Consider the following 69,962-nt stretch of genomic DNA (forward strand, 5'->3'; position numbering starts at 1 on the left):
TAGTCGGTTAAGCGTCCGACTTTCGCTTAGGTCATGATCTCGCGGTTCGTGGGTTCGAGCCCCGCGTCGGGCTCTGTGCTGACTGCCAGCTCAGAGCCTGGAGCCTGTTTCAGTCTGTGACTCCCTCTCTCTCTGACCCTCCCCTGCTCACGCTATCTTTCTCTCTCTCTCTCTCCTAGAAATAAATAAAACATTAAAAAAAATAAAAAAATAAAATAAAATCTTTTAAAAAATGGTAATATAGGGGCAACTGTGTGGCTCTATCAGTTGAGCGTCCGACTTTGGCTCAGGTCATGATCTCGCGGTTCGTGGGTTCGAGCCCCGCGTCGGGCTCTGTGCTGACTGCCAGCTCAGAGCCTGGAGCCTGTTTCAGAGTCTGTGACCCCCTCTCTCTCTGACCCTCCCCTGCTCACGCTGTCTCTCTCTCTCTCTCCTAGAAATAAACAAAATATTAAAAAAAAAAAAAAGAAAAAAAAAAGTTAATAGTGTTGCCTTTGAAGACAGCCTCTTTTGCAACCCATCCGAGAGAACACGTTTGGTCTCTTGTTTTATAGTTAGATAAGATGGAGGGGTGGGTAGAAGGGGAGAGGAAGGCTGATTAAACAGGAATAGTAATCTCTGTGAGGCTCCTTGGGCATTATCATAAATGGCTTCCCTGCCCCTTGCTGCCATTCCTGGAGGCAGATGAGACATAAGAGAAATAGAATCTATGTTAGAATCTCAGATTTACCTTCTTTTTTTAATGTTTATATATTTTTTGAGAGAGAGAGAGAGAGAGAGAGAGACAGAGCATGAGCAGGGGTGGGTAGCAAAGGGAGAGGGAGACACAGAGTCCGAAGCAGGCTCCAGGCTCTGAGCTGTCAGCACAGAGCCCGACGTGGGGCTTGAACTCATGAACTGTGAGATCATGACCTGACTGAAGTCAGAGGTTTAACCAACTGGACCACCCAGGTGCCTCCACATTTAAAAAGCAATCCCATTCAGTCATCCACCCCCCACCACATGACTGTGTCTTACTGTCTGGCCTGAGCCCACCTTTGCTCAGGGGTCTCACAATCTAATCGCCTTCAAGAAACCATCTCTGCTCACTGTGAATAATTTCCTAAGGCTAAATACCAGCTATCATTTGAAGGCTTGCTCTGTACTGGGCCCCACATATGCCCATTTTCTCCTGAAACCTCGCTCAACCCTGCAAGGTAAGCAGCATGTGCCCCTTTTCATAGATTTCTTGAAAACAAGATTTGAGCAGCAAGGCCACAAACTGGGAGGCGATGGAGGCAGGACTCAGCCCCGGACCATCTGGTGTCGGCACTGAGGCATGTCCAAGCGCTGCACTGCGCCCCGGCCGGTGGCTCTGGGGTGTCTGTTGGCCTAAGAGGCAGCCTGCTGGTCCCTGAGCTGCTCCTGCCCCGACAACAAGCACCCACGACAGTGCCCGCCTCCTCTTCATGGCTGCTCTTCCACTTTGGATGAAGTTAGGCCTTGCTTTGTTTGAACGCTTGGCACTTTCTTTTCTTATTGATTTAAAAAATAATTTTAAAAAATCAATTCTAGCACATTCACTATTTAAATATTCAAACAACACTGAAGCTTAAAAATTGAAGCAGAAGTGGAAAATCCTCTCCAGATAGAACTATTATTGTTTAGTGAATGCTTTTCCTGACTTGTCTTTCTTTCTTTCTTTTTTTTTTAGTTTATTTATTTTGAGAGAGAGAGAGAGACAGAGAGAGAGAGACAGAGACAGAGAACAAGTTGGGGAGGAGCAGAGAGAAGGAGAGACAGAATCCCAAGCAGGCTCCACCACGCCACCAGCACAGAGCCTGATGCGGGGCTCGAACTCACGAACAGTGAGATCATGACCTCACCTGAAATCAAGAGTCAGACGCTTAACCTTCTGAGCCACCCAGACACCCCCAGACTCTTCTATATGTATATAAATGTGTGTGTGTGTGCGTGTATATGTGTTGAGGAAGTTTTCCTGGCTTCTCAGATGTCTGTAATCTATATATCTTTATTCTTTTTTTCTCAGAAAAGTTTTATTTATTTATTTAAATGTTTATTTTTGAGAGAGAGAGACAGACAGACAGAGTGTGAGCAAGGGAGGGGCAGAGAGAGAGGGAGATACAGAATCTGAAGCACACTTCAGGTTCTAAGCTATCAGCAAAGAGCCTGATGTGGGGCTCGAACTCACAAACTGTGAGATCATGACCTGAGCCAAAGTTGGACGCTCAACTGACTGAGCCACCGAGGCGCCCCACAGAAGTTTTCTTTTATTTAACTTTATGCATATAATTTTGCCAGTAAAACAAAAAGTACAAAATAAAAACTAGATAATAAGGTACAACTTGCAAAAGTAATAATCGATAGTTTTTTTCATTCCATCAATGTATTTTTTTAAATTGAGGTGTAGTTGATTCACAGTATTACATTAGTTTCAGGTGCACATATGTATCTTTGTTCTTAATCATGGCCTACACCAAATCAGAACCTACAGAGGTATAACAGAAATGTACATTAAAAAACATTTGTTTTTCAATGTTCAGTTTTTTTAAGAGAGAGAGAGAGACAGAGTGCCAGTGAGGAAAGGGCAGAGAGAGAGTGGGAGACAGAATCCCAAGCAGGCTCCAGGCTCTGAACTGTCAGCACAGAGCTCATTGTGGGCTTGAACTCATGAACTGAGATCATGACCCGAGCTGATGTCAGATGCCTAACTGACTGAGCCACCCAGGCGGCCTGAGAAATGTACATTTAATTCACACAGCACCCAAACCAAGGAATTCCTATTCTTGATGTGTGTATGGGAGCCCAGGAGCACTGGGGTTAGAGAAAGGGGGAAGGTGGAATCCCTCTAGGGGGACCCTGAGGTTGCCAGGGCAAGACACGTGAGCTCTGGGGGAGAAGGCTTGCTTCCCAGCCTCACAAGCGACTGGCCTGACCTGCAAGGGTGTGCTCGCACTCCCCAGCCTGTGAAATCACTCGTGTGTGAGTAAGTCTGGTGCTCAGGGGAGGGAAAGTGGGGTGGGGAGGCAGGAGGCGGAATGTGGGCTGGGCCAAGTTTAGAATTACAAGTGCAAGTGCGGCAGAGGAGTTGGAAGCACACTTTAAATAGCCAGCACCTTCCCCTTCCCCCTTAGATAATTCTTCTACCCCTGACCGGACCTCTGGCAGCAACTGCAATAAGGTTCGTAACATGTCCTCTCCCCTGCCCCCCACCGCCCTCCCCCCACCCCACTCCCTCTCTGTCTCTTTTTCTCTCATTTTTCTGTTTCTGGATCTCAGACTACAGGTTGGTGGGATCATAGGACTTATGAGCAAAGGACTTCTTGATCCTCCTGGAAAACACGCTTCTGACATTTATGTGAGCACGTGCACAGCCTAGATGCTATATTCTTGGCTTTCTGAAACTGCAGTGGCTGTTGACTTAAGGCACAATGTGATTTCGAGAAAGAGATTTCGAGAATAGATTGCGCAGAAAGGAAGGCTTTCTTTTCTGTGAAATGAGATAGTGAACAACCCTTTGACAAGATTGAAAGAAAATACACATTTGGGTACCTGTTATTCTGCTAAGTCCTTTACTTTATGTACCTAACCTCATCTAATCTTTCTCACTTTTACAGATGAGTGAACTAAGGCTCAGAGTCACTAATTAACTTCCCTGAAGTCAGGCAGCGAGTGGTACAGCACAGAGCTAAGGTTCGTACCCGGCTTGTCTGACTCTACAGCTCAGGACCTTTTTACTGCACCATGCGACCTCTGAGAAACAGTCGTGTAACGAGGCAAGGGACCCAGGATCAGGCTCCTGTTTCTTCTAGGGTCTGGGAGGATGAAGGAGTGGAGGGAGATGGCGTGTCGCCATAGGAAGACACCCATCGGATGGTAAAGGGAGGCCGAGAACCAGCACAAGACGTTAGTTAGACAACCTTCTCAAAAGGACAGAGAAAGCTTCTTGGGACCAGCTGCTTGGATTTCTCCTTCTTAGCTCACAATCTTTGGAGACTGTTCCCTAATTTATTAAATAAGCAAAGATACCTACTGTTCCTTGACTTTCTCCCTAACTTTTTGAATCCTTAAGGTAGCCCTGCTGGGGAAACTGAGCCATAGGAGAAACTGGCCAGATGCGGCTCCCAATGAGAAAGTTCTGTAACATAAATTTTTCTTGAGGGGTACAAAAACTTCTGCCTACTTCTCCAGAAAAGGGGCCACTGTGAAAAACCATGAGAGTCATTAGTAGATGCTTATTTAGACATGCTGAGGGGCACCTGGGTGGCTCAGTTGGTTAAGCGTCTAACTCTTGATTTCAGCTCAGGTCATGATCCCAGGGTCATGGGATCGTGCCCCGTGTAGGGCTCTGCGCTGATTGTGGAGCCTGCTTGGGATTCTCACTCATTCTGTCCCTCCCTCTGCCCCTCTTCCCTGCTCATGCTTTCTCTGTCTCTCTAAAATAATAATAATTAAAAAGTAGACATGTTGATAAGCCTGGGCAGCCAATGTAATTGAGAGATTTAATTGAAAGATCAGAGACAGAGTGGGTTCAAGTCTCACTTGTGCAATTTACTCACTATATGGCAACAGATATGTCATTTAACCTCTCTGAGTGGCACCTTCCTTATTTACAAAGCAGAACTAACACTGCTTACATTTCAGGGTGGTTGTGTGGATTAAATGAAATAAGTATATGTAAAGTCCTTCATAGTAGTTGCTCTCTCCATGTGAGCCATACCCCATCTTATCTTTAATCTCGGCAAGAGTCTCGAATAGGGCAGGGGAGCGTTTGGAACTGTGGCTCTTTAGTCATTCCATGTTGTCTTCTCTACTGAAACAGATTCCCACATGTGTCATCACCAACAAAGAAAAAGAGCCGATAATTCATCTTTCTCTTATGGTGACTTCAGGGGCAGGTAGAAGGATAGCTGGGAAGGTTAGCCCGTCTTAATTCAGATTCCAGGGCCCACTCAGCTTCTCCCATGCCTTTGGAAGGACTTTTTCTTTCTTTTCTTTTTTTTTTTTTTTTGAGAGACAGAGAGAGTAAGAGTAAGCTCAGGGGTGGGGCAGAGAGCGAGAGAGAGAGAGAGAGAGAGAGAGAGAGAGAGAGAGATAAAGGTGGGGCAGTGCAGAGCCTGAATCAGGGCTCAAACTCACAAACCATGCAATCATGACCTGAACTGAAATTAAGAGTTGGACATTAACCGACTGAGCCACCCAGGCACCCCTGGAAGGATTTTTTATAAACTTGCTTTTATTTTAGATATATTACAAAATAAATCATGTTCTTTGATGAACACATAGAAAATAGAAATAAGGAAAATATTCCTATAACCCAACCACTGAGAGAGAAATGTTTTGGTGGCTATCCTAATGTTTTAATGCATACGCTTTATAAAATGTTTTCCAAGCATGATCATATCATATGTGCTATTTTATAACTTTTCACTTCACATATTGTGAACACCTTCATTTCATTATACTTTCTTCTGCAACACAATTGCTGATGATTATACAGTGGTCCGTTGTATCTACGGGCCATAATTTATTACCCTGTTTGCCATTTGGGGACATCGTGTGCTTTCTAATTTTTTGCTGCTGTAAACAATAAACATCCTCAATGTCAAATCTGTATCCACAGTCACAATTACTTCCCTAGAGTAAATTCCTGCACGGGAGATTGGTGGCTTTGAGGATCCTTCCCTCTGTCCCCATACAGAATACAGAAATTGGAGCATGTGCAAACACGGACAAAGCTGGTTGTAGGGTGGTGTGGAGAACTTAGACAACCCAGAGGCCATGGGAACTGTTCCATATCCACAAGCCCCAACCCAAGAGGACCTGCTTAGTGGAAGAAATATCTATACTTCAGTATCAATGCTTTCTTCCTGAATAGTAAAGGAATATACATTCTCAGCAGCTGTTACCCGGGCTTTACCAATAAGAGACGCTAAGGAGGACATGGGTCTACAGGCAAGGGGGTAGGAATTTACTTTCTCCCAGTGCGCTTCTTCCCTCGGGAATTTGCCAGTGAAGGAAGGGGAAGGCTTTCCTCTCAAGGTTCCCAGCAGTGATAGATCACTCTGCTTGTTTTTCAGGTGGGATGGATAACAGGATCTCGAGCACAGCCAGTAATGGGGAGACAAAACCAGTGTACCCGGTCGTGGAAAAGGTGAAGGAAGATGGCACCCTGGAGCGGGGGCACTGGAACAACAAGATGGAGTTTGTGCTGTCAGTAGCTGGGGAGATCATTGGCCTAGGCAACGTCTGGAGGTTTCCCTATCTCTGCTACAAAAATGGGGGAGGTGAGAGCCACTGAGTCACCCCACCCATCCCTGGAAGGAGGATGTCTCCATCTCCTGTAATTACTGCCCCTCTGGGTCCCATGAGTGCATAGAATGCTGGAGTTGGACAGACCCTTACAAGTCAGTAAGGACACTGCAGGAGACTGGTTACAGGAGACTAATTAGACAGATTACATGCCTCTCCCAGGGGTCTTTCTTCTTTTTTTTTTTTTAAATGTTTTTTATTTATTTCTAGGAGAGAGAGAGAGAGTGTGAGCAGGAGAGGGTCAGAGAGAGAAGGAGTCACAGACTCCGAAACAGGCTCCAGGCTCTGAGCTGGCAGTCAGCACAGAGCCCGATGCGGGGCTCGAACCCACGAACCGCGAGATCATGACCTAAGCGAAAGTCGGACGCTTAACCGACTAAGCCACCCAGGCGCCCCCCAGGGGTCTTTCTAGAATGGTATGGCATCATAGAAATATGAACATGGGTTTGGAGCCAGATGGATCAGAATTCGGATTCTGGCGCTCTGTGTAGTCTTGGGCAAGTGACTGAAGCCCTCAGAGCCTCAGCTGTTGTTCCTGCAAATTCAGATAGTAGTACCTGCCTTTCAAGTTGCTGTAAGGATTAGAGGCAATTTGTGTAAAGTGCTTAATAAATGGTAGCTACGTTGAAGATAATGTTGATACTGAACTGTCCTGTGGTCTTGAGACTCCTTAGTCTTTGTGTCTTTCCCTACTCTGCTGGCATCATGACATTCTCTAAGCCTGTCATTACCCAACCCTATCAGTGTCATAACCTTTGATATAGTGGCTCTTCCTTCAAAATTTCCAACTGAAAGTTTGTGTGTATGCAGCATTAACTCTAACTCTTTCCTAGGTCTTTTTTGGCTTCTCATTCCTTTCCCCCCTTCCAGCCTCCTAGGGTAACTCTGCTACCCCACAGCAGTGGTGGTAATTTTCCGACCAGTAACTCACTTTCAGGGAATCCCAGGCCTCTGTAGGAAGCCCTGGAGAGATTCCTCAGGTGCTGAAGTGTTCTGGCTGAGCAGCAGGTTACGAAGACCCCCTTGTTGATGGGTAAAGCTATTAGGTGTTGGGGTTCCCTGATCTGGTTTGGACGTGAGGTTGCAGCCTGGGCTGGAGGAGGCGGAAGTGAAGAGGTAGGTAACGCGGGGAAATGCTGAGGGCAGTGGTTATTTTGTGGGCCATGAGGCTTGGAGGGTACCCTAATGTTACACCTACCGTTTTGCAGGGGAGTAGGAGCCTTTCCAAATGCATCGAGCTCAGTCTCCCAGTGGTTTTGGGCAGTGGACGTGGGAGGGCTGGGGTAGGGGGTACAGAGGTCCTCTGAACCCATGGAGTCTATTCTCAGGATTGTGGCAATTGGAGGATTGGCTGTGGAGCTGGAAGTTAATTTGTATGTTTCCGGGGGTGGGGGGGGGGCGGTAATGGGCTGATGTGTCCTTTCCTCCCAAGGATTTCTGGCCAGCAGCCTGAAATCACAGGACTTTGTTCCATGTGCCCTGTGAGGGAAGGTGAGAGGTCTTCCCACTTTGAACATAGCCTGGGACACTCCACATGCTTCCCTTCAGAGAGCTGGGTGGAGGGACGAGGCTGGTCCAGGGAGGAGGAGAAGCCTGGGGGTGAAAGCTGGCCACTGGGACTCTATATCTGGAGCCTAGTAACCAGCTTAGCTCCTCACATGGCAGGAAGATTAGGAGGTGAGCGGCTTTCCCCAAGCCTCTCTGGAATTGGGTAAAGGTTGGCCTGGGAATTAGCAGGAGAGGCACGAAGAAGTGGGAGGGAGTGATATGCAGGTCCAGCTGGGCTGAAAAAGGGGAAGCCAAGGGAGCTGTAAGCCAAGGAGGCAGTGGGGAGTATGGGCTGACCCTGTTGAGGGGAGATTGCCCGGCAGTGTTTGGAGGTGAGCTCTGCCTTGGGGCTTTGTGGTGAGTCTGTGTATGCCTGGGAGTGTGTGACATTGTCTCCCGGGGAAATGCAGGCCCAAGAGGAGAAGAGAATCAGGGGGGGGGGGGGGCTTTGTCCTTGCGATGGGCTTGTGAGGGCAGGGGGTGGGTGTGATGGCTGCGGCTGCTTCCTCCCTGGAGAGAGCCTGCCTTCCAGCATGCTGATTCCAATCGAGAGTGGAGACATTTTCAGGGGTCCTGGATCCAGTCAAACTCTCTGTTTAATCCCTAACACTTCCACTCACTATCTCTTCCCTTGATCAAGTGCAGGGTCTTAGGACTCCTCTTTTCCTTGATGGATGACAGCAGCTGGAGGGAAGTGTTCTGAGGGGCTTTGGAGCTAGAGGCTGATGCCCAGGTTTGCTCTGAAGGGCATGAGTCATCCAGGGCCACCGGGGGAATTAATGGAAAGCCTCCTTTGCCAAGGTAAGGGGGACTAACTGAGGAGATGTGTGCTCATGAGAGGGACCTAGATATGCCTGGGTTTTGGTGTTCCCAGCAGTTTAAACTTTCTGTCACCACTCAACCCCCCTCATCTTGCAGCAAAGCAAAGTTCCCACAGAGAACGGGCCCCCACACTTCCTGTTCTCACCCCCTTGTCTGTCAAGGAGCAAACTGATGTCTTTTTCTGACCCTTTGCTGCCAGTATAGGGAAGGAAGGTGAGGAGAATGGAGACCACTTACATTGACTTGACCCTTTTCCTCCTGCTTTAGTGATTTTATTTAAACCCATGGTCCTCCAATTGGGGCTTGGACTCCAGGGAATAAGAGGAATGTTCTGAGCAAGTTCTGGAGAAGGATGCTGGGGTCCTCAGGGGTGTATCATACTCAGGTAACAGGCCCTGTCAGCCTGCTTCTGGGCTTCTGGGCCCTTTCTTCAACTTCCTAGCTCTAAATAGCCACTTTTGTGCTTGGGGCAGGATGGGAAGATAAGGCCCTTTATTATTATCAATATTTGTCCAACTCAGAGATGAAAAAGTCCCCCAAACATAATTTCAGTTCCAAACTTAAAAAATATAAATGATGTCTTCTCGGGTTCCTTCTAGCTTTAACATTTGGTAGATCCAATTTGAAGTGAGTTCCAGAGCAGAAAAAGGGCTGAAGCAAGAATATGATACAAAAGCAGGTAAATTAGTTAAACACTAGAGTTGAAGACCAGAGAAGCTGAGATAATGATTTAAAGAAGCTCACCTAAAATCAGAAGAAACTGGCAGGCTTTTCAGGGAAATGGATGAAGGAGATGCCTGCCTCAATCATCTCCTAGGTGAGCACCCTCCCTGCTGTCCGGGACCTGTGGCCAGTCCACCCCCAAATAGCTTTCTGGAGTCTCCAATCTCAGCCAGTTGCCCCAGCACACAGCCCACCAAGCCCCGACCCAGCCTGAGTCATTCAACAGCAGTTACTGGATATACACCATTTGCCTAGAACTATTCTAAGCTGTTGGGCTACGTCTACCAACATAACAGAACAATTCCCTGTCCTTGTGAGGCTTGTGTTCTAGAAGAGGGAGACAGACGATAAACAATAAATGTAGTAAATAAGAAAATTATCTAGCATATCAGAAATTAATGGTGCCATGGATAAAACCACGTAGAGCTGGGTAAAGGGGATCAGGAGTGTGTGTGTGAGGATGGGGGAAGTACATGGAGAACATTTGAGCACAGGTTTGCCAGGAGTGTGAGGGTTGGGCATGTGGATATTGAGGGTAAAAGTGTTTCAAGCAGAGGACACAAAAGATTTAATAGTCATAAAGCAAGAGGCTGACTGGCTTATTTGAGGAGTTGCGAGGAGGGGAGTAAATAGAAGCTGAGGTCAGAGAAGGAAATAGGACGAGGGTGGCAGATCATGTAGGTCCTTGTCAGCTATTGTAAGACTTTGGCTTTTGCTCTAGTGACACGGGGGAGACCGGGCAGAGTTTTGAGCAGAAGCGGCATGATCTTACATTTTAAAATAATCTCTCTGGCTACCGTTGAGAACTGACTGTACACAAGTCAGGGCAGAAGCAGACCAATTACAAGGCTAAAGATTTCGGAGTCATCCTTGATTCCTCTACCTCCCACCCCCACCCCCAGACTGTTAGATCTACCTAAATACCCAGATTCTGGGGGGTTCAGAGTGTGAGTCTTCAGCCGGAACCCCTTCAGCTCCCTGGACTCTGGCTGCCGACAGAGAATGCCTGGAACCGGAGACCCCACATGATATATGCAGAATCTGACACCTCTCATCACTTCCACTGCTGCTGCCTGGTTTCAGCGGCCCAAGGATTGTAGACTGAGCACTGAGAAGGAAGGAGTTGCCATTTATTGTGATGTGGAAGGCCATTAGAGGAGCAGGTTTGAAGAAGAAAATCAGGAGTTGAGTTTTGGGAACACTGAGTGGAGATATCTGTTAGATATCAAGTGGAGATGTCGCCTAGGCAGTAAAACATATGAGTCTGGAGTCTGTGAGAGAGATGTGGATGGGAGATACAAATTGAGAGTGATTAGAATTTTGATGGTGATAAAAGAGAGCAAGGACTAGGAAGTGAAGGAAGGGAAGTGACTGTCAGGAGACAGAAAAGGAGAAACCAGTGAAGAAGGATGATACCAGGATGATGAAGTGTTTGGGGAGGCAAGCATCAAATGCTGCAGATAAGCTAAGAAAGATATGGAGAGAGAATGAAGTGTTGGCTTTGGTAGCATGGAGGCCTTTGGTAACCTTGTAAGAGCAGTCCCAGTGGTATGTCAGGGCAAAGACTGTTTGCAGCAGGTTCAAGGTAATGGGGGAAGAAAATAATTAGAAATAGGAAATGCGGGTTATTTGGGCAAAACTTGGGAGTGGGCAAAGTACATTTCTGCTCTCTGTGTTCTCCCTTCTGGTGAGGAATAAGCCAATATGAGTGACAGTGTGCCCGGTGCGTCTGATGGTGGTGGGGTTGGGTCTCTGACTGGCAAAGTGGCCAAAGAACTATTTCTCAAGCTCTCTGCCCTCAGTTCCCTGGAGGGAAAATCAAACGTGACTTTCCACCAGACCCTGTCCCTTAAAGCTCTAGCCATGTGGATGATATGTCTCTGGATAACTCAAAAGGCATGATGTTGGGGCAAGGTGGTAGGAGAGGGTTTTGGCAATAGGAGTCAACTCTGCCATGAGGGAATTTAAATTACTTGCCTGCCAATGTCAACCCAGAGAAAAAGACCATCTGCCAAACATTTTATACTTAATTTCTTTTTTGTAAAGATTTATTAAAATAACCTCTATATCCAACATGAGGCTCAAACTCACAACCCCAAGATCAAGAGTCTCATGCTCCTCTGACTGAGCCAGCCAGGCACCCCTATACTTAATTTCATTTAAAAAAATTTCATGTTTATTTATTTTAGAGAGAGAGGGAGACAGTGAGAGCACGAGTGGAGGAGGGGCAGAGAGAGGGAGACACAGAATCCAAAGTAGGCTCCAGGTGTTGAGCTGTAAGCACAGAGCCCAACGCAGGACTCGAACCCACGAACTGCAAGATCATGATCTGAGCCGAAGTTGGACTCTCAACCAACTGAGCCACCCAGGCACTCCTTAATTTCATTTTTTTAAAGTAGGCTCCACGCCAGCTGTGGAACCCAACATGGGGCTGAATTCATGACCCTGAGATCAAGACCTGAGCTGAGATCAAGAGTCAGACACTTAACTGACTGAGCCACCTAGGCGCTCCCACAATTTCTACGACCAGGTTGCTAAGAACCCGGGGGCACAGGTCACTTGTGCTAAGAATCTTTGGGTTTTGCTAGTCATAGAACAGCAGCTGGAGACTAATCACCTTGTGTGAGGACAGGTGCTTCCCTCTTCCTTGCTCCCCCCACCCCCACCCCGCCGCCGCAACCTCCAAGCCCTCCCTGCTTCTGATCTTCAGTTCCCAGATACCCAGATCCTGGTGGCTTCAGAACCAGTCTTCCGCTGGGATCTCTCCAGCTCCCTGGACCTGTCTGCCAGCAGACTGAGTTCCTCAACTCCTGGAATGCCTGGAGACTGCATGGGAAGCTACAGCAGAATGTCCCGCAGCTGGGTCTCTAGGAATAGGATCTTTTTTTTTTTTTTCTCCTTGGGGAGTTCACTATTTTATTTTATTTTATTTTATTTTATTTTTTTACAAATAGTTTATTGTCAAATTAGTTTCCACATAACACTCAGTGCTCATCCCCACAAGTGCCCTCCTCCATGCCCATCCCTCCTCCCCCCCACATCCATCAGTCCTCAGTTTTTGTCAGCATTCAAGAGTCTCTCATGGTTTGCCTCTCTCCCTTTCCCCCACCATTTCTGCCCTTCTTCTCCCCCTTGTTCCTCCGTCAAGTTCCTCTTAATCCTCTTATATGTGCAAACATATGATATTTGTCCTTCTCTGCCTGACTTATTTCGCTCAGCCTAACACCCTCAAGGTCCATCCATGTTGCTACACATGGCCAGATTTCATGGTTTCTCATTGCCATGTAGTATTCCATGGTATAGATAAACCACATCTTCTTGATCCATTCGTCCGTTGATGGACACTTAGGCTCTTTCCATGTTTTAGCTATTGTGGAGAGTGCTGCTATGAACATTGGGGTACATGTGCTCCTATGCCTCAGCATTTCTGTATCCCTTGGGTAAATTTCTAGGAATAGGATCTTAGAGGAGTGGGCTGTGGGGGAAGGGCAGCTCTAGACCAAAGGAAGAACAATGCAAAGAGGATTCAATGGTACCCGGCCTCAGGGAGAACTGGTCACCTTGCTGCAGCTTGTCAGTACATAAGAACAGAGAGATGCGAGGAACACTTTCTTCCTCCATATAAGAGTAGTAGTTATTTTAGTGTGTGATAATTTGTCACCACTTACAGTGAATTACTCAGTCCCCAGGAGTGGTCAGATAAGTGTTGACTGCCGCATGTAACTGTTCACGTATGCTCACTGCTGTGTTGCTCATGTGGAATCTCATCTGTTTCTGTTTTAAAATATTAGCTGGAACGTTACAGATGATATCACGGAGGGTGCTGCTTCTGTGAAGGATGGCCTGCAGAATGATTTCTGTCTAGGTTGGGCAGTGGCCTCTCTCATCTCATGGGGAAATAGGCCAGGACATGTTAGAATTTGGGGAAAGAGACTAACCCGCAGGTAACTGAACGCCATCCCCCACTTTTAGGACTAGCTTCATCTTTTTTTTTTTTTAAAGATAAGATTTTTTAATCTTTAATTTTTTTTTAATATTTTTTATTTATTTCTAGGAGAGAGAGAGAGACAGCGTGAGCAGGGGAGGGTCAGAGAGAGAGGGAGATACAGACTCTGAAATAGGCTCCAGGCTCTGAGCTGGCAGTCAGCACAGAGCCCGACGCGGGGCTTCAACCCACGAACCGTGAGATCATGACCTAAGCGAAAGTCGGACGCTTAACCGACTAAGCCATCCAGGCGCCCCTGGACTAGCTTCATCTTTTAATGGTGGTGACTGGGGCTTGTGGGGAAAGAGACAGAGTGCCCCATAGGTTTCTCTGTCTGCACCTGGGTCCCTCTGGGCGTCATCACTCCCCTCACCCCTTCCTTTTGTAGGGCCAGTGGCCCTGCTTGTTGAGTGTGGGCCTTGCCCCTTGTGGCCTGCTGCCCATGTGCTCAAAGCGGCAGAGGAGGAGAGGAGAGCTGACCATGGAGCCCACCGTTTGGTGGGTTTTGGCTTGGTTTATTGGGAAAGAGCTGGTAACATAAAGATGGGGAGGAGGGGCTTGAGTTGGACGAAAATTCTCTTTCTCTTGGTGTTTGGGTCTCTCTCTGTTCTCTTTTTTTCTGCCATGCTTCCAACTCTGAGCAGTAACTGTCCATATCAGCTACTAAGTTCTCTCTTCCCTAATTTTTGTTTCCTACTCAACAAGTCTTGGGTTGACTTATGGACTTATTAGGCTGAGATATTTATGATCTTTATTTCTTTGCCCTTGTAGTAATCAGGTGCCTTCCTCAGTGCCTTACTTATGGATGTGTAGACTACAGGGCAGAGATTTGAAAGGTGAAGAACTGGAGAATTCTATTCTCCATTAACTTTCATTTTAAACCCTTTTATTAAGGTAGCTTGATTTACGATAAAATGTACATATTCAAAGTATACAATCTGATAAGTTTTGACATGCGCACCCGTGAAATCATTGCCACAATCAAGATAATGAACATATTCATTGCTTCCCCAAATTTCCTCCTGTCCCTTTCTCCCATCTCCTGCCTTTGCTACCCTATCCCACTGCAATCACAGACCTGTTTTTCAAAAATATGTTTTTCCAGCTTTAGTGAGATACTATTGACATACGACATATGTAAGTTTAAAGCATACAACATGATGATTTGACACACATATCTACTGAAATGATTACCAGAATAAGTTTATTTGACTCTTCCATTCTCTCACATAATTATCTTTTTTTTTGTGCGTGATGATAACACTTATGATCTCTTCTCTTAAAAACTTTCAAGTATTTAATATAGTATTTCTCACTATAGTCACTATGCTATGTACACTAGATTGCCAGAACTAATTCATTAAAAAATTTTAATGTTTTTTATTTTCGAGAGAGAGAGACAGAGCGTGAGCAAGGGAGGGGAAGAGAGAGAGGGAGACACAGAATCTGAAGCAGGCTCCAGTCTTTGAGCTGTTGCCACAGAGCCCGATGAGAGGCTCGAACTCACAAGCTGCGAGATCATGACCTGAGCCAAAGTCAGATGCCCAACCGAGCCCCCCGGGCGCCTCTTAAAAATTTTTTTTAAAATGTTTTTTCTTTATTTCTGAGAGAGAGAGAGAGAGAGAGAGAGAGATTGTGAGCTGAGGAGGGGCTGAGAGAGAGGGAGACACAGAATCTGAAGCAGGCTCCAGGTATTAATTTTATAGCTGGAAGTTTGTGTACCCTGACCCACATCCCCTCATTTCCCCTATTCCCAGACCTTCGGCAACCACCGTTATACTCTTTAATTCCACAGATTTGGGTTTTTAATTTTTTTTAAGTTTGTTTGTTTGTTTGTTTTAGTAATCTCTACACCCAACGTGGGGATCGAACTAACAACTCCAAGATCAAGAGTCACACACTCTTCTGATTGAGCCAGCCAGGCACCCCAAATTTAGCTTTTTAAGATTCCATAAATGAGAACAATCAGATTTGTTATTCTCTCTCTGAAAATATAATGTCCTCAAGGTCCATCCATGTAATCTCAAAAGGCAGGATTTCCTTCTTTTCATATCTTGATATTTAAAGTGCATTTCTTTTAAGCAACATATAGCTGAGCCTTGCTTGTTTTAATTTGAAGCCTTTCTGACAATCTTTGCCTTTTATTTGGGATATTTAGACTATTTACATTTAAAGCAATTATTCATGCAGTGAAGTTTAAGTCAAATTATCTTGCTATTTGTTTCTTACTTGTCCTATCAGTTCTTTGTTCCCCTTTTCCTATCCTTCTTCTTTCTTTTGAATTAATTCCATTGTTGGCTTTCTCCCTTAGAGAACTTATTATGCCTTTGTTATGTTAGTTGAATGATTGTTTTAGGTTTTGTAGCATACATCTTTTTTTTTTTTTTAATTTTTAAATGTTTTATCTAGTTCTGAGAGAGAGAGAGAGAGAGACAGCATGAGCAGGGGAGGGTCAGAGAGAGAAGGAGACACAGATTCCGAAACAGGCTCCAGGCTCTGAGCTGTCAGCACAGAGCCCAACGTGGGGCTTGAACTCACAAACTGCAAGATCATGACCTGAGCCGAAGTCGGACAATTAACCGACTGAGCCACCCAGGAACCCCTACATCTTTTTTTTTAATGTTTATTTATTTTTGAGAGAGAGAGAGAGAGAGAGAGAGAGAGAGCAGGAGTGGGGGTGGGGCAGAGAGAGAGAGAGAGAGAGAGAGAATCGGAAGCAGGCTCTGCGGTGACAGCACAGAGCCTGATGCAGGGCTTGAACTCATGAACTGAGAGATCATGACCTGAGCTCAAGTCAACCAACTAGGCCACCCAGGTGCTCCTGTAGCATACATCTTTAATTTATCACAATCCACTCTCAAGTGATCTTATACCACTTCACATATAAGAACCCTGCAATAATACATTTCCATCTCTCTCCTCCCGACTTTTGTGCTCTTGTTGGTACACGTTTTACTTTTCCATCTGTTATAAACTCCACCTTACATTGTGTAACCAGTCAGTTAGCTTTTCAAAGAGATTTGGGTGATAAGAAAAAAATTCTTATATGTTGACCTGTGTATGTAACATTTCTAACATTCTTCGTTCCTTTGTGTAGATTCATATATCTCTCTGGCATCATTTCCCTCTGGCGGAAGGTTTTTCTTTAACATTAGATCTTCTGGTGATGGATTCTTTCAGGTTTTGCTTGTCTTAAGCAGTATTACTTCCCTTTCATTTTTGAAGAGTATTTTTATTGGGATTTTTATATTTCTATAAAAATTCTTGAGCTTTGATCGGGACTAGTGAAGTTATTTGATACTTTTAGGTTTTGCTTCTAAGATCTGTTAGGCAAAACCAGAGCTGTGCTCAGTCCAGGGCTAATCATTCCCTACTTCTGAAGAAATACCTTCTCTTCCCAATGCCTTGTGAATTCTGGGACTATCCAGCCTGGCTAGTGGGAGCCAGCAGTCTTCCCAGCCTTGTGTAAGCACCATTACTCTCAATCTTTTTGAATGGTTTTTACCTTATTTGGGGTCGTTTCCTCCTACGTCGATGCTGACCAGCCCTCAGATGAGAGCCAGAAGGGGACTCTCTACAGAAATTTGTATCTCCTTCTATGTGCAGTTCTCTCTTCTCTGGTACTCTGTGACCTGCCCTATCTACCCTGCCAACAAGTAGAGGTCCACAGTGGAGAAAATGCCAGCTTTTCTAGCATCAGTACCTTTGTCTCAGCCAATAATTATGAAAAACAGAAGCAGAAAGGATTACTAAAGGGAAATCTCATTTCAGTCTGCTACACGACTCAATCTAACATTGAAAGCAGTCATTTCCTTGAAAAAAAATTATGGTCTGTGGGCTGTGCCAATGCCCCTGGATGTCCATTATTCAATGAGCTCCTTGCTGTTGCCACAAGTTCTGTGTAATTGAAGTAATAATTGATGTTCGATGGGGAGCAAGCCATGGTAGGTATAGATTGAAACTTTCAGTGAAAAGAAGGACCAGTTAGGTAACTTGGTGACTCTTGATCTCTGCTATGGTTCCAGATATCTGGACAGATGTCCCCTGCAGTTTTGCATGTCCATAGACCCGGGGATTCTGATTGGCAATGTGGGGTGGTAATGGGAGAAGATGAATGTGGACTATGAGGAGGGTAGTGCCAGGTAATGGAAAGCCTGTTTCCCACCCACAGGTGCCTTTTTCATCCCCTACCTCATCTTCCTCTTTACCTGTGGCATTCCTGTCTTCCTCTTGGAGACAGCACTGGGCCAGTACACTAGCCAGGGAGGCATCACAGCCTGGAGGAAGATTTGCCCCATCTTTGAGGGTGAGTAGCCCCGTGCCTGATTCCAGGACATCTACGTACATGATTCTAAACCTTATTTGGAAGGACTGGGTGGTTTAGTAGTGGTGCTCCTAACTTGAGAAATACTAGAAATCTGCCAAGTAGATCATGGAAATCTTGGATCAAAGTTCAGAGTGAGAGTTCACCCGCATCACAGACAAAACGTCACAGACTTCAAGACTCTGTGTCTTTATGTTAAACCCTCCACCTGTGGACTCAATGCTGAGCTAATCAGCCAGTCTATGAGAGAATGGAGAAGATGGGGATGAGGATGGGAGAAAAGACTTTATATTAAGTAAGTAGAACGCAAAGCTATTTTAGCTATATATTTTACAAATGTATAACAGTAATTTTGTATTTTTCAAAACATCTAATTAATTACAAAACAAATAAAGAGAATTTTAAATGACAAAAATATCATTAATAATTCTACCATCTTGACACAATCACTACTTAAACTTCAGGATGTTTTATTTCAATATTTCTATAGGATTTTCTTTAAGTTTCTATTCTGAAGTAATATATATTCACAGAAAGTTGCAAAAATAGTATGGAGAGGTCATATGTACCCTTCATCCAATTTTCCCCAAGATGTTAAGATGTTACTTAAAAAAAATCAGGACCTGGAAGTTAACATTGGTACTATCCACAGACCTTATTCAGATTTCCCCAATTTTCCATGCACTAATTTGTGTGTGTGTGTGTGCGCGCGCATGCACACACACACGCATGTACATAATTCTGTGTTATTTTATCACATACGTAGATTTGTGTAACCATCACCACAATCAATATACAGACTGTCCTATTATCACAAAGATCTCTGTCATGCTACACCTATGTAGTCACACTTACCCCTTCCTGCCCCATCATTAGCCCCTGGCAACCACTAATTTGTTCTCTATATCTATAATTTTGTCATTTTGAGAATGTTATATAAATAGAATTATACAGTCTATAGCCTTCTGAGATTAGCTATTTTACTCAGCATGATGCCCCTGAGATCCATCCAGGCTCTTGTATAAAGAGTTCATTTGTTTTTTAGTGCTGAATAGTATTCCATGGTATGGGTGTACCACAGTTCATTTAACCATCACCCACTGAAGAACATTTGTGTTGTTTCCAGTTTGGGGGGTTTATTTCATTCATTCTTTCTCTCTGTGTAGAGCCAACATATCTATTAATCTGGGATATAACAGTTTATGTCTCCACTTTTCAGTTAGTGTTATTTTCCATTTTCTACACAACAGCTATTTTATATTTTATTTTATTATTATTTTAGAGAGAGAGCACATGAATGATGGAGAGGGGCAGAGGTTGAGAGAGAGAGAGAGAGAGAGAGAGAGAGAGAGAATGCCAAGTAGGCTCCATGCTACTGTTTGTGCTGAAATCAAGAATCAGATGCTCAACCAACTGAGCCACCCAGGTGCCCCTACACAATAATAATTTAATGATTGCATAAACTTCAGTTGAGTGGTTATATCATAATTAACAGTTCTCTGTTTTGGGCTTTTTCTTATTTTGAATTACTTATAAAATTATTATATTCTGCTATCATGTGTATTTGTTGAGATAGCTTTCCACCTCTTTGGGGGGAATTATTTCTTTGGGATAAATTTCCAGGATTAGGATTGATGTCTCTTGATCTGTCTTATTAAATTGTCCTATGGAAGTGTTATACTGACTTTCCATGTCATTAGATAATGAGTTAGCATCTTTCCCCTTTATCTTTAATGACTCCAAGGTATTTGCGGTTCCCAAACTTGTCTGCAAGTTGGAATCACCTGGGGATCTTCAAAACATCCTGAGGCCTGTACCCCACCCTCCAGAGATTGTGATTTAATTGGTCTGGGGTCTGGTCCAGACTTTGAACTTTTAAAAATATTCTCAGGTATTTCTAATATGTGGACAAACTTGGAAATCACTGAGTTACATCATTTGTAAAAAAAATTTCACTAGGACTGGCTATACAGAATGGTACCTCATCTTTGTTTCCTTTTGCACACCTGCAATTATTAAGAAGCATCTATTTGTATTTCTTCTTATGTGAATTGCCTATTCCTGCTCTTTTTCTTTTTTTCCAAGTCGGCTCTAAACACTCACTCACTGTGGGGCTTGAACTCATGACCCCAAGATCAAGAGCCACATGCTCTATGGGCTGAGCTCAGCCAGGTGCCCCTGTCTCTGCTCTTCACATGTGTTTTTATATTTCAGATAGATAGCAGCCCAATTCCAGGGAACATTAACTATTGAAAATCAGGGAATTTTCAGAACTGGTAACGAAGAAAGTTCACAGGAATCCAGAGCATAGCAATGAAAGGCAGAGAGGAAAGCCCCTCCTCACCTGCTGGGGAGGTTGAGAAGAGAGCCAACAAGCCTGGGCCCAGCAATGTTTTCGGGCGCTGACAGTGGAGTACAAACCCCCTCCTACGCTGGGAGGGGTGGCGCGTGAGGTATCTGTCCACTGTCCCTAGACCAATTCTGCAGTTTCCCCCTCCAGGCATTGGCTACGCCTCCCAGATGATTGTCATCCTCCTCAACATCTACTACATCATTGTCCTGGCCTGGGCCTTCTTCTACCTCTTCAGCAGCTTCACCGTGGACCTTCCCTGGGGAAGCTGCCACCATGAGTGGAACACAGGTAAGGTCAGCTCTAGAGAGTCCATTTCTAACTGTCACATGAACCAAGGCTGAGATTATCTTTATGTCCGGGGCATATTCACCCCTAACTTGGGACATACTGGGAATCTGCCAAGTAGGTCATGGATATCTTGGATCAAAGGTCAGAGTGAGAATTCACCAGCATCCCAGACAAAATGTCACCGACTTAAAAAAAAAACAATTGTGTGTCAGCTATACTCAAAAAGTAATAACGTCTTCAACTCATGTTTTATGAAATCATGTGTTATGCAAATAGAATTGATTTCTTTTTATGTAGTTTAGCCATTTACTTAATTCAGTTTGAAGTATGATTACTTAGGTGTATATATGTATTGTTTGTCCATTATTTTTCTTTCTCCTGGCTTCTTCCTGATACTATCCTAGGTGTTTCTATTTTTTTTTTATATTTTTATTTATTTCTAGGAAAGAGAGAGAGAGAGAGAGAGAGAGAGAGAGAGACAGCGTGAGCAGGGGAGGGTCAGAGAGAGAAGGAGACACAGACTCCGAAATAGGCTCCAGGCTCTGAGCTGGCAGTCAGCACAGAGCCTGACGCAGGGCTCGAACCCACGAACCGCGAGATCATGACCTAAGCGAAAGTTGGACACTTAACCAACTAAGCCACCCAGGCATCCCGGTGTTTCTATTTTTTTAATTTTTTAAATGTTTATTTATTTTTGAGAGAGACAGAGCATGACTGGGTTAGGGGTAGAGGGAGAGGGAGACACAGAATCTGAAGCAGGCTCCAGGCTCTGAGCTGTCAGCACAGATCCCAACACGGGGCTCAAACTCATGAACTATGAGACCATGACCTGAGCCAAAGTCAGACACTCAACCGACTGAGCCACCCAGGTCCCCCTCTCCTAGGTCTTTCTAACTCACAGTTCATCTGGATTTAACCAGGGAATAAACTGTTTTGCATGTCTTCATGACAATTTATAGTAACAGTTAATTTCTTCTGTGCTTATAAGATTGCATGTGACTCTCTTGGAAGACAATAAGAGCTGCCTATGGCCACAGAACTACTGAGTCTATCTGATTGAAAGCAACAACACGTAAAAATCCCTAGTGCCGTCCTAGAGAACTTATCTGTGACAATGACAATATTCTCTGTATTATCCAGCGTGGTGGCTGCTAGCTACGTGTTATCGAGGACTTGAAATGTGCTTACCGTGTGTGAGGAACCGAATTTTAAAATTTTTACTTAGGGGCGCCTGGGTGGCTCACTCGGTTGAGCGTCTGACTTTTGCTCAGGTCATGATCTCATGGTTTGTGGGTTCAGGCCCCGCGTCGGGCTCTGTGCTGACAGCCAGCTCAGAGCCTGCAGCCTGCTTCGGATTCTGTGTCTCCCTCTGTCTCTGACCCTCCCCTGCTCATGCTGTCTCTCTCTCTCTCTCTCTCTCAGAAATAAATAAAAACATTTTTAAAAAGTTAAAAAAAAGTTTTTAGTTAATGTTAACGAACTTCAACGCAAACATCCCCACGTGGCTGGAAGCCACCCTATTGGACAGAGCACGTAGAGAGCTGTCCTGCTTGGACCTCAGTGCCGCATCTCTCTGTGCCCGATAGCAAACCCTACCTGTGCCGTGGTTAATTTTTTGCTGTTGTTCAGGCAAGGTAGTCAATTCCAAACTGGAGCCCAAGTCCTTTTCTTGCCAGGGAGGCACAGTTTGCAATGTTTAGCAAGGCCCCTCTTGCCCTCAGACTTTTGACCCCTTCCTAGGCATTCTGTTGCCGATGTCTGCCGCCTTCATTCCACCATTTTGCAAGTGAAGAGTCAAACCTTGGAGCTTCCTCCCCTGATACCCCAAGATTCAGTAGGTTCCCCTCCTCCTCCTCCTCTTCCTTCTCCTTTTTAAAAGTTTATTTATTTTTGAGAGAGAGAGACAGACAGACAGAAAGCAGGGAAGGGGCAGAGCAAGGAGGGGCTTGAACGGATCCCAAGCAGGCTGCATGCTGTGAGTGCAGAGCTGGACGCTGGGCTCAAACTCACGAACCGTGAGATCATGACCTGAGTGGAAATCATGAGTGGCACACCCAACCGACTGAGCCACGCAGGCGCTCCATGTTCTTCTTAAATGTATGTACTGGTGCCTGCACTGAGCCCTGACCCTACCGTGGCACTTGCCTTACTTTCTGGCTGTTGGTCTGGTTTTCCCACAGATCAGCAAGATCTTGAGGACAGAAAAGGTATCTTTATCTCTGTATCCTTTGTGACTAGCACAGGGCTGGCTACCTCAGAAGCATTTGAAAAAATATTCATTGGAGTACTCCAATTTTATTTTATTAGGTTAGTTTATTTATTTTGAGGGGGGGGAGAGTGAGGTAGAGGCACAGAGAGAAGGCGAGAGAGAATCCCAAGCAGGCTCCAAACTGTCAGTGCAAAGCCTGATGTGAGGCTCAAACTCACGAAAGGCAAGATCATGACCTGAGCTGAAATCAAGAGTTAACCGAATGATCCACCCAGGTGTCCCTGAATGAGTCCAATTTTAAAAACCTGTTTTACTTTAATATTTTCTTTATTATATATTGTTTTCTTTCCTTCAACCAACCTTCCTTCCTTCCTTCCTTCCTTCCTTCCTTCCTTCCAAAGACACTGAAATCATGCTTGACAACCAGCTTGTCAGACAGTGATTTGATCCAGATCGTAGGGAGTTTCTTTTGTAAAAATGTTGCAAGTTTTTGGTGGTCTAGGGCTTTTGCTTCAGGGCACTTTTAGGCCTATATACCTTGGGTTGACTGGGGGATCTCTGAGATAATTCTGAGGCAAATTCAATTCCTGAGTCTTTTGCTTGACATTTTTGACATTTCTCCTAGTGAGTCTGGTTTTACTCAGAGCCTAGCGTCTTTCACAGTATAGGACATCTTGTCCTGTCAAGATGAAACAACACTTTTCCGGCTGTGCTGAAGCTTCAAGGAGAGAGAAAGGGTTTAGTGAAAAGGATGCTCAATTGACATTCATTCAACAGATATTTCATGGAGCTCCTACTGTGTGCCAGGCTCTGATCTAAGCACCGGGGTTATGAAAATGCACAAAAATAAAGCTTCCTGCCCTCATGGAATTTTTGTTCTAGTGGCGAGACACAGACCATAAACCAAATAAATGCTTAGTATGTATTATGTTAGAAGAGGTCTTAAGGGAGAAAAGTAAAAACAGGGAGGAGGGACGGGGAGTTTTAGGGGTGAGAAGTGTAATTTTAAATAGAGTCATCAGGGAAGGCTATACTGAGATGACACAGGAGTAATGCTCTGAAGAAGGTGGGTGAATCAGCCACCGAGATTTCAGGGGTAAACACTGCGTAGAAGGAGCAACCAGTGCAAAGGCCCTGAGGTGGCCCTGTACCTACAGCATCCAAGGAACAACAAGGGTGTCAGTGTAGCTGGAGTGGGTGAGTCGGGGAACACTGGGGGAGGAGGTCAGAAGTGATGGAGGTAAAGTGTCTATCAACAGACGAATGGATCAAGAAGATGTGGTTTCATATAGAGAAGGGAATACTACATAGCAATGAGAAAGAATGAAATCTGGCCATGTGTAGCAACGTGGATGGACCTTGAGGGTGTCATGCTGAGCGAAATAAGTCAGGCAGAGAAGGACAGCTACCATATGTTTGCACGTATAGGAGGATTAGGAGGAACTTAACGGAGGACCGTGGGGGAGAAGAAGGGGGAAAAATAGTGGGGGAGATGGAGGGAGGCAAACCATGAGAGACTCTTGAATGCTGAGAACAAACTGAGGGCTGATGGGGGTGGGGGGAGCGGAAGGGGGATGATGGGCATGGAGGAGGGCACTTGTGGGGATGAGCACTGGGTGTTATGTGGAAACCAACTTGACAATGAACTATTTAAAAAAAAAAAAAAAAGAAGTGATGGAGGTAGATTGAAAAGAGCCTTGGAGGTGATTATAGGGTTACAGCTTTTTTCTCTGCATGGGATGGGAAGCTCATTGGAGGATTTTAAACTGAGGCATGACATAAAGTCCCTTACATTTTGACCAAATCATTCTGGCTGCTGTGTGGAGATTTGACGAGGGAGGCAGTAGTAGAAACTGGAGGCCAGTTTGGGAGCCGTGAAAGGGAGAGGCCCTGCACCAGGGTGCTGGCAGTGGCCATTCTGAAAAAGGTCAGCTTCTAGGTATTTTGAAGGTAAGGCATACAATTTGCTGAGTTGGATTCTAGTCCTCGCTTAGTCATTTATGAGCTGGGACCGGCCATTTCTACGAAGATTCACTTTCTTCATGTGTACGATGGGGAAAACAGTCTTAGTATCTCTAGGATTATTATACTAACCCAATGTAAAAAAAAGTGCGAGCCCTGTTGTGAAACTCCAACGTCATATACAGATACTTAAGAACCACAACTTACTGGGCACATTACACTCATGTTTTCGTTTAGTCCCCTCTCAAGCCCACAACTGCATATCACTACACGCATTCTAGAATTGAGGGAAGTGAAGTTAGAGAGCCTCACAGCAAATATCCAGAAGGTCAGGATTCAAGCCAGAACTTTCTGACCTTATGTCAGTGCTCTTGGCCGCTCTGCTCTTCCTCTTCCCTCGAAAGCACTTTTATGATCCCTCAAAGGTTGTGACTTTACACGAGGCAGTGACCTAGAAATATTTGTACACTTCGAAGCAGATAGCGTGCAGAACTATCTTTCCTCCTGCCGCCCGATCATGCTTTAGTAAGAATGTGTACCCAAACATTCAGAGGCCCACACGTCCAATCCTGTGGGAGAAGCTGAAGTAAGGTTGCTGAGTTTACCCTGTGTTTGAGGGTGTTTTGTATGAACAACTTCAGCCTGGTTCCTTCCAGATACTTTGCCTTCCCCCATTCTCCTAGAATTTCGCACCGCTCTCTTTAGTCATGCCAAATATTCAATGATCTATTTTTTGCTTCCTTCCCTGGGACCCACGGGTAGAATCCTGTGTAGAGTTCCAGAGGACCAATGGCTCCCTGAACGTGACCTCTGAGAACGCCACGTCTCCTGTCATCGAGTTCTGGGAGTAAGTGAGGCCCCCCTCCCCATCCCAGTGTGGGTTGTGTTCGAAAGGACGGCACAGGAACGGGCTCATGCAGTGCTGACCCTCAGTGGACAGTGAGAGAAGAATTTCCATTTCCTTCTTTGGCGGCCCTGGCACCTAAGTGGCCTTTTTGCTGGGGTGCTTGTATTTGAGGTTAATGCAGAACGGGTTTCAGAGATGAGAATTTTATAACTCTCCTCAGGCCATGCCTGCCTCTCCTCCCCCACGCACCCACCTGCATGTTAGCACACATGCATGTGTGTGCACACTCCTAACCCTCCTCCCTTCTGCTGCATGGGTATTGCCTCTTAGCCCCCACCCCCCCAATATTGATATTCACCTAGGACATGATTCCTGACATCAAATACATCCCGAAACCCTGGTTGAGAAGATATGTGTTTGCACCTCCCTCTCTAGGCTAAATTGGTACTCAGCCTCCCAGAGCAAACTTACCTGGGAACAGTTTATATTTGCCTCTCTTTATATCTACCCCCACCTCCGGGCAAAGGAGAGCCTCATGGATCTGAGTGAAAAGAGCTGACAAGCCTTTGGACAAGAGCTTGGAGGCCTGGCTCCGCTGCCTGAGACACACGGGCTACAAAATTGAGGCTGGCAGCAAAAGTGGAGCCCGGCTCAACCTTCTTTCCCCAGGAGGCGAGTCCTGAAGATCTCTGATGGCATCCAGCACCTGGGGGCCCTGCGCTGGGAGCTGGCCTTATGCCTCCTGCTCGCCTGGGTCATCTGCTACTTCTGCATCTGGAAGGGGGTCAAGTCCACAGGCAAGGTCCGTGCTGGAGAGTTCCTGGCCCCTCTCATCCCAGGACTCCGTGCCCTCCCTGGGGGGCCTGGTCACCACCTGCTCAGGGATAGGAGGGAATGATCCCAAGACTTTGTGTGGCTCCCTTCCTTGATCCTGTGCCTCTCCTTGATTCAATCGTGTAGACTCTGGTACGTGGGGAAATGGAATGGAAAGGAGGGGGAGAGAAAGGCAGGAAAGACACTTCCAGATCTATGGAATGTGATCTTGGAATACACCACATGTGTGGGCACATTGCAAACTGGACACAGTTTGTGGCTCCTGTTTCATCCGACAGTTCTCTGGAAAAAGAATCTGCCCGAGACTGTTAATCTCAAAGTGATTCTCAAACACCCTGAGAACTTGGGGGGCAGGGACTCCTTGCCTTGGGTATACGAGGTGTGAGAGGGCTTTTCTGAGTTCTTCTGGACTTGTGCCCTGAAGGCCTCCAACGAGGCTTCCTTCGTAATCTGGCTGCTCGGGTGTGCTAAGCCCATAAACTCTGTGAGGACAGGGATCATGTGTTACAGCGCTTTTCATACCTGACAGCCCTTGCCGTAATTCTGAGCACACTTGGTGGGAGAATGCCTGAGTTCATTCAGTTGTTCGACAAGTATTTACTGGGTATGTGTCGGGAGGAGGGTGGGTGCTTTAAGTGGGAGGGAGAAAGGGATGAGGAGGCTGCAGCTTAAGGCAGAGGGCAGATAGAGCTGAACAGCTGCAGGGTTGAGTGGGGGAGAGACACTCGTTTGACCTCTTCTGTTGGGGGTGGGGAGCTCCCGTCTTCTGCTTCTGCTGCTGAGTCTCGGGGCCCTTCCTTCTAAACTCACAGGTTGCTTGTGTTTCATCTGCCCTTTGGCCAGGTGGTGTACTTCACAGCCACGTTCCCTTACCTCATGCTGGTAGTCCTGTTAATTCGAGGGGTGACACTGCCTGGGGCAGCCCAAGGAATTCAGTTTTACCTGTACCCAAACCTCACGCGTCTGTGGGATCCCCAGGTAAGAAGCCACAGACAAGGGCCATCATGTGACTCTGAAGGCTTTCTCTGTGCACTGTGGTCGGGAATCCCCGCTCCTGGCCCAAACCCCAAGGCATCCACGGTGGCGTACGCGGACTCCAGAAATGTGTCAGCAGCTGTTTGTGGTCCCCCGCTTGGCTCACACCTCTCAGGACTGCCTGAGACGTGTCCCTTGGGGCCTTTTACTCACAGGTGGCGGCCCTTTCCCCACCGTCTACTCTGTCCCCTTTTTGCATTCTTTCTCTTGGTGATCTCCTTTCACACTGAGCTTCCTCTCTATTTCTTCACTCTCCCCCAGCTCCTCTGGTTCCGTCCCTGTGGGCACGTGGCCCATTCCCAGGCATCCCCAGCCCTTCCCAGTCAGCTGGGCTGGTATTGTGTTTCCTGTCAGTTGTCAGGAGGCCCCAGACTCTTCCCTCCCCTTGGGCCCTTCCTCTGTGCCCACGCTCTGTCTGCTTCAGCCAGCTTCCTTGTGGCCTGGCACAGGGAGGGGGTGCTGCTGCTTGCTGACTGGAGGGGTTTATAACGCAAGGCCTGAAATAAGAAGCCACTGCCTCTGACGGGTTTCTTATCTTCTCATGTTTGGCAGCCATTTTGAAAGCTGGCAAAGGCAGGAGGTGTCGAGGGCCGGAGGGGAGCGTGGGTAAGCTCCACCCCAGAGCCCCTAAAATGTGTTGCCCAGCTACGTGCCCCGCCTCTGCCTCCCTGGCACGGAGGCCGCCCTCCCTGGGGAGTGTATGCAATTTAGAGATCCTCCCCTTGGGTCTTGGAGGAGTTCTCTGAGCCTGGAAAGGGGCCTTGAAGAGACACAGGGCGGGAGGCTCCCAGCACAGAAAAGACTAACCGTTGGATGGCTTTGCAAACATTGTAAATAGTGCGTCACCAGCACATTCCCTGAAGTTGCGAGGGGGAATAAGAGCAAAGGGAGTGGCACACAATTCCACACTTTCCTCTGAGGCTGGGGGCTCAGCCCATGAAGAAGCGATGGGTCCCCGTCGTACAGGCTTTCGGGTGATCCAGCAGCTGAATTTTTCTTAGGTCTTCCAGCCACGCTGGCAGAGTTAAGCTCTCCCAACCAGCATTCTACTGGGCCTGTTGTGGCTCCCAGAATTAGCCAGAGCACTTGCATTCAAAATCTCCCCCAGAGAGTCCAGGAGTCTTGCGTCTTAGGTATTGCTCAATTACCTGGGGGGGGGGGGAGGTATGGGCTTATCCCACCCTCCCCCACTTCTTGAGCACATTGGAGGTGAGGATTGCTGTTGGGTCATCTCCACGTGAGGCCCAAAGGCCGCAGTCAGGCTTTGGAACAAACCACAGAACTGTAGGTGTTGAAGCTAAAAGGACCCCGGAGACCATCTAGTGCAAACTCCTCATTGAATGATGAGCAAACAAGGCCCAAGGTCACACAGCAAGTAAGTGGGTGCCCAAACAAAGTGTATTTTTATTTTGTGAATCATAAGCCCTTTGGCTTATCTGGGACCAAAGTGTTGTGATGGAGAGTCCATCATGGGGGCAGAGTCGAGGGGCAGATTTGAAGCCAAGGGTAGACTCTGGTTTGGCTTTCTCATGCTCCAGTGTTGTGCAGCAGAGGTGTGAAGCAGTGGCGAAACTGCACAGCCTGCCTTTGCTGGGAGGTCAGGGTGGGAAGGAGGGGCCGTGTTCAGGCCGGGAGACAGGCAGCTGGGCTGAAAGGGAACTAGGAGAGAAGGGTCTCATATCTGTGGAATGGATTTTTGGCTTCCGTGATCAATGCCTTGTTTATCCTGATCAACTATTTATAGCCAACAACTATTGAGTGCTAACTATGTCCCTGTCATTGTTAAGAGGTTTACATCCATTATTGTAGTTAATCCTCACAACAGATCAGCGAAGTATTCTCATTTCATAGATAGGAAATGAAGGCTTAGAGAGCTTAAGGAATTTTCCATCCTCACGGCTGCGCCTAAAAGCTGGGCCCGAATGCTGACAAATCCCATATACTTTATGACCTCTCTCTCTTTTTTAAATTTTTTAAAGTTTATATATTTTTTGAGAGAGCGAGACAGAGTGCGAGCAGGGGAGGAGCAGAGAGAAAGGGAGACTCAGAATCCGAAGTGGACTCCGGGCTCCGAGCTGTCAGCACAGAGTGGGGCTAGAACCCACAAACCATGAAATCATGACCTGAGTGGAAGTCGGACACTTAAGTGACTGAGCCACCCAGGCACCCCTACTTTATGAAGGCAAAGTCTCGATCTGCTCATCTTTGTTTTCCTCACAGTTTATTCAGCAAAAACTGATTGAACATCCATTATGCAGCAGGTCTGTTCTAGGTGTAGTGTTTGTTGTAGAAAAGCTTCCAGCAAACGTGAGGAGGTGGACCAGACAGCCTTCAACTCTGAGCGTCAGTAAGGCCATGACTCTGTGCCTGGGTTACCGCAGGGAATGAAACCTCTTTTAATCTGCTCTCCGGGATACCACCCTTCCAACCCCAGCCAGCTGTAGGCTGTGCAGATAGCATGTGTCTTCTTAGGCCTCTGAAGCCGTGAAGAGGGAGATGTTCCAAGAGCCAGGCTTGGTCTGGGCTTCCCAACAGGCTTATTGGCGGCCGGGTCCTGGTCTCCTGCTGCGGGAGGCCTTTGTTGTCAGTGAACAGAGCAGCAGCCTGGAGGTGTGATGCTCCCGCCAGACCCCTAATTGAATGTAGTTGGCACTTCCCAGGAAGTGTGATAATTCCAACTGGCATTTGCCTGGCACTTGAGAACGGTGCAAAATTCCTGCTAGCCAACACAAAGACCAAAGACGTCTCTCTCGCCAAGCAGTCACTCTGGGAGCGGGGAGGCGGGCAGAGACAATGCTGGGCTGATCTGGCTTTCTCCTCTCTTTCTGCCACGCTTGCTGTGTGTCAGGCAGGTCACTGACTCTCCTCGGGTTCCCTGGGGCTTCCCCTCTTTCACGTGGGGGAGTGGACCCTGGAAACTCAGGAGTCTACTGGGTGCTTGTTTCTTTCCCTCGCCTGGCCCTCTGTCCTGCTGCACTTCCGTAGATGGACGGGGCAGCGGGCTGAGGGTACAGTGTCCAGGGAGCCCTTGTGGATGGAGCCTTTTAGCCCTATGTCAAGCTATTCTAATGAAGGGTTTGTTTAGGGAGGGGGTTGGGTCCATTGGTTTGAATGAGTCTTTTTATTTTGACCATTGTACGTTGAAATCTATGGGATCCCATCGTTACTGAAAGGCAAGTTACATTTTTATTTATTTATATTTTTTAAACTGTTTTTAAATGTTTATGTATTTTTTGAGAGAGAGAGAGACAGACAGAGTGCGAGCGGGGGTGGGGGGGGCAGAGAGAGAGGGAGACACAGAATCTGAAGCAGGCTCCAGTCTCTGTCAGCATAGAGCCTGATACGGGGCTTGAACTCACAAACCACGAGATCATGACCTGAGCCAAAGTCATATACTTAACTGACTGAGCCACCCAGGCATCCCAAGTTGCCTTTTTAAGATAACAACAGCAACAACAACAAACACCAGCAACAGGTAACACATTTATTATGTGCTTACTCTTTGCCAGGCATGTAACTGATTACATGCACAAGGTGGTCCCCACACAACCCTGTGAATTTGCTGTTAGCTTCATTTTGCTGATGAAGAAACGGAAGCTTAGAAAACTTAAGAAATTTGCCCCAATCCACAAAACTAGCACATGGGGGAGCTTGGGTTTCATCCCAGGGAGTCTTTAGGACTCTGCTGTCTTGATGACCATGATATACATTTTCCAAAGAGAATGAATTAGAGAGTTTTAAGGGATGCTTCCAGAAGGTAGGATAGGGAACTAATATTTATTTATGTGTTAGGTATTTCATATACATTATTTTATTTGTTATTATACCCATTTCCCTGATGAGAAAAGCAAGGCTCAAAGAGGTTAAGTGACTTGCCCAAGATCACACGGCTAGTAACTAATAGAGTTAAGAATTGAACCCAGTTCATTTTGACTCCAAAGCCCAGGCTTTTTCCATTGCACACTCTTGCCTTCCTAAAAAAAGTGGAGATAATAATCCTTGGGACTGAAACCAAAGTTGGAAACAGCTCTTCTGGATCTTCTAGAAATCTCTGTCTTCCTCTGCCCAAAGACTTCTTTTTTGCCCACATTCCACCAGATGTTTTTCACACCTGTCTTATTCTCGATCAGTCTTCAGTTTCAGCTGACGACACACTAGGGCTTTGCCTTAGAGGCCAGGGAGTGGGGTGCCTGTGTGTGTGGGGAAGCTCGCTCTGCTTCTCCCTGCGGCCCTTCCTCTGGCCCCACTGCCCTCCCCATCCCAGCAGGCTTGTCAGGCCGCAGCTGGGCCAAGATCAGGGGGCTTGCCAAGCTCCCCAGGAGGGGGCTTTTGTTAGAGGCACCGGGTCTGCCCCTTGCCCTCTGAACTCTCAGCCCTCCTGCTGCATTTTTTTCTCTGTTCTCATTAACCTCTGCTCCCAACCCAGTCTTAGCCTGTCCCCCTCAGGGCAGGGTGAACTGCCAAGTCACAATTTTTCTTATTTTTTCTTCCCAGCCCCAAGTTCACGAAACCTCACCGCCACGGGATCTGCAGCCCGCGCTTGGCGGTGGGCAGCGGCAGAACTGTCCCTGAGGGCACTGGAGGGTTTCCCTGGGAACTTGTGGGTCAGTCTGCCCCCTGTGCACGGCCAGCCACAGGGAACAAACTGGAAGATCCGGCCCTGGGCAGGCTCTTGGGCCATATCCTGGATGGCCTGTTGGGGAGAGATCGCCTGGGTGCGTGGGTGTGAGCCCCCAGGAAGACCAGGGTGTCTCTCAGCCCCCATCTCTGGACCTGGGTCAGGCCTCCCCCCACAACATGCACGCCCTGCCAACAGCATGCTGAGTGAGCTGGAACGAACTAGAACAGAGCGACCTTCGGTCACTGAGTTTTCCTGAGGTGACTATTCTCACAGGCTCTGCGGGGCACTTTTAGAAGAAAAAGCTTTGAGACATCTCAAAGGAGCAAACAGAGTACCCAAGGCACCCCCGCAAATGTCCCCGGCGTCCCACTGAATCTTCCAAGCACCTCCTTCTCATTCTCGGTTTCTTGCCTTTCATTCCTACCCTTTCCTTCTCGCTTCTGACATAAATCTCGAAACCGCCCCCTCCTTTTCCCATTATAATTTGCTGTCAGGTTCAAAAAAGTTCTCGCAGCGTCCCCATCTCTGGTGCTATTTCCTTGTTAGCCAGGGACCTTTCAGGATCTTCTACTGTCCTGCTTGCCACTGACGCCTTTTCCCTGCGGGTAACCCCAGCCTCGCAGAATACCTTGGGGGTGGGGGTCACACTGAGCGGAAGGGGCAGGGGTCTGGAGGTGTTTTCCCTTTTTCTTCACCGGCTTTCTGCTCTGTCCCACTTCCCGCAGAAGTGGAAATATAACTCAGAGGACGGAGTGCCCTGGGTGGGTCCCTGACGCCAGTTCTCAGGGGCGGTGATTCCCGCATCTGGCTGACATGGGGATCGTTCAAGGAAGCTCTGAAAATAATACAGATTTCTGAGTTCTCCTTAAGTCCTAGAGATCCAGTATCTCAACTGGGGCTTGCCGATGGGTCCCCGAGACCCACCACAATGCTGAGGAGAATGGGCACTTCGGTGGGGGCGAGTGTGACGGGAAAGCGAGGGAGGTTGGAGGCCGTGGCAACGGTTAGGGAGGCAGGGAGAGGCAGGCGAGGGACTGAGGGGCTTTGGACAGACAGAAGCTGAGGTTCTGGTGGATGTGAGGATCGGGAGCTTGAGATGCATGGAAGGAAAGCAGGGGCCTATTTGGGGGGCTGCTAGGGCAGGGCTGGGCAAAGACCAGAGACGGCGAACAGAGAGGTTAGGACACCTTCCGGTGATTTCTGTGCCCATAGCTTAGTGCTCCGTTGTGGTGTTCACATCCTCTGAAGACAGGGGGTGCCTGGGGAGGGTCTGTGGCCCCAGGATCCCACCTCCTGCAGATCTACAGGGTTGCCTAGTACTGTTCGCCTTGATGTTCTTTCCCTTTGGGATGTTATTGTAGCTGTTGAATCTAAATCATAACATGCCCGGGCTGGGTCAGCCAGCTGAGATAACAGTAACAACCATGCCCTATGTTTAGCCGCAGAGCTTCTTCCCCCCCGAGGAGTACAAAGCCCTTACAGATGCATTTCTATTCAGCCTTTTGACTCCGTCAGCTGCGGATTACTTTCTGTTTTTCAGATAGCAGATTTTGAGGCACACAGGGGCAAAGCCACCTTCTCATGATGGCACGACCTCTATCTGTCCCTGGGTTCCTTCTAAACTGGGCACACTGTCAGGAGGGCCTAGAATAGGAGGAAATGGAAGCAGAAGCCAGGGCTGGATTGCTGTTGTAAAAATGTTGGTGCCGGGTCTAGCCCAGCCTTAGGGTTCCCTCCCAGCCTCCGCCACCAAAGGTCCATTAGCCTTCTTCCAATGCCTGGTGCCCAACGTCATCCTGGCAGTGCCCAAGAAACTCCGTCTAGGGGCCCAGGAAGTAGAACCCATTGGGACAGCAGGTCACAGGCTGAGAGCAGGGTTCTCACCACTGCTGGCCAGTGCCTGGCTCAGCCACGGGCCTGTGTGCTCCCATGGAGCCCGGACGGCCTGACGTTCCCGGTGCAACTTTCTTGCCTTCTCCCTGCATAGGTGTGGATGGACGCGGGCACCCAGATCTTCTTCTCTTTTGCCATCTGCCTAGGGTGCCTGACAGCCCTGGGCAGCTACAACAAGTACCACAACAACTGCTACAGGTGACTGGGGGCAGTGGGGCCCGGGCACCAACCCGCCTCTCCCTCCTGCCCCCCAGCATGCTAGATCTGGGGTGATTTGGAGGGGGCACCAGCTCATGGGTTCGCCTCCCTCCTACTCATCTTCACCCCACTTTGCAATGCCCTGGGGCCACCGGTTGCCGGAAAGGAGCCAACTGTAGCACGGGCAGAGGGATTGCTTCCAAAGGCCGGGATGGTTGCAGTTGGCTGGGAAACCACAGCGGGTGGGCCCGGCCTCCGCCTAATGGAGAGGTTAGTGGGCTCAAGCCTGAGAAGTAATTCATCACATGCAGTGGGGCCTCGGCCTGGCCTGCTTTGTACATTTGCCCCAGCAAACACTGCACCTTACCAATTTTTACCTCACCACTCCCCATCCCACGTCCCCTCCCCATGGTTCCCTACGTGGTTCAAATCAGAGCATTTAAGCCAATTTCAATATTAGCTAAAAAAATCATATCATGTATTACAAAATCCAATTTGTGGGATGAGAATTATTCGTTGCTTGGGATTGCCCATGTCTACACTCTCTATATTAGCATGCCAAACTCAACTGTGCCCGATTGGTAGCGTCCCAAGAGATGCAGGGGCAATATGGCGGGGAGGGGAGGCCGTGGGGCAGTTTGTAATGTTTAGATTAGTATTTTACTTCCTTAGAGCCTTACTCCTTCATGACTACCTTGACTGACTCCAAGTCTCAGCTAATGGAGTGTGCAGGGGCAGATAGAACCTAATCCTGCTGGGCAGCCCCTCTCTGACCTGCGTGAAGGGCTGGGGCGAGTGTCTGCCTGTCTGGGGGGCAGTGCTCCTGGGGTTCCTGTTGATAATCCCTTTCTCACCTGGCCCGTCTCTGCCTCCCTGCCCACCCCGTAGGGACTGCATCGCCCTCTGCTTCCTCAACAGCGGTACCAGCTTCGTGGCTGGGTTTGCCATCTTCTCTGTCCTGGGCTTCATGTCTCAGGAGCAGGGGGTGCCCATCTCTGAGGTGGCCGAGTCTGGTGAGTGTGCTGGGGAAGGGTGTCAGGGGAGGGTTCTGAGTTTTGCTTGAACCTTCATCAGGTGGGATCCGGATGCATTTCTATTGTCGCCTACACTGGGGGTGAGCCATGGTCACCTTTCAGTGGACGGGTCCTGGGAAGACCCGAGGGAGCACGACAGCCCTAAGCCCAGTTTCAAAGAGGGGAGGGGTACACAGTGAGCATTTGCCACCCCTGGCCTCCACTTCCTTACCCTGGTGGCAACCAAGGTGATGAGGTTCATGTTTCTCCTTCCGGAAACAGTTTAGGCATATATGAGAAAAAAGTGTACACACACACACACACACACACACACACACACTCATACATACATAGTACATATTACTACTGCTATTTCTTACCCCCTTCAAAAAACCAATTGATAATATACTATATACACTGTTCTGAGCTTTTTGTTTTACTCACTTTATTTTTTTTTAAGTTTATTTATTTACTTTGAGAGAGACAGAGACATTGCAACAGGGGCGGGGCAGAGAGAGAGAGAGAGAGAATCCCAAGCAGGCTCCATGTTGTCAGTGGGGAGCACAGGGCTCGAACTCATGAACCATGAGATCATGACATGAGCTGAAATCAAGAGTTGGATGCTTAACTGAGCCAGCCAGGCGCCCCTTGTTTTGCTCATCTTAGACTGTATCTCACAGATAAGTTTATAGTGGCCCACAGTTTCCTCCTTTTCACCATGCAGTGTTGTTGTTGCTTTTAAACAAAATCAAAGACCAGTCCCCTGTCCGGGTAAGCTGTAAATGTCCCTTGTCCTTCCTGTACTCTTGAGGGCCACTCTCACACACTCCCTAGCAAGGCAGTGTTTTATGATAACATTGTCACGGCACACCTTGTTACGCAGAGTGCCAAGCACTGGGAACGGACTCCACTGATTCTTATTACAAATGATAATGTTTCACTTTTATTAAACATTTACTATATGCCAGGCACTGTGCAAAGCATTTTGCCTGCACCATGCGGTGGAAAGCTTTGAGGCAGGTACTAGAATTATCCCCATCTCACCAGTGTGACAAGTGGGGCTCGAGGAGGTTAACGGCCACCCAAGATCACACAGTCCTGCTCTGTTTCTCAAAGGGCGGTTCCTATGGATGATTCTGAGCCGGCTGAGAGGGGCATTGATTTGTTTGAGAAGATGTATGTCAATGGTATTCTTAATGCCGGTTCAGTCATTGTAGGTGACAGAAAAGGCTCTGGGTGCAGAGGTGGCAAACTGGTGGCCCCAGGTTCAATCTAGTCTTGGAGGTACTTTCCTCAGAAGCATCTTCTTTGTAGAAAGAACACAGTGATGGCCTCCACAGGGTCATGATGGCTGAGGTCTCAGCAAGCCTTACATGTGACTGTTTGACACTGGGGCAACTATGTGAATGCACATAGGCTGCCTGGCCTCTCAGCTTTTAAGTTTGAAACCTCTGATTTGGGGCAAGGGATCCTGAGTGAGCCTGAGGATTCAGGGTAGAGCTTGCTGAAACACAGGTGATATGGCTCCTTTCCATCTTCCAAAGCCCTTCACACCCATAGCCTCTAGGATCTGTTCCTGCAAATGAGAATACAGTGGGTGGTGCCTTGGAACTCTGGGGGCCAGGTAGAGGTTTGGGTGGCTTCTCCTGGGTGAGTTTGGGGATGATGATGGCCACTTCAGGGTCAAGTTTCCTTTGGCTCCTGTGATTCCATGGCCCATGCTGGGAAATTGGGATTGATCACACATGGCCTGGAGCCAGCCCAGGCACTGAGCTGTGGTCCTCTTTTTGCTGTAGGCCCTGGCCTGGCTTTCATCGCCTACCCCCGGGCTGTGGCGATGCTGCCCTTCTCTCCTCTCTGGGCTTGCTGCTTCTTCTTCATGGTCGTCCTCCTGGGACTGGACAGCCAGGTATCAAGAATTGGCCACACAGAGCCTGAGAGATGGGTGGGTGTGTGGGAGCTGGAGAAGGGGGCGCAGGGAACACGAGGCTGTGCCTGATGTCCTGAGGGGCCTTAAAACAGTTGGGAACTGGGCGAATGTCAGATGTGGATGCCCTTCTAGGGACCAAGAGCTCTGAAGGGTAGCTCCAGACCTAAGCCTACAAGGACAGCTCTGGGGACCTGAGACGGGGACACAGCAGGGCTCACGCCAGGAGTGAGAAGCCAGAGCTAGTTGGTGCAGCATGTTTTGGGAGCTCTCTCTCCCTCCAATTCTTTTGCCCTCTCATCCAGTTTGTGTGCGTAGAGAGCCTGGTGACGGCGCTGGTGGACATGTACCCCCGTGTATTCCGCAAGAAGAACCGGAGAGAGCTCCTCATTCTCGGCGTGTCTGTCATCTCCTTCTTTGTCGGGCTGGTCATGCTCACAGAGGTGAGGGTCGGGGAGGCTTGGAGGTACGGACCGGGTGAGGAGGAGAAGCCAAGTTGGACACTGCCACTTGTCAGGTGGAGCAGGCTGTGGGGCAGGCCTTCCGGGCTTCAGGGCCCTGGGACGCCCTCCTTTCCCAGCCACAGGAAGCACAAAGTAGGCGAGACCTTCCTCTGGCCTTTGGACACCGGCCACCTACCTCCGGGGGTGGCCAAGGGGTAACTTGGCTGCAGGTATGCTAAGAGGAGTGAAAAAGATGGTCAGAAAGTCCTGGGTTAGGAAAAATTGCCTCTCTAGCAAGCTCCCGTGATTTCCCAGGCAGCTGAACCAAGTTCTAGGGACAAACTTCAAAGGAAGAAAAGGAGCCCTGGGGATGGGTGATATTTTCTGTTTTGTCTCAAGGGAGAAGGAAGGAGATGGAGCTTGTCAGCTTGATAATACTGATGACAGCCCCTCTCCCGAGCCTTGGCCACAAAAGTACACACTTATTCTTAGACTTCTGGGTCAATCCCTAAATGTTCCCAGGGATAAGCTAACAATAGCTGTTTGTTTTATCTTCCTTCCAAAATTCATAATAAAAAATAATTGTTGTCTCCTATCTGCCTAGTGCCTGATAGCTTACAAACTCTGTTGTTTTAATATCTGTCTCCTATGATCCCCACCAGGTCTGCTCTGTGTCTGAGGGTGTGAGGCTGGAGGCCCCGGGTCAATCTGTTTCTTCTAGATACAGTTCATATATGTATTTCTTAATCTCTTCCCGGGCAGGGCGGTATGTACGTATTTCAGCTCTTTGACTACTACGCAGCCAGTGGCATGTGCCTCCTGTTTGTGGCCATCTTTGAGTCCCTTTGTGTGGCCTGGGTCTATGGTAAGTGACTCTTCCCCCCAGGGCCTAACCCCCAGTACTCACCGTCACCTCAGGGCCTGAGCGCAAAAGACAGTCATCTCCTGCTCACACCCACCTTCTCCTGGGACACCTCCCCTACTCAACCTCAAAAATCGAAAGAATCTTAAATCGCTAGCATTGTCACCCTCCTGCTTATGGCCGTACGCAGACCACCCCGAGTGGGTCCAAATCCTGTCCTATCCAAACCTTTTGGGCCCTTAACATCCTTGATAATCAGAAAGTTATTATCTTCGCGTAAGCCAAGCTCTGCCCACCGCTGTGCGTGCCTATCAATTCCAGGGAAGAGATTCTCCCTGCAGCGATTTGGAAAGACCACCATGGTAGCTTCTATCTATTGGCTCTTGCCCATCCTGCCCCTGCCTTGGATGCTAAAGAATGTCCTTTCTTCCCCTTCCTTCCCTGTCTTCTGCACGGTAGGAGCCGGGCGCTTCTACGACAACATTGAAGACATGATTGGGTACAGGCCATGGCCTCTTATCAAATATTGTTGGCTCTTCCTCACACCAGCTGTCTGCACAGTAAGATAACCCTCGGGGAGTAAAGTTACAGGAAGGCAAAGAAAGACGGTGCCCATAGGAGGGTAGACAGGCAGTTAGCTCTGGAAGGGATTTGTCCAAGAGGATTGAGAATCACTTTAGATTTTCACGCGTCCTCCTGTTGAACTCTAGAAAACAATTAGCGAGATAGATTCTTCCTTTCCAATTCGCAGAAGGACAGACTGATGTTCAGGGCTGTCAGATGGCTTGACCAACACCACAATGCGAGTTGAATGTCACAGGCAGGAGCGAAACCCAAGGGCACTGGGCTGCTCATAATAATACTAATAACCACAGCAATAATAATAGCACCGTCACAGAGTGCTTACTTTGCGTCAGGGTACACATTTGAGTCCACGTTATCTGCACAAGAACCCCACGGAGTAAGAATTGCCATTAGATTCATTTTACAGATGAAGCTGAAGCCAGAGAGGTCAAGTCATGTGCCCAAGCAAGTGGCCATGAACTAGGGTTCAAGTCCAGCAGCTTGGCTTCAGAGCCTGCACCGTAAAGCACTAAGTGCTGCTTCCTCGGGCTCTAGCTTGTGCGTCAGAGGTCCCCCCAGGCACCCACTGTAGGCAGGGTATAAATGAGGCCCAGGGGGAAGGAGGCATGACCCCTGTCCTTGAGGCCCTGGCAGACCCTCGTGTCGGTGCAGGAGACTTAAGCACCCGAAAACACCAGCAGCCATGTGACCATGTCCTAGCTGAGGGCCAGCCACGTGTAGGGGTGCCCAGGGGCCTGGGGGCCCTGCAGGAATAGGGTAGGTGCCTTGGGTACACTACCGGGGGTGTGGATTTTGAGTAGAACGTGGACGGGCATTGAGGGGTTGATGGACCCAGATGAGCCTGGAGGCAAATCTAGTCTTGCAGCGGGACTGACTTCCACCAGCTCTTCCGGGGGGGCCGAGGGCACAAGGCCCCTGCTCTCCCAGCCCCTTTGTCTTCTCCTCTCACCCTCAGGCCACCTTCCTCTTCTCCCTGATCAAGTACACCCCGCTGACCTACAACAAGAAGTACACGTACCCGTGGTGGGGTGATGCCCTGGGCTGGCTCCTGGCTCTGTCCTCCATGGTCTGCATTCCTGCCTGGAGCTTCTACAAGCTCAGCACCCTCAAGGGCTCCTTCAGAGAGGTAGAGAGTTAGTGGAGGGGGGTAGGAACCCCAGAGGGAGAGGTAGGGCCCCCACGGTGATAGATAGCTGCCTGCCGGGGTAGGAGCTGGTACACAGAGTGCCACTGAGCCTGGTGAAGGTGCTGGGGAGGGCCAGAGTGATGCCTTCCAAGGCTCAGAGGGAGACCGATGCCTCCATGTCTCAGGCTGTGCTGACCAGGAGGGCACTGGCGGCGGAGGGGGTGGGGAGACACAGGATGATGCTGGGAGATCCGCCCCGGACCCCAGCTCACCACAGCCACCTCCACGTTCCCTGCAGAGAATTCGCCAGCTCATGTGCCCAGCCGAGGACCTGCCTGGATGGAACCGAGCAGAGCCCTCTGCCCCCGCCACACCCAGGACATCACTGCTCATACTCACAGAACTGGAGTCTCACTGCTAGGGCCGCAGGGCCTGGGGTCGCGCCCGCGGGCCTGGCTATGGGGACAGCTGCAGAGGGGAGGGCAGAGGCAGCCCCACTGTGCTTCTCTGCCCCCTCCTGGGGCAGATGAGATGGGGGCCTTGGAATCCACCTTGGTTTGGGCGCCTGCTACCGGAACTTTCCTGCTGCAGGGGTGGCTGTACAGGTGTCAGATGCTGGTATCAAGAGCACCCCTTTTGAGACAGGCCTTGGGAAGCTGGGTGAGGGCTGGTGGGCGGAGTGAGGCCCCATCCCTCTTACCCTGCATTCCATTAAAACCACGCTCTTCCCACTGACTCCCAGAGGCTCTGCCTGGTTCCTGCCCCTCTGCCTTACGGCCTTGGCCTCCTCCTCCCTTTACAGCTGCGGCCTTAGCGCCCCCTACCTCCTCTCTGTCTCTCCGTGCCTCATTGGGTACCTGGGGACCAGGAGCAGAGGGGATTGCGGCGGTGAGAAGGGCGGTGCGGCCCAGCTGAGACCCTCCATCTTCAGACACTCACACCAGAGGGGTCTGTCACACTCTGTCCGTGCTTCCCCAGAGTCCTCTCCCTCCCCCTTCGCTTGGCGGAATGAGCCGGGCGATGGAGGGAGGAAGGAGGGCGGCCGAGCCCCAGCTAGAGGAAAGAAGCGGAAAGTGTGGTTGGGGTTCTTCCCCTCACCCCCCGCCCCGCCCCCACGTTCCCCTCACCGTGTCCCTCCCTGATCCCACCTGCCAAAACTGCGTGTGCCCCCGCCCGCCTGCCCAGGGCCTGAGCCGGGGGCGCGAGGGGGCCAGCCCGTGACCGCAGACGCGAGGCAGCAGGTAGGAGAAGCCCAGGCAGAACGGGCACTACCCCAGTTCAGCCAGCAGAGGGCCCCCACTTCCTGAGGACCACCTCGCTCCTCGGCTCAGAAGACAGATGCCAGGCGCGGCACAGCCAGACGTGGCCACCAGGGGGCGGCACTGCCATGACCGCAGCTCGCGGTCGGGGCTGGAGCTGCGCAGATGAGCCTTTGGGGTCTGGCTGCAAAGAGGATCCAAGTGGAAGGCAAAGCTTGTCCTACCTCGGGGTCGATGGGCGTGGCTTGGGCCCCAAAGGCTCCCACAGGTGTCTGCAGCCTATACCGAGCTGGGTGGAGCTGGGGTGCACTTATCTTTCGGTGTGTGTGTGTGCGTGTGTGTGCGCGCGTAAGTGCCTGAACACACACGATTGCATTTCTTCCTGAACTATGGAAGCTTCGGGGTCTGCCGGGGTCCCCACCTCTGTCCAGATGGTCCTTCTGGTGCTGTTCCGGGGGAGCTGCAGACAAAGGGCGCACAGCTTTCCCTGGGTGATTTTCCTGGTTTGTTTGACAAGTCAGTTAGTGGGAAAATGCACTAGAATCTCTGCCAGTCTTCAGCTTTTGATTTTTCTGCTGCTGTTGGGAGAACTTATGACAGTGATGGCGGCCCTCCTGGTGGTTGGCATTGGCCGCTCCTTCTTGGACGATGACTGGTTGGGCGCCCCTCAGGTGCGCCAGGCTCAATGACAGTCGTATGGTGGGAGAAATCAATCTGCTAGAGAAGCATGCTGTAGCATGAGACACCACACCCCTGGCAACCCCACCCATCTGATGATGTTTCCAGAACACCTACTATGTGGCGCTGTGCTATGCTCCTGACACATGACACAGTTTCTTCAGCAACAAATTGTGACAGATGCCATTTTTTTTTGGAAGGAAAAGCAAACTGGGGTCTGGGAAGGAACCCGCTGGTTTAGGTGGGATAGGCTGTGAACGCCATGCTGATGGTGTGACAGCTGTCTCTCCATCCATCCGTCTGATCACAGTGGCCAGCATCTGAGGGAGGGATGCCTGTGGTTCAGTGATGGTGATTTGAATCCTAGCTAGGAGATTCATTAATGGTGGAATATCGTGTGAAAATAACCTGTTGGCCGGAGCATCAGGAGATGTGGGGCACCTGCTTACACATAGCCTTATTTTTCTTAATGTTTATTTTTTGAGAGAGAGACACACAGAGTGTGAGTGGGGGAGGGTCAGAGAGAGGGAGACACAGAATCTGAAGCAGACAGCACAGAGCCTGATGTGGGGCTCGAACCCATGAACTGTGAGATCATGACCTGAGCTGAAGTCGGCTGCTTAACCGACTGAGCCACCCAGGTGCCCCCATGCAGCCTTATTGTAGGGCTCAAATGAGGTCACAGGTGTGAGAGCCCTTTTAGTCACTCCGTGCCAAACAGCGTGACGTGAGGTCATTAAGCCAATTGGAGGATCTGCTCTAATAGCCCAGGGGTTTGACAGGCAAAGATGTGAGAGAAAAGCCACTTGCCTGCATGGGGGACGTGGCTTTAGCTGAGATGGTGGGGGAGGGCCTGCTATCTGTCCCCTCTGCTCTCTCTCTCCCTGCAAGGGCAGATATGGGGTCCTGCAGTTCTCCGAGGAAACAGACACGAAAGGAAGGGGGCTCCTCTTGTCCAGCAGCCACATCTGTTAGGGAAGAAAGGCAGGCGCGGGGAGCCCTGGACAAGCGATGGCTGAATGGGGAGAGAGGAAGCACCGCTCACTGGAGTCACAAGCCAGGCCTTACAGATGGGGAGGCTGAGCCCACCAGGCTGCCCGGGAGCCTTGGATCCCAGTCCTCAGCCCTGGCACACGCCCCAGATCCCCCCGCGGGCACACAGACACCCAGTCCTCCGTTATCCTCAGTAAATGTGCCCCAGCTGAGACCCACCACAGTCAGCCCAGTGCACTCCTTCACAGAGCCTTGCCATCCTGGCTTGGATCTGAGCCCTCTCTTACTTACCACCTCTGTGACCTGGGGCACGCCCACCTTTATGAACCTCTGCTTTCTCCTCTGTAAAATGGGAATAATAATACCTAGATCAGTGTCTTGTTGGAGTCCAGTGAAGGGTGTAGGGAGAGCCGCTGGGGGACACATTTGAGCAAACCCATCCCCTTTGCCGTGGCTCCAGCCCCACAGCACTGGGCTGTCAACGAAACACAAAAGCCCAAGAAGAGTTCAGAGGCACCTCTGCACCCAGCTCCAAGCATCCAGTTGCACTGGGCTCAGAGAAAAAGGCTACACATTTACGGAGGCAGGCGTGTTCGAAGGACGCAAGGGAGAGGCAGCCCTAGAAGAATCTGCATCCCGTGGCCCCAGAGTTCTGGGCATCAGCATCAGCAGTGGTTTGAGAAGAGTGGGACCTGAGTCCTTCAAGCCCTAATCTAGCCCCTGGTTCCAGGAGAGCAGTCGCTTTCCAGAAAATGGAAAACTGGGGTGAATATTTTTCTCAAGTTGCATCCATCCACCCATCCATCCATCCATCCGTCCATCCATCCATCCATCCATCCATCCAATAAACACCAAGGGCCTGCTCTGAGCCAGCACTGTATTAAATGCTGGAGGCAAAAACAAGGAATTATGAAGCGTGTCCCCTCCCCTTCAGATATTTATGCCCTAGGAAACAACATGTTACAGTAAACAGAAATGCTCAGGAAGTAGGTTTCATGCCAGGCTTTCTAAAAGCACGCATGGGGTGAGGTGAAGCTGGTGAGGAGAGCATTTTATAGGGTTCACAGTTCTCCCTGCAGCAAGATGACTGAGTCATTCAACCATATTTCATCTTGCTTCTGGACCCTCCCCAGTGTGGAAATGGTCTTAGGTAGACTTTCCAGGTAATATCAGGATTCCTACCTTTTGTAAAGATGGCGGGGGGGGTGTCTCTGGCCTCCAGGAGTTTACCGATTGGTCTGAATTCCCAGTGGAAGCTAGAAGCTACGGGGGTCACGATGGGCTTGAGTAAGGACAGGGCTCAAAGTGAAAAGGAGGGCAACACAGACAAGGCAGCTGTTCTACAAGTTGAAGGTGAGATAGCAAGACTGCCTGTCCACACATGGCTCAGGTCCTCACAGAAAGCCTGACACATGGTAGGTATTTTTAATAAACATTTTTTTAAATGTTTATTTACTTTTGAGAGAGAGAGAGACAGAGACACAGAGAGAGCATGAACAGGGGAGGGACAGAGAGAAAGAGTGAGACACAGAATCTGAAGCAGACTCCAGGCTCTGAGCTGTCAGCACAGAGCCTGATGTGGGGCTCGAACTCTGAACTGTGAGATCATGACCTGAGCTGAAGTAGAATGCTTAACTGACTGAGCCACCCAGGCACCCCAAATTTTTTTTAAGTTTATTTATTTGTTTTGAGAGAGAGAGAAAACAGGAGCAAGGGAACAGCAGAGAGAGGGAGAGAGAATCCCAAGCAAGGTCTGTGCTGTCAGCACAGAAGCTGATGCGGGGCTTGAACTTCCCAACTGTGAGATCATGACCTGAACCGAAATCAAGTCGGCTGCTTAACCGATTAAGCCACCCAGGTGCTCCTGAAAGAAAAATTTTTGAATGACTGAATGAGCTAGGGAAGCAAACCCCTGCCTCACCTGACTCTCTTTCTTCTGGCTTCCCTTGTGGAGAGGCTGCGTATTTTGTTTTGGGACACTTGTTGCTACTGTTCTGTAATCTCATGGACTTTGGTGTCCCCTCTGCACTAAGCCCTATGGTTGATGCACTGTGGACCCAACACACAGGGACAGGGCAGATGTGGCAGTGCAGGTCACACCGACCCGGCGGAGCCCAGGGGCTACAGGGGTGTGAATTCTGGTGGGGGCTGTGTGTGGCTCTCCCAGAGCCGACCTTCAGCCCACCTTCTGGTTTCACAGAGGCTCGCTCTGGCTTTCTCCTGCTGGGGAGCCCCACAGGACATGCTGAGAGGGGCTTGAGAGACACTGAGTGGGGCTGCTTGATGGAAAACTACAGACTGAGCTTCTCACTTCACACCCCAACCCTGCTGGGAAGTTCTCAAATACGAAGGGGAAGCTTATGAGAAGGGAAATTTCCCTTTCTCACCACAACTTCCCCTCCCTCCTCAGCACCTGGGGCTGAAAAACCACCTTCATTGTCTTGAAAAGAGACACTGGCTGTTCTGAATGAATGACCAGGGGACAGTCCTGTACCCAGCGCCAAGAGGGCATGCTCAGGAATAATGATAAGGACCTGTTCTGCATGAGCTCACTGGGCACATGGCATGGGGCATACACATTTATTCAAGTACCAGGTCACCACTGATAGCTGCAGGCAATCAGACGAGTCTCAGTGATGTGCCTTAGTCCTGAGAGGTCACCATGGCATTAGTACTGCTGCCTGGGACCAGACACCCATCATCCCAGCCCCATCTTTCCAGAGGACACACAACAAACACCCATGACCACCCCCCCCACCTGCCCTTAAGCATCTACAGTATCCTAAGCAATTTACCATATTGTCTTTAACCCTGAAAAGTAGGTAGGTACTGTTTTGTGCCTTTTACAGATTGGAAAACTGAGGCTCAGATCCTTGCCTAGCTGCCCTGACTGGTAGAACAGAGGAGGGGCTCAAATGCAGGTCTGTTTGACTGTAAGCCCATGACCTCTCTAGATTAGGTTTCTTGAAGTATGTGTGGGCACTTTCTCTAGGAAAATCCCAAGGAATAGGGTAGTGGTTGTGAAGGTCCAGAGCCTTGCCTTGAAACCACAGAGGGCAGGTACTCGGTGGAAAACTCCAGGGCGTGATTCACCCTCCTCCCGAGCCCTCATCAGCGAGGCCACCTCCCCTCCTTTGGTTGTCACTTCCAGCGTGGGGTCGGTGGCTCCCATCCTACTCCTCTGGCAAGAGAAGGCTGCACCCTGTGCTGCACAGCCTCACCTCTTCCCTCCGAAGAAGCTGGTCCTGGAGACCCACGGTGAGAAGGGAGAAGGCGGGAGGGATGAAGGAAAGGAGGGAAATGAGGTCGGGTGTGAGTCTCTGAGCCAGTCTGGAGGGGTTGGCTTGGGACAGCACCCACTGGGAGGGCTGGTGTGGGGGAGGGGGAGCCCACAGCAGGAGGCAGAGGGGGGTGGGGGACTGGGGACAGAGGACTCGGCTTCCTGGAGTTGGATGTTGTAATCCTGGTGCACAAACTTTTGGCTTCAGTCCCTCCTGTTGCTTGTGGTATTTCTCTGTCCCTTCACTTCCCAATACACTGGTGTGTGTGAGCGCACACACACACACACACACACACACACACACACACACACACACAGCTGCTTTCTGTCTGGGAGTCCCAGGACAACAACTCAAAAGAGCAGAGGGGGAGGACACTTTCCCTCTCAGGTCCCGTCTGTCTGGGTATTCTTGCAAGCGACTTCCTGGGGACGTTGGGGACCTGAGGCATGGAGCTGAGCTGGACTGAGGTGAGCAGGAAGCGGGAGGACTCAACATGCCTTCGCAGGCCCTGAGGGGGCAGAGGGGCTGGAGGGCTGGGTCCCAGGAGGCAAGCCTTTGCAGAAGTGTGTGTGTCGGTGATACAAAAACCTGGGGCTGGAGGGAAGTCTGATGCTGGGGATTCTCAGGACAAGGGGCGTCAGCCCAGCTTCCCCAAACCACCCTCATGGATGAGCCCGGGGAAAGTGCAGAGATGGGGTGCTGGCCCCGGGGAAGGGGGGGCAGGGGGTGGTCACCTGACTGACGGGGAAGGGAAACAGACAGTGCCCAGCGAGGTGGGAAGGGAGAGCAGACTGGAGGAAGCTTGGGCATTCCTAAAGACCCAGGCCCTGCAATTAGCCACGCAGATGAGGGGTTTCTGCCCTCCCCCATGGGTCGAGCAGGGCAGGCAGGGAGCAAGTGCCTCCCAGAAGGAGGAAGCGGGGCCCCAGCTCAGGGCGCTGGGGAGGCATGAGCGTACTTATGCTGGGAAAGGCCACCGGGAGGTGCAGGGGGCCACCAGCTGAAGCAAGCAGCCCCCAGGGTGTGAAGGGCTAGACGGAGTCAGGTCTTGGTGCCATGCACACAGGTATGTGTGTGCAAAGGGACGTGACGGGAACGGCACCAGTGTGTGTGCGGAAAAGGGAACTGGTATGTGGGTGTGGGCCGCAGCGGAGGCCAGGGCATCCTGGGCCCCCGGGGCCGGGGCTGGACCGTGAGGGTGACAGGGCTGGGCTGGGACCCCAGCAGCACGTGGGGAGTGGCATTTCTCCACCTGTCTGCTCCTCTGCCAGACCCCGGCCAGGTCTCTGTCTCCATGCCCAGCTCCTGAAAAGAGTTAATCCTGGACTTGCTAGGTCTCTTGAAGATTTCCTCGATGGGCAGCACTGAGCCCAGTGTGGGTTAGGTGTCCTTGCTTCTGGAGGGCGCTGACGCACGGTGAGCTTCAGTCCGTGCCCCGTGCCCTGCTCCAGCTTAGCGGAGGCGGGAAGGTGGCGCGAGGGGCTGGAGAGCCGGCGGAGCTGGGTGGACCCTTGGGAAGGAGGGGGATCTCTGGAAGTCATCTCCACTGTGGATGACATTGTTGTTTATTCCTAGCAAACGGGCTGGGGATAGAAGGGTACAGTGGGGACGGGGAGAGGGGGGCAGAAATGTGGGGTGTGCCGTCCCCTTGGCTTTTAAAAGTAATCCCAGAAGGAGAGCTCCAAATGGCTCGTTTTTATGTCTAACATCCTCCTTGACATTTCTTCCCTGAGTCTAACTTGAATCGCACTTGCTGCACCATAAGCCTGTTTCCCCTTGACTTTACCGTGGCTTCGGGCCAGCTTTTCTTCTCACATGTTCTTGCTCTCATTCTGCCATTCTGGTTTTTCATTCTAACACACAAATTATGATCTTCCTGGTAACCTTTAAAAATAAAAAAAAGCATGTCACATCGGTATCAGCTCATCAGCGCATGTTCTCTGGCCTCTGTCTCCCTATCCCGATGCAACCCAAACCCTGGGTCTGAGCCAGGCTCTGAGCTTCGCTCCCCTGTCCTGCACTCTCCGCTGGTTTTCCCTTCATTTACTCCTTTACCTTAGCAGGTCACCCCTCCTTCAACTGTTGAGGACAGCTGGGCCCTGAAATAGCTGCTTCTGGTCTGGGAACAGGAAGCCTTGTTCCTTGACCACCCCCCTTGGTGACCTGTGTGCTTGGGCTCACCCTGAGCTGAGCTACACGATGGCTTGTCAAGCAAAGGCATTAATCTCTCCTTGTCTTTCATGGATCCCATTTTTATCCTCCACCCTCCCATTACCCTTGTTGAACAGAGATCATTCTTTCTTCCAGGGAGACTTAAAGCCCAGAGAGGAGGTGTGATTTGCCTAAGGTCACACAGCAAGTTAGAGACTCAGCTCCACCACTGAGTAGTGTATTGGTAAGTTTATTCAAATCATTCAAAAATAGTTTTACTGAACACCTGGTGGGTGTCAAGTCCTGTTCCCTAATCTCTCTGAGCTTCATTTCCTAATTTATAAAATGGAGTTAACAGTAATACCCACATCAAAGATTTTAATGAAGATGAGATTTAGTAACGTATATAAAGAAGTGTATGTGTTTGGCACAATGATTACTCTAACATTAACCTTTATTAATATTATTATTGGCTAGGTCTGGACCAGAACTTGGGTTTTCCATCTGGTCCTTTTTCGTGAATATTTTTGAATTCATTCATTTATTCCTCCACTCATCCATTCATTTGTTTGACAATGATTCGGGGGCCATATGGAACAATATCTATCTAGTTGGTTCAGGTAACGCCAGCTGTTCCCCCTGGGGCCAGACTGCCCGGTTCTTTCCACCTGACTCTCTGGCTCTCAGAGCCCACCTCCTGAGGTCTGACAGGCTATTCTGGACCTGGAAGCTCTCTTCCCCCCCTCCCTTCCCTGCTCGTCCCTTCCTTCAGAGGCTAAGGACTTCTGATTTCCCCTGGGTGCTTCTGTCCTCATCTTCCTTCCTGGGCTGAGCTTGCCGTGGAAACCTCTGGGTCCCCATACCAGAATTTCACCCCGCCAGGCTTTCCCATTCCTGGGATAACCTGTACCCTCCGAGTCACCTTCAAAAATTTCCATAACCTCAAATGGCTCCTGCCCCGCCTTTTTAACTGACTTCGGCTTGGGCTGTTGCCTGGGTTAAAAGGACTAACAAATAAACACAGACACTTCTTTTAGTAAAAAGAATCCCTTGTGTTTCTCTGGAGCCTTGGGGAGGCATGAGCACTTGGTAGCTTCTGGTCACTTTGATTCCCCCAGCGCCCCTTGGAGGTGAGGGGCAGTGGGTGGGCGCTTCCCTCCGGAGGCTGGGCACCTCCTCCCGGCAGCTCTCCGGGAGCCAAGGCGGAGGTGGCCTCAGGGCAGCTGTGTGGAGGGGAGGGCAGGGGAAGGCAAACACGGATTCTGGTGTTTGCAATTTATCTCCCAGGGGTTGACAAACGGATGATGATAGGCACAGAGTAAAGCTGAGAGCGACCACGTCATTTTTTCTGGCAGTCCAGGGAGCTTTGGGCTCTTTAGGACAGCAGGCACCTGCTGTCACGGGCAGCTACCTCTGGGTGTCCCGCAAGCGGACCACTTTGACCTGGAGATGACCACTCCCCAAGTGACAATCGCTCTGGGACCTCCCACCAGGACCCCTTGCTTGTAATCAGGACAGAGGTAGGATGGAGAGAAGAGGAGCCAGGTTTCCCTCGAAGGTCTGTGCTCGGTCCTGGTGCTGATTCCCAGTCTCGCCTGGCCTTGCTCAGAGGCCCCACCTTTTCCTTCCCTCCCAATCAGACCCCAGGGCTAGCTGGCTCCCATGTTTACCCTGAGCCGATCAATGCCCTGGCACAGGGGCGAGCACACAACGGGCTGGGGGAAGACCATGCAGGCGCCCAGGCCACACCTGCCCTTTGACCTCCTATCACCCCTGGCAGGCTTCGATCCCTTCTGGCCTGGAAGCCAGAGTAGGCTGGTGCCACTCACCGGACACTGTGGAGCCGGGCAGATGGGCCAGCGGGCATGGTGGCTGCCTGTAAAGCTCAACAGGGACTCGGAATAACAGACCCCGAGCTTTTCTCATCCTAGTCTATTCCTGCGTGGTCTCCATCAGTGGAGGCCTGGGTTTTTCCATCTGCAAAACGGACAAACTAAGATGGGCTCCCTGTTTGGTCTCTGAGTCATGAGAGCAAAGTGTAGCCTCATGTGTAAAAGTCATCAGGAGTTCGGGAAGAAAACCAACAGCGCGACGCTATTAAACAATATTCCGACAACAGGAGCTATTGTAATGGCGATGTCCCAGTGACGATAAAAGGCGAGGGTGGAGAAAGCAGGGGGGGTGGGGCGCGTGCTGGGGGTGCACGACTCACCCCTTTTCCTCCCACCAGGCGGGGCCTGTCTCCCCATCCTGCCCACTCCCGGCTCCGCGGCCTCCCCGTCTCTCCCGTGGCTATGGACGGAAAAGTGGCAATCCACGAAGACGGGCCTCCTGTGGTCTCCTGGCTCCCTGAGGAGGGAGAGAAGCTGAGCCCGGAAGGCGACCACCAGGTGAAGGACCGGGGCCAATGGAACAACAAGATGGAGTTTGTGCTGTCAGTGGCCGGGGAGATCATTGGGCTGGGCAATGTCTGGAGGTTTCCCTATCTCTGCTACAAAAATGGAGGTGGTGAGTTCATTCTGAGGTAGGCATGGTGGGGACACCTGTGGCTTGACTGCCGGGCAGTGCCTACCTGGGCGCCGCCTGCCTGGCGATGCGGCAAAACGGAAGGAGGCTGGCATGGAGTTGGAGGGCTCGGGTCTGAGAGGTCTAGTTTCACCTCAGTGACTTCCTCTGTGAAATGGGATGATGCCTCCCAGGGCTCCGGTGAAGGTTAAATGAGGTAATGGGCAAGGCCAAGGAATCTGAGTGTCTAGTAAGATATACGACTAGCAATCCTTCACGACTCTGTACAGTGTCGGTGGCTGATGGGATTTAGTCACTTGGCTGGTTATACTGTGGTCCTATCCCGTGCCGAGCATTGTTCTAGGTACAAAACAGAACATGTTCCCAGTGCAGGGTGGCAGGTTACAGACAAATAAGTAAAATGCGTGGTGTGTTGAATGGCGAGTTGTATCAAATGGTGAGAAGAAAAACAGGGAAGAGGGGTAGGAAAGGCTGGGTCGTTGGAGGGGGAGGCTGGGGCGGAAAACGTGAAGCTAGGTGAGCTGCAAAGCTTTTGTTGAAGAGGTGACATTTGAGCAAAGACTTGAAGGAGGAAAAGGAGTGAGTCTTATGGACGGCTGTCAGGTGGGAAGAACATTCCAAACAGAGGGAACAGCGAGTGCAAAGGTCCTGGGTGAAAGTGCGTCTGGCATGTTTGAAGAGGAGGGCAGAGACAGATCAGGGCCAGCGTAAGGGAAGAGGTTACAGGCTCCCATCTTGTAACCGCTGCTCTGAGTGAGATGGGAACCATTGAAGAAGTTGATCTCAGAGATGATATTTCCTTGTTTGTGGGGTTTGTTTTTTTAAATGGAAGGAACATTAATGTTATTATTTTTCAGCACTGGTAGTGACAATGAGTAGGGGTCTGGTGGGAAGGGACCAGATTCATCTTGTTACATGTACAATTACGTGGCTTTAGTCTGTTCACAGAATTGTGCAACCATCACCACATTTGATTTTAGAATATCTTCATCATTCCAGAAAGAAGCCCTGGAGCTATAAGCAGCCACCGTATTCTGTGTCCCCGCCAGCCCTTGGCAACCACAATCTTACTAGATCAGCCCTTAGCAATCTACTTTCTGGGGCTATGGATTTACCTACTTGGACTCTTCATACAAATGGAAGAATTCATTTATATGAATTTATTTATGACCAGACATTTATTTATGATTCTTGGTTTTTTTACATTTTTATTTATTTTGAGAGAGAGAGAGAGATAGAAAGTGAGTGGGGGAGGGGCAGAGAAAGAGAGAGAGAAAGAGAGAGAGAGAGAGAGAGAGAGAGGGAGAGAGAGAATCCCAGGCAGTAACTGTGCCGCCAGCACAGAGCCCGATTCAGGGCTCAAACCCACGAACCCTGAGATTATGACCTAAGCCGAAATCAGGAGTCGGATGCTTAACCGACTGAGCCACCCAGGTGCCCAAACCTGTGACAGTACAGATTCATCTTTACCTTTTGAAAATACCTTTAATCTTCTTGTGGAAATCGTATGTGTGTACTGTGAAATTAGAAACATTCCAGAAAGGTAAAAAGAAGAAACATTCCTATTTCAAAATAATCATTGTTTAGAAAATTCTTCTAAACACTATTCATATTTAAGTTGACCAGTATTTACTGAGTATCTGCTGTGTATCTTGTTCTGTGTTTCAAAACTTATAGTTATTATTACAAACTGCTTGAACTAATGGCTCCAAAGACATATAGACGGGGTTTCCTAGCAGATCGGAGCTAGGGAGCCGGGGCTGGGAGTTGGGTTTCAATACGGGCCAGAGCAAGAAGTGGTAGGGCTGGCGGCTTGTGTTTTTTCTTTTTTTTTTTGATATTTATTTTTGAAGGAGAAAAAGAGAGAGTGAGGGAGAGAGAGAGGAGAGGGCATGAGCAGGGGAGGGGCAGGGAGAGAGTGGGACAGAGGATCTAAAGCAAGCTGCGGTGACAGCAGAGAGCCCGATATGGGGCTCGAACTCACGAACTGAACTATCCCAAGACAGTTTCATGGACACACAGGGCATTAATGCTACAGCTAAAGAGGATTTAGCCTGAGCGCTCATCTACAGAGCACGTGGAAGCTCCGAATGTTTAGCGATTTGCCTGAGATCGTAGAACTGATTGGAAGCTGCGGGCCCTGGAAACCCGGCTCCCGGGCTCCCATATCCCCTCCCTGCCATCCGAAAAGGAGGGAGAGCTGCAGGCCCAGGAGACAGGTTTCCCTGTGCCCGCGCTGTCCCGCCCAGTGGCTGCACTGTGGCTGTGGCCTCTGTTCTGGCCGTGGGGCGGCCCGGGAAGACAAGCACCTGTGGCAGCGTGCAGTACCACTGGGCTGCGCCTGGGTCATGTGCGAAGAGGTAGTACCAGGCACCTTTCCTGGGCAGAGTCTGTGTTCCTCTCTGTCCATTGTGTTCTCCTTGAGCTCTGTCCCAACCTAAGCATGTGGGGAAGACACGAGGGACTGAGCAAGGTCAGGGGACCCGATCTGAGGTCACTGGTCTGTGGGGGTCTAGGAAAGTAGTAACACAGGTTTCCTCACTGCAGACAACTTCATAATGGATCCGTGTGGGAACTTGACTTCACAGACCAACTCGAATGTCAGCTCTTTGCTTTAAGCTAGAATTGTACTAACTCATTGCGATAATAGGGCTTATCTCAAGCTGACCATAACTCTTAGTTAGCAGTTAAATATAGTTTGTACAGATATATTAATCAAGCCTTATTGCTTAATAAATAATTATTATTATTAGTTAATAAATAGTTTTGTAGAGAAAAATCTTCCCAAAGGGATGAAAAATAATAATGCTATTGGTGTAATAATGTCTTTGGTTACAGAAAAGCAGAGAGTCACTAAACTAGATCATCTTCAGTTCACTTCAAAAGAGAATTTAAGGACTTCTGAGTTTCCAGCTTGTCAGTGGTTCGGGAGCGTGTGCTTGGCAGAGGTAATAAGGCCTACTTTAGAGCAGAGGGGGGGAGATTACAGACACATCTCAAGTCACCCTGTCTTCCCAGATCCTTGTGGGGCATCATCAGGCCACTGATGCCCGGAGCCTGGGCAAGGGCCAAGAGAAATGGGGACGAGGTCCATCTCCCCATGTGAGCATTCTCAGAAGTTCATTAGAGGGGAGGGTGTTTGCAAAGACAGTGCGTTGGAAACCCAGGGAGAAAGCCAAGGATGCACATGTTCCTGCAGGCGATCCAGAACCTGCCTCCTCCCACTACTGGCCACGGCCCAGGCCCGGCCCTGCCCTTCCAGGGTGGACTCGGGCTGACGGCGGCCCAGCCAGGCCTCCTGAGCTCTCCCCAGGTTTCGTGGGGCCGAGGACTACATGCCAAGGGGAGAGCTGAGACTGTCTCCTTCAGTAGCGAGAAGGACCTCCACACAGCCAGGAGGAGGGGGCCCATGGGCCATAGGCCACCACAGACCAGACTTCGGGAAAGTGCTCTCTGGGAGAGCCCCCAGCCCGAACTCTGCCCCTCAGCCACCTAAGCCCCGTAGACTGGAGTCAGCGATGGTACTGGCACTGGGTTCAGGAATGTTCCAGTAGTACTCAGGATGTACAGGCAAACCTGGAGTTCCAAAGGACGTCAGGACTTGCAGAGTTACTGGCTGTTATGGCGCCATAGGGCCCAGAAGCCTCACAAATCCTTCTCCCTCGCTCTCACATATCGCTACTGGCAGTGCAGGTTGGTGTGAGAGTCTGTGAGGGCGATTTGGAAATGCATGTCAAAGACCCTAAAAAAATGTTCAAACCCCGGGGCACCTGGGTGGCTCAGTCGGTTAGGCGTCCTACTTCGGCTCAAGTCATGAGGTCACAGTTCAGGGATTTGGGCCCCACGTCGGGCTCTGCTGTCAGCGCAGAGCCCACTTCAGATCCTTTGCCCCGCCCCCCGTCTCTCTCTGCCCCTCCCCTCTTTCTCTCCCTCAAAAATAAATAACCATTAAAAAAAATGTTCAAAGCCCAAAGGTGGAAACAACCCAAATGTCCCTCAGTGGACAAATAGATAAACATGTGGTGGACACAAGAGGGAATACTGTTCAGCCCTAAGATGGCATGGATAAACCTTGAGGGCATAAGTAGCGTATGATCCCTCTTTATGAGGTGTCTAGAATAGCAATTCACAGGGAAAAAGTAGAATGGTGGTTACCAGGCATTGGGGAGAGGCAGGGGACAGGGAGTTCCTGTTTAACGGCTACAGATTCTCAGACTGGGATGGATGAGAAGGCTCTGGAAATTGATGGTGGTGATGGTCGGATAACATGTGAATGTACTTAATGCCACGAACTGTACACTGAAAAATGGTTAAAAGTAAAACTCATGTTATATATATTTGACCACAAAAAAATATGCATACCCTCTGACCTACCAGTCTGTCTACTGGAAATTTACTAAGAAGGAAATTAGACACGTGTGCAAGGATATGGACAGCAAGAACGCCAGTGGACGTACTGATGAAATAAACTAGGGCAGATGCATAAGGTGGGCTATTTACAGCCATTAAAATTATGACATATGTATTTATTGAGATCATAGGTTCTTGCTATGTTTTTAAATCATTATCAAGTAATATATAGTAGGTTTTCATTTTTGTAAAAAAAATGTGTGTGTGTGTGTGTGTGTGTGTGTTTGTATAAAAACTTGAAAGGGTATACAATGTTTTTTCCCCTTTGCTCTTTCTATTTTATCTACAAAGTAATGTGGGTTACTTGAGAGGTCTTATAACGCAGTGGTTAAAAGCACAGGCTCTGGGTGCCTGGGCGGCTGAGTTGGTTGACTGTCCGATTTCAGCTCAGGCCATTATCCCAGGGTTGGGGGACTGAGCCCTTCGTTGGGCTCCATGCTGATTGTGGAGGCTGCTTGGGATTCTCTTCCTCTCTCTCTCTCTCTCTCTCTCTCTCTCGGCCCCTCTCCCCTGCTCACACTTGAGCTCCCCCACCCCGCCCTTCCCCACTGCTCACACTCGAGCTCTCTCTCTTATTTAAAAAAAAAAAAAGAGCACAGACTCAGGATCAGACTACCCGAATTTGTGTCTCAGTTTCCTCACCTGTGTCTTAGTTTTCCCATCTGTAAAATGAGGATAACAATACTACCTACCCCATGGGAGGTGGTTCTATTGCGGATTTTGAGGTTGGTGAAGCATTTACAAGAATGCCTTACATACAGTAAGCACCAAATAAGTGCTAAGTGTTATTATTATGCAGTAAACAATATTCCATTCACCCACGGATACACTCCTGAGGTGAGGTTACTATCTCAGTGACTGAAGTGAGCACTGGTGGCTCAGATTGTCTTCAAGTTCCATAATTTATCGATGCTTTTTAGGCCTGGCCTCCTGTGGGGGCCGGTCGGTCAGTGCCCGATCACAAGGCTGCTGAAATCGGAGGACCCTGCAATCCACCTGAGCAGAGGAATGCCCTTGTCTGGAGGCCCCCAGTTCAGACCCAAGCCTGGTAGAGGGAAAAACCCCTCTGAAAATTATCAGAGGGAAAATAATTTTTCCAAGGTGTTTTTGTTTGTTTTTCTCTAACATGTAGCAAACTTGATAATTTAATAAGCATATCAAATTATACGGAACACATGTTTTTGTTCCAAAAATAATAAACTGACTAAGTTCGTGAAGCACACTGAGAAAATAAATAGTGTGTCTGTTAGGATTTCCACCTAAATGTTCACTCATTCCTCTTCAGAGGTCTTTCCTATGCTGAGTGGGGCTCAGACTGGAAAATTTCTGCCCGTCCCTGCTCGCAGACAGGAGGAAGCCAACCTGGGCCCGTGGGAGGGTGAGGAGGGATATTAGGGGTGACGAGCACTGGGGCGCCGGTTTCTGAGGACTGAGGGCTCAGCTCCTACCTCCTTCTCCCACAGGAGCCTTCTTCATCCCCTACTTCATCTTCTTCTTCACCTGTGGCATCCCGGTGTTCTTCTTGGAGGTGGCGTTGGGCCAGTACACCAGCCAAGGCAGCGTGACAGCCTGGAGGAAGATCTGCCCCCTGCTCCAGGGTGAGTGCTCCCATTTGCCCTGCTACTAGGGCTCTCAGCGCCTCCATCCATGCCTCCATCGCCGCTCCCCTTTCCTTCGGGACCACCACTTCGTATGCATCTACTCTCATCCTGTGCTAAGTGCTGTGGAGGACACAGGAAGCGTCGCCAGACTTTGTGGGGCCCGAAGCTTATAGATCCTGGGGAGGAAGGCACTCCTGAAGAAAGAGGGTATAAAATTACAAGTGAAAAGTTAGATTGAGGAGCCTTGGGAGGGGTCCTTAAAAAGGAGGAATCCTGAGGCTTCGCCTTCATGCCCTCATCAGCTTCCTGGAAAGTTGTTCCTGTGTACATGGCGTGGTCTGGGAGGACATAACAATAGTGATGATGATGATGATGATGATGATGATGATGATGATGGTGATGATGTCGTCTGACATCTGCTCAGCCCTGCTATGTGTTAGGGCTCATGTAAGCACTTTACATGCATTTCCTCATCGAATCCTCCAGTAACAACTCTCTTAGTTATTTGTATATGAGACAATGAGGGCATTCACTAAGGATTTGAATGCAGGCCCCCCTGGGCTGAAAATTCATGCTATTTCTTGCGTTAGGGATTAGGTTAGGGACAGCTCCTATTCTCTCCATGGATTTGCTGGCACTAGAGTGAGCAGCTTGGGGTGGCCTTCCTGACCATCTTTAGTTGATTGGGCCAGTCCCCCAGAGGCCAGTGGGAAACCTAACCCTTGTCTCGGAGAGGTTCCTTGTGTATGTGAAATGAGGAGAGGACTCTTTTCCCTCATGTCAGTCTCTAAGGGAGCCCAGGGACTAGGCTGTCTGGGGTTACTGCCCAGCTTGGTAGGCTGCACAGAGGTGGACATGGCAGAGAAACACTGGCTTCAGACCACTGACTGGGGGTTTGCTTGAGGTGCAAGACTGGTCTGGTACTGATTGCTCTTGGGGCATGCATGGGGCCCCTGTAGGGGCAGCAGTGAGGGGCTGGGGCAGGGAGAAGCTTGGCCCACATCCATTTCTACTGGCGAGTTCCCATCTTCCAGGGGTGCAGTGGCCTCAGCCAGAGCGCAGAGCTTCTCAGTGCTCTGCTCTAGATCCCAGCGCAGCCTAATGTCCCAGCCAGTTGGGCTCTGTCCCAAGGTCCAAGTGAGCTCATGGGTGCCAAAAGCGGGGGCTGGCCTCTCTGGCACGCATGTACTAACTCTCCAAACCGGTCGCCACAGACCTCGGGGAGCAGACTGAGCATCGGATGGGGGCTGGGGGCAGCCATTGCTGCTCCTTTCTTTTCCAAGCTGAAGAGCCTCCAAGGCCTGGAGTCTCAGGAAGGGGCCCATTCAAGGTGTGTGCACCTATGCTGGTGGAAGGGTCCAGGCTGCTACTGTCTGACTGTGCCCAGTGCGCAGTCCAGCCTCCCAGCGAGCCTATGCACGCCCTGTGCGCACCCACCTTCCCTCCTCAATTTACACCCAGGCACAAGCTTCCTCTCAGCGAAGGGGCGCCTCCCCTCCCCAGCCTGGCGCCCTGCCTCCTCCTGGGTCAGGTCGGTGTTTACGGGCGGGCGGTGGGAGCACAGCGCGTTCCGGCGGCGAGTGGCCGCACAGTGGCCGCTTGTTTGGGTGTGTGGGCGTCTGTGTGCGCGCTCTGAATATCCCCGCCACCCGGCCTCCCCGGGGACCCCCCTCGCCATCGGCAGCCCCAGCCACCGCCCCTCCCGAGGTCCAAGCTGCCCCGGCCACGGTCGCTTTAGGGCTCCCAGCCCCCAACGCCTGGATGCTCTGCGGAGACCCAGATGCAGGAAAACACGGGAGTTGGCCGGGCCAGCGGGAACGGACAATCAGGGTGGGCCCGCCTGGCCCAGGGGTGGTTTTGTTGACAGCATTGATTCTCCGACCTGCCCTGGGGCTGTGCTGTCCTTCCTTAAACGGTTCTAGAGCCCGGGCTTCCCCCGAGCCGCCGCCGCGGCCGGGACGCAGGACAAAACGCGCCGGCGCTCTGCCCCTCCGCCCGGCTTTCACACCTCGGGACTAACCGCCGCCCTGGCAATGTGCTACTTTTAAAATTACTGTGGAAAAGATCCCACGTTTGCAGGAGCACGCGGGGCTGGGTGGGAGGAGGCCGCGCCTGCCCTGTGCACCCTCCCTCCCCCCCCCTGACAGGGCGCCCCAGCCAGCCTCGGGCTCTCCCGGGTGTGAGAACGAGAGCGCGCATTTCACACCTCTGCTGACTCTCTACCCCTCGCTCTGCAGCGAGGTGGCATTTGGAGACTGACTCACTCCAGGGTTCTTGACAGCCAGCGACCGCTTCTTTCTTTTTTCTTTGCTGGGTTCTTTTGGTTCTTGCACTTGAGACTGATTCTTACCAAAATTTCCATACTACCTTGCTCTTCCAGTCTCTTTTCATTTTACAAGTAACGCATGGTCGTCACAGAAAAACTAGAAAATGCAGATGGACAAAAGGAAAAGGAACTTTAAAAAGTGAGCCGAAATCCTATCACCTAGACAACACTGTTAACTTTTGGATGACGATCCTTCCAGACTTTATCTCATTAGGGGGGAAAATGCATTCAAATATATGTTGCAAAAATAGAAGAATGCCTATGATGGTATTCTGTAACCTGCTTTTCTTACTTAGAAAAATATGCCGTGGGCGCCTGGATGACTCAGGCGGTTGAGCTTCCGACTTTGGCTCAGGTCATGATCTTGCAGTTTGTGAGGTTGAACCCTGCACAGGCTCTGTGCTGACAGCTCAGAGCCTGGAGCTGCTTCAGATTCTGTGTCTCCCTCTCTCTCTGACCCTCGCCTGCTCACGCTCTGTCTTTCTCTCCCTCAAAAATAAATTTAAGAAACGTTAAAAAAGAAAAAATATTAAAAAGAAAAACATGCTATAAGTGGCTTCTGAGGCCAACAGACAGGCGGTGGGTGTTGTGTTCATTTAGTACCCAATGTCCTTCTCGCCACAGCTGGCAGCTTCCCTGTGACTTTGTTGGGCTCATACTGATCTGTTGTATTCTATGTGTTGCTCCCGTGCCTGCCCCACCCCCGAAGGCATTGGGCTGGCGTCGGTGGTCATCGAGTCCTACCTGAACATCTACTACATCATCATCCTCGCCTGGGCTCTCTTCTATCTGTTCAGCTCCTTCGCCTCTGAGCTGCCCTGGACAACCTGTACCAATACTTGGAACACAGGTATCTATCATTTCAGCCCCTGGGAGGGGGCCTGTCCCTAGGGGCTGGGCCTATGGTGGCTGGGGATGGCGGACGATGACGGAGCACACAGCGGAACTTGCATCAGAGCCAAGCTCTGTGGGCTCTTCCGTGGGAGCCTAGACTAGGTTCCCACTAGCAGAACCCAATCCCAACAAGTGTGTGAATGTTTTCTCTAACTGCAAGGGATATACCTCTATACCCTCACTCCCTCTGTGCCAGGTGCTAGAGATCCAAGGGTGAGTGCTGGCAACATGGCCCCGGCCCTCCTTGAATGTACAGCCTAGTGGTAGAAAGAGACAAGTCAATGAAACAATTACAAATTGCCGTGGGTGAAAGAAACATTGCAGATACTATACAATAGTGGGAGGGAAAGAGCTAGCTGAGGGTTGAAGGATGAGAAGGAACCCACCATGTGAACAGCATATGCCGTGTGGGGGGGAAGAGCAGGCACGAAGACTCAGTCCATTTATCTGCTGAGTGGGGAGAGGGTGGGTAAGTTGTGCGGACAGAGGGGGTCCAAGGTCTGTGTCAGACGCTGGTTGGCGGGCTGGCCAGAGAAACAACCAGATTCACTGGAACAAGAGCAGTGTGGGGCACATGTGGAGGGAGGCACATGGTCCCACGAACCACCTGAGTAGCCAACTCCTAGGAAATGGGGGGCTTCAGGGGAAGCTCTTGGGACTGGGAATGGTGAGGAGTGCTGGGCTGCAAGGTCAGAGGGCAGGGACACTAGGGGGTCTCTCCCCATCTGGTCCCTAGCTGACACACAGCCCCCCCCCCCCCCTTATTCCCAACAGAGCATTGCATGGACTTTCTGAACCACTCAGGAGCCCACACAGCGACCCCATCTGAGAACTTCACTTCACCTGTCATGGAATTCTGGGAGTAGGTGTTGGGCTTGGATGCCATGTGCTAAGGGACCCAAGCAGGAAATTTGGATGTCTGAGTCCTGGGACTTGGGAGCACAAGTTCAAGCCTTTCTACACATGCTCCCCGGCACTTACCCACCTCCCACCCCCACCTCACACATCACCCAGTGATGAGGGAACGCTCCCATCTACCCACTCTTGTCCACCTACACCCTCACAATGACCCCAAGTCCACCTGTGTCTACCTAGACGCACATGTTTACCCATGTCGACTTATAGCCTCATACCACCCCCCCACCCCCACGCATCCACCTCCACCTTGACACCCACCCACTATTTGCAGGGCAAATAGTCTGCCCCAGCTTAAGAGAGCAGATTGTGCACATCACTCCCCAACTTCGGGTTCAGTGATGTCATGTCGGTGGCTTGAAATTGGCCAAGGTGGGAGTATTTGTACTGCAGAAATTGGCAAACCCTACGCTCATACCTCCACCTTCCCTGTGACTCCACCCTTACATCTGCCCGTGCCCACATATGTCCACCTTAATTGTTACACAAGGGTACCTGTGCCCTAACACTTACCTAAAACTTACACATATTCACCAACAGTCACATGTGTCTACCTACACCCTCACACATATACATCCCCATGTCACCCAAACCTCACACATGTCCACCAACGCTTACGTGCATTCATTTCACGACTCGCTACATTCTTTAGATACTAAAACATATTCAGCCCCTCTGTTTGATATCCATGTACTGTGCAACAGCCTGCATCTATAACTATCTACTCTCCATCTACTCTTCCATATGTTATTTACCACCCTCACTCCTCTCTCTCTCTCTCTCTCTCTCTCTCAATCTCTATCTCTCTGTACAACAGAGAAAGCTGGATGGTTAGAAAGACAAAGATACCTATGGGATTACGTGATTTGGTCTTCTAACAGCCAGGGGCATGCAGACTACAGGTGGGAAGACGGCATGGCCATAAGGGGAGGTGCAGGGGGATGGGATGGGGAAGCCTTGAACCCGAGATGTGTGGGGTCAGCTCTAAGAATCAAGAGACTTGAAGATAAAGGCAATTTGTGCCCTGCAGCCTTTCACCTGGTTATTCATTGTTTCCATCCCAGGAGACGAGTTTTGGGCATCACCTCAGGTATCCACGACCTGGGGGCCCTGCGTTGGGAGCTGGCCCTGTGTCTCCTGCTCGCCTGGGTCATCTGCTACTTCTGCATCTGGAAAGGGGTCAAGTCCACTGGCAAGGTGAGGTGTTCTGGCTCCTGGTAAGCTCTCTGCAGACCCCAGAATCCATGGAGACACATCCAGAATCCCCCTGGAGAACTGAAAGAAAGAGTAGTTTAAGGCACAGTGAGAGCAGGGGAAATGGTAGGAAGAGTTTAGCTCAGCTCAAGGAAAGACTTTCTTTTTCAATATGACTTTAAAAGCTCTGTTTACATAAGTAACATGCAGAGCAAAATGAGAAACATTAAAGTCCCCCCAATCACTGTTGGAGCCAGCATGGTGGCAGTTTGGATGTACTAATCCCTGTTAATGTTTTGCTGCATTGCCTTCTAGTTACCTTTGTAAGTATGCTTGTGTATATCTGTATCTATTGTGTGTGTATATTACACAATTAGGATCACACACTTTTAGGACTTGCTGTTCGCGTTTAACAACACATGAAGACAATGTTTGGTATGAACTAGCACACAGAACTGTCTTTGAGGTGGTGAGTTTCCAGTAATCACGGGGGTTTAAGCCAAGAAGGAACAACAGTGGCTTGTTGTATGTGTTGAGAGAGTTCAGATTTGAACCATTATTTCCAACGCAGGGAATCTAAGGTGGATGCTTCATGCTTTTTAAAGCCCAGGAAGAGACAGAATGCTGACTTCTCTGATTAGCCTGTTCTGGGGGAGGGGGTGGGGAGTCTTGCCTTTCCCCGGATTGTGGTAATAATAAAACTAGTAATAGTGATAATAACACAGACATTGCCATCCCTGCGGGTTAAGGAGCTGAACTTGGTCAGGGCAGAGTGGACCCGTCTGAGTGTCTCTGTGTCCCAGAGCTCAGGCCACTGCTGCTTGCCCAACCCTAAGCCTGGAAAAGTACAGTCGAAGCTTTGCCACAGGTCTCTGTGCCCATCTGCTCCCCCTCCCTCACCAGGTCCCACCCTGACCAGGGGGCATAGGGAAAATAGCTAGGGTGAGGGATTAAGGGAGACCAGATTCTGGATTCTATTTTTTTTTAAATGTTTATTTATTTTTGAGACAGAGAGAGAGAGACGGAGAGAGAGTGAGCCAGGGAGGGGCAGAGAAACAGGGAGACACAGAATCCAAAGCAAGCTTCAAGCTCTGAGCTGTCAGCACAGAGCCCGATGCAGGGCTCGACCCACTCACCGTGAGATCATGACCTGAGCTGAAGTCAGACGCTTAACCCACTGAGCCACCTAGGTGCCTCAATTCTATTTTTTCCCTAAGTTTATTTATTTTTGAGAGAGACAGAGAGAGTGAGTGGGGGAGGGACAGAGAGAGGAAAGGACAGAGGATCAAAAGCAGGCTCCACACTGACAGCAGAGAGCCTGATGTGGGGCTCGAACTCACAAATTGCGAGATCGTGACCTGAGCTGAAGTCAGACGCTCAACCGACTGAGCCTCCCAGGCCCCCCCCTGGATTCTAAAATAGTCTTTGAAATGTTATGGCTGACAGCTTGTCCTCTCCCTGTCTTTGTTCCCTCCTTGCCTTGCTGATGCTTATCTCACAGGCTGCCTGCCAGGGCGCCCAAGACCCACTGGAACGTGTAGAGGGAGATGTGGAGAGCTGAAGGTGCTCACGCACTCTCAGCATCTCTAAGCAGGTGTCGGACACTGAGCTAGGTGTGACTCATGCTGCCTGGGGAGTGGTGACCGGAGGGCCACTGCACACTCTCTGGCACCTCTTGGCATCCGTGCCCCCATCAGGGGTGACCCGGGTCCTCTTCCCCTCCAGGTTGTTTATTTCACAGCCACGTTTCCCTACCTGATGCTGATCATCCTCCTCATCCGAGGCATAACCCTTCCCGGAGCCTACGAAGGTATCATCTATTACCTGAAGCCAGATTTGCTTCGGCTCAAGGACCCCCAGGTAGGGGCTGTGCTGGGGACCGTTTCCCAGATGCCTCCCACCCCAAACCAGAGCTGTACTTTTGAAGATTCCTGGTTGCTTTTCTCTTGGTTTAAAGGCAATATAGCCCCACTGGCGAAAAATTAGATAAAGGTCTCTTATAATCCCACTGCTCAGCTATCATCTCGACGAGCATTTTAGTGTATTTCCTTCCAACTCTTTTTCGAGTTGGTGTTGTGTGTGTCTGTGTTTTAACATATTTGAGATATTTGTATACAGAGAGATGAATCTTTTTTCGCTTAAATTCCACTGTAAGCATTTTCCCTCTTATTACATTCATTTGTAAAAGTCATTTTAGATCCTTGCATAATATGTACGCCATCCATCATCCATTCAGTCACTCATTCACCCACAATGTGCTGAGGGCCTGTTCAGTGCCAGGTGCTGTTCTGACGATGGGGTGGGCCGTGGGTAAAGCCACAGAGACCTGTGGCAAAGCTTCGACAAGGCTCCATGTCCTCTGAGCCCTCACCCCTGGGGTACGGGTCGTCACTTTCTCAGTCTCCGATTCTTGGACCTTTAAGGTTGTGTGGTTTTCTACGATCGCATATACAGCTGCACTGGAAGCCCTGTATTTAAATCTCTGACCACCTCTCTCATTATTTCCTGACAGCAGTCAGCCCTAGAATCACTAAGTCAAAGAGCCTGTGCCTTTAAGGTTCTTGAAACGTACTGGCTTTACAGAAACGCGGACTTTCTTCACCAGTGTTGGAGGCTACCCTTTTTTTCCATAGGGCCCATGAGAGATTCGATAATTATTTAACCTTTGGTAATGTGATAGATCAAAATAGTATCATTTTGTTGTTTTAGATTTTTTTATTTTTTACTGCTGCGGGGTTGGACTCTTTCCCACAGATTTACTGGCCATTCGTATTTCCTCTTCTAGGACTTGTCTGAGCACATTCTTTGCACCCGCCCCGCTCCCTGTGGAGTCCTGGTGGCTTTTTTCTTTATATTTTAATCAAGTGGCCCTTTGCCCCTGTCTTGCTGCCCCCGAGGCTCTCATTCAATGAGCGGGGCGCTCTCGGTTCTGCCCTGCAGGTAGGCTTTGCCTTCTCTGGGCACCCCCACTCCCCTGCAAGCGCCCCTAGAAGCAAATTAATTTTTTTAATTTATTTTTGCTAAATAATTTTTTTTTTTAATTTTTAAATGTTTAATTATTTTCGGGGGGGAGCAGAGAGAGAGGGAGACACAGAATCTGAAGCAGGCTCCAGGCTCTCAGCTTTCAGCCCGGAGCCCCGCGGGGGGCTGGGGGGCTCGAACTCACGCACGCACAGGGAGATCATGACCTGAGCCACCCAGGAGCCCCGCCTCCCCCACCCCCACCCCCACCCCCACCCCCAACCCAGCAAATAACCGGGCCTGCTGGTGAAGAGATTGAGAGCAGAGGGTGGCCAATAAGTGACTCCGGGGGCACACCCAGGGGGCCGGCTGGTGCCCTCCGCTCCTCCTGCCACTTTCTTGGGGTCTCACGTAGGTGTGGATGGACGCGGGCACCCAGATCTTCTTCTCCTTCGCCATCTGCCAGGGGTGCCTGACAGCCCTGGGCAGCTACAACAAGTACCACAACAACTGCTACAGGTAGGGCCGGGCGCCGCAGGGGCGGGGGCGGCGCAGGGGTGCGGGCGGCGCAGGGGTGCGGGCCAAGCTCCGGGACCGGGCGCCAGACCCGCCTGCGGCGCAGCGCGGGAATCCGCTTCACCGGGCCGCTGACTCAGTGTCCTTCTTCCCTCCTCCTCTTTCTTCCTCACGCTCCTCTCTCACCGTCCGGCACATGACCTTCGTCTTCCGCCCATTCCCTCTACCGCTTCTCTCCTGCATCTTTGCCTTCCCGTCCCCCACCCCTTACTGTCTTGGGATCTCTCCTCCCTGGATGGATTTCTTCCACGTTTTCCTTCCTGTTCCCTCTGCATCGGCCCCGCCCCGCAGGGACTGCATCGCCCTCTGCTTCCTCAACAGTGCCACCAGCTTCGTGGCCGGGTTCGTGGTCTTCTCCATCCTGGGCTTCATGGCCCAGGAGCAGGGGATGCCCATCTCCCAAGTGGCTGAGTCTGGTAGGTACCACTTTGCTGTCTGGGCCCTGAGGGGGAGGGGGATCAGGGAACACAGATCCCTCCTACAGGGTCCCAGGCGGGGGGGTCCCAGGAGCTGGCTAATAAGAACCTTTTGCATCTGGGGACTGTGCTTGGGCCTTCTTAACCATGGGGGGGGGGAGGGGGGGAGAGGGCACTGAGGACCTGCAGCCCCATACGTGCCTGCAGGGATGGATAAGTGGATGAACCAGCGCATGGCCAGCTCCCCAGAACCAGAGAGCAGAGTAAGGGGTGAAACCACCCTGATCTTTTGAACCACTCCCCTACACGTTCCTCCCACCCCGCCCCCTACACACACACACACACACACACACACACACACACACACACAGTGCCTTCGGGAAGGCTCTTCCCTGGGGCAATGAGAGCCCAGAGCTCTCCTGACTGTGCCCTGTGCCTGGCAGGTCCGGGTCTGGCCTTCATCGCGTTCCCCAAGGCGGTGACTATGATGCCCTTATCCCAGCTGTGGTCCTGCCTGTTCTTCATCATGCTCATCTTCCTAGGGCTGGACAGCCAGGTGCGTCACCCCACCCCAACCCTCCCTGCCCTGGTGACCCTCTGGCCAGCTTCTGCTATTCTGGGCATTACCTTTCCCCCAACGCCTTTCCCCCTGACCTGCATTTCAAGCCCCCCTCCGCTTTCTGGGGTTGTTCTCGCAGTTGGTCGGGTGACCCATGGCCTCAAGACCCTTGTCTGTGAGGGGGCCACCTCCTTTGTACCCCCCCCAGCCCAACCCTTCCCCGTACAAGGACACCCCTCCCAAATGTCCATCCAGCCTCCTTCCAGCCATTTAGCCCAAGCTGCCCAGCCTCGCCGCCCCCCAGCCTTGGGGACAGGACATAATTCCCCCTCCAAGCCTCGCTGCTGGGACCCTGGGTCGTAGAGATGCGGCCAAGGGCAGGGCGGGCCACCCCGTTTCTGTGCTCCTGTGCATCAGCAGGGGTGAGTGGGGCACGAGGCGGCCAGGGCAAGGCCACGCCATGGAAGGCCCGAGAGCATGCAGTTCCTCTCATCTGGCTTCCCCCCTGCCTGCAGTTTGTCTGCGTGGAGTGCCTGGTGACAGCCTCCGTGGACATGTTCCCCAGTCAGCTCCGGAAGGGCGGGCGGCGAGAGCTCCTCATTCTCACCATTGCCGTTGTCTGCTACCTGCTAGGGCTCTTCCTGGTCACGGAGGTAAGCAGAGGGCGGTGGCCTAGAGGCTCTAAGGTGAGGGAGCCGTGGGGCACGCTGATGACCCTTCTCAGAGCCACACCTACACCGCGGCAAGGTGTTAGGGACCACGAAGCAGAACCTACCCTGTTAGTTAGCTGTCTTTTGGTGTCGGGTGAGTGACAGACACCAAAAACAAGCTAACTTAAGCAGAAAGGGGAGTTTTGGGGGCGGGGGGGCGGGAAACTGGAAAGTCTAGGGATATTTGGTTTCAGGCATGGTTGGATCCAGCTGCTCTAATGACATTGTCAGGAATGCCCTTCTTAGCCAGGTTTCCCTCCTGATATTAAAGAAGGCGGGTGCAGCTTCAGGCTTACCTTCTGCCACCTACCCAACCCCAGAAGAATGAGAGGGACCTTTTCCTAAGAACACGGTAAGTGTCCAGCCCTGGCTCTCCTTCAGGCCTGGAGCGAGGAAGGGAGCACTCCCAGAGTAAGGAGGGGCCAGCTTCTAGGAGGCATGGTGCCAAGCAGACACTTCTCCAGTGTCCCCGCAGCTGTCAGAGTGTTGTCCCGATGTTAAATGAGGAGCTTAAAGGCAAGGGCAGGCAAGGCAAAGTGCCTTCAGATGCAAGGAGCAACTTCCTGTGGGCTGAGCAGGACGTGTGCCCCGATGCTTGTGTGCCCTGTCGCCGAGGAGGGACCCCCTGCCCCCACTGGCCAAGGCCCCAGCTCCGCTCGCATCTCTGCAGGGCGGGATGTATATCTTCCAGCTGTTTGATCACTACGCCTCCAGTGGGATATGCCTGCTCTTCCTGGCGGTGTTTGAAGTAATCTGCATCAGCTGGGTGTATGGTAAGTGGAGGGGGGAGAAGGAGGGGGCCTGTGGGTCCCACCCCCCAAGGGCGTGGTCTGCCCTGGATGAGAGGTGGGCTGCGCTGGCCCTCTGGTTTCTACAGACCTTTGCATCTTTGCTGCCCTGGTTCTTGTCACTGGGAAGTGTGTCACCATTGGGAACCCAGGCATTTCTCATTGTGGCAGATAGAGCCGGGGTAAGGGCACAACTGATTTCCCGCAACAGCGAGAGGAATTAGAAACAACAGTGTGCCGCTTTCTTGGTACAGAAACTGCTGGAGACACTTGGCCAGTGGGAATCCTAGTCGGAAGAGGCCGTCAGGGCCACATAGGCTGAGCCTCCACACATTCCCACACTGCTTTTCTAGGTTCTCACCCACACCTTGCTCGAATACTTCCATAAAAAGGAATCTCGTTCCCATGTCTTTTTTTTTTAAATATGCTTTTAAGTGTTTTTTTTTTTTTTAATGTTTTATTTATTTCTAGGAGAGAGAGAGAGAGAGACAGCATGATCAGGGGAGGGTCAGAGAGAGAGGGAGTCACAGACTGAAACAGGCTCCAGGCTCTGAGCTGGCAGTCAGCACAGAGCCCGACGCGGGGCTCGAGCCCATGAACCGCGAGATCATGACCCAAGCGAAAGTCGGACGCTCAACCGACTAAGCCACCCAGGCGCCCCCGTTCCCATGTCTTTGAGGTAGCTTTGTTTATTGAGGCTGTTGCGCATTTCTTTCTTACACTGAGGTGAATTCTGCCTTCCAATGACTTCCGTCAACACCCCTGAGCCCCCCTCAGTGCTGGGGTAGCTGGCCAGTGGTGCTGAGTGCTGTAACATGCATGCCATTCTGGGGCCTGATAATGAAAGAGGGAAACCTGTATGCATGTGAGTCCGTGCACCACTGAGCCAAGCAATGTGATGATTATATCCTATGCTATCCCTCAACCCACACAACAGCCCTGTGCAGGGGGAGGTGAGGCTCAGAGAGGTAGGTCTCCTGCCTCAGCTCACACAGTAAGTGGAGGAGGCACCATCGCGGTGTTCGGGAGAACACACTGCTAGTGTAATAAGGTGCAGGGCAGAGAGGGTAGGTGGGTGCCACATAGTGGGCATGGGAAGGTTTTTATTTTGCTGTCTTAGGCCTATTTGGTGTCCTTTCCTCTCCTTGGACAGGTTTCCTATCTTCTCACTCCAAGCATCTGATGTCTTTCTGATTTTCCCCTTCTGCTCCTCAAAACTTGTTCTTAAAGAGGATCCGATAAACTCAATCACAGTGAGGTGTAAATAGCTGAGAAACCTTAATATGTTACACCTTCCCAGCAGCACCTGGTTTTTAACTGGGGGAAAACTTTGGAAGCCAAAGGAATGACTCCTTAATGGTGTCATTTCATGCATGTCAGTGATCAGTGGGAAGTTCCTTTTTTGCTGAGGAAGGGCAAGGGCCCTCCAACTGCCTTTCTCAGTCAGTGGTCGTTTCCTTGGAAGACTGTCTGGGCCTGGATCTGGAGCAAACGTGGAAATGGAAGGACAGTAAGCAAATCCAATCAGTGTTTCCACAAACACAAAGCGAGCCTCTTACTGCGATTTTCTGAGTGGCTCCTTCCAGAGCGTAGAATCTAGACTGTTGTTCCGTTCCCAGAGGCTTTCCAGCCCTGGGTGAGTTCAGCACGCTGTGCTCGAACAGTGGGACCCTTGCTGTTTTGACTTGAAACTGAAGTCATGTCTGTGGCCTACATAAGGGAGCATTTGTGTAGTCATTGTGCCCATTGTCAGCTCATGCCCTCCTCTGTGGTTGGCAGTAGGGTCTTCATTCCTAGACAAAGGGCCAAAGGAT

The 69,962-nt window shown here is 50.2% G+C and overlaps 2 protein-coding genes across 5 annotated transcripts in view; both read left to right on the top strand.

The window, feature by feature from the left end:
- The first annotated feature begins 3,095 nt into the window (after window positions 1–3,095).
- On the top strand, window positions 3,096–40,645 carry SLC6A13 (solute carrier family 6 member 13). Of its 4 annotated transcripts, XM_039236364.1 has the most exons (16): window positions 3,096–3,181; window positions 3,618–3,693; window positions 6,081–6,287; window positions 17,562–17,696; window positions 20,215–20,355; window positions 25,289–25,373; window positions 26,043–26,175; window positions 27,051–27,185; window positions 33,851–33,954; window positions 34,843–34,967; window positions 36,764–36,876; window positions 37,200–37,337; window positions 38,100–38,202; window positions 38,659–38,759; window positions 39,740–39,910; window positions 40,209–40,645. In XM_039236364.1, exons 3-16 carry the CDS (start codon window positions 6,086–6,088, stop codon window positions 40,329–40,331), a joined length of 1,809 nt encoding a protein of 602 aa, XP_039092295.1. In that variant the 5' UTR covers window positions 3,096–3,181; window positions 3,618–3,693; window positions 6,081–6,085; the 3' UTR covers window positions 40,332–40,645. The 4 variants fall into 4 exon arrangements, with proteins under 4 accessions (XP_039092295.1, XP_039092298.1, XP_039092296.1 ...); XM_039236367.1 differs by lacking the exon at window positions 39,740–39,910; XM_039236365.1 differs by lacking the exon at window positions 3,618–3,693 and having other exon boundaries at window positions 3,111–3,181.
- A 9,921-nt stretch (window positions 40,646–50,566) lies between these two features.
- SLC6A12 (solute carrier family 6 member 12) overlaps window positions 50,567–69,962 on the top strand; it is a 23,577-nt gene continuing 4,181 nt past the window's right edge. The window contains exons 1-11 of the mRNA XM_039236289.1: window positions 50,567–50,780; window positions 56,672–56,806; window positions 59,845–59,985; window positions 60,804–60,891; window positions 62,009–62,141; window positions 63,864–63,998; window positions 65,515–65,618; window positions 65,967–66,091; window positions 66,535–66,647; window positions 67,166–67,303; window positions 68,031–68,133. Of these exons, the coding sequence (XP_039092220.1) occupies window positions 50,567–50,780; window positions 56,672–56,806; window positions 59,845–59,985; window positions 60,804–60,891; window positions 62,009–62,141; window positions 63,864–63,998; window positions 65,515–65,618; window positions 65,967–66,091; window positions 66,535–66,647; window positions 67,166–67,303; window positions 68,031–68,133 (1,429 nt within the window). The remainder of the gene's footprint in view (window positions 50,781–56,671; window positions 56,807–59,844; window positions 59,986–60,803; window positions 60,892–62,008; window positions 62,142–63,863; window positions 63,999–65,514; window positions 65,619–65,966; window positions 66,092–66,534; window positions 66,648–67,165; window positions 67,304–68,030; window positions 68,134–69,962) is intronic.

This window comes from Hyaena hyaena, unplaced genomic scaffold (assembly GCF_003009895.1).
Source record: "Hyaena hyaena isolate Hyena2069 unplaced genomic scaffold, ASM300989v1 scaffold_108, whole genome shotgun sequence".
Lineage (NCBI taxonomy): Eukaryota > Metazoa > Chordata > Mammalia > Carnivora > Hyaenidae > Hyaena > Hyaena hyaena.

Excerpts from the sequence above, each read along its gene's own strand:
- SLC6A13 (XM_039236364.1), top strand. The coding sequence starts at position 6,086 with ATGGATAACAGGATCTCGAGCACAGCCAGTAATGGGGAGACAAAACCA. Across the intron at positions 27,186-33,850 it reads CGCGTCTGTGGGATCCCCAG|GTGTGGATGGACGCGGGCAC; the intron begins GTAAGAAGCCAC and ends CTCCCTGCATAG. Across the intron at positions 39,911-40,208 it reads TCAAGGGCTCCTTCAGAGAG|AGAATTCGCCAGCTCATGTG; the intron begins GTAGAGAGTTAG and ends CGTTCCCTGCAG.